Here is a 71,401-nt window from a genome sequence, read left to right as displayed (position 1 = left end):
AGCAAAATATTGTTACAACTCATTATTCAGCCAGGTCTTGTCCTCAAGGGATAAGGTTCCTAACAAGGAAGCGCGATAATGCAAGCAGAAAAGGAAGCAGTCAATTCCCTGGCTTGAAGAGGCTATCCCCAGAGCTTGACCTTCCAAAAGTCATTCCTCCTGCTCTTCTCACGAAGCAGCCCCTCGCATAGCCCTTGCCCCAGCACCCATTCAAAGGAGAGGGAGCTGTGCGGAGATTAATCTCATGTTCACCAGGAAAGAAGTAGTGTCTCTGCAGCCTGGTATGGCTGTGAAACACAAACACCATGAATGTCTGAAAATACGCTGCAGCACATGAGCTGTAGGAACTGATGTTTCCTTTTCAAAGACTCAGTCTTGAGCATGGATACGGCATGCCAGCCTGCATGGCTGTTTAGCTGAATAGCATCCAGGCGACCAAGTGGATTTAAACATGCATGGGCTATTAAAAGCCATTGGAGGAGGAGCTCTGTGCAGGTCTGAAAACCTGTCAGTAACTCATTTTGCAGCTCTTGACTTGAGCCATTAGGTTGTAAACTCTCCATTTCGTACAAGGTATGATATATGTTTGACATGGCCCATAATGGGAAAATATTTATGGGGTATTGAATATATGCCATATATGAATGGATGAGTGGAGCGTAACTCACTCAGCTGAGCTGGAAGGGCCTTTCAATCCTGGGTAGGGTCCAGTTGCTGAGAGACTCAATTCCAAGAAAAATGGAAGCTGCAGCACTAGCTCATTCAGTTAATTAACATCCTGCTATAAAGCTCTTATCCCGAAGGGCCAGGACAGAGATCCAGGTCTTGCTGAAATAGAAACAGACACGCTTAAATAGAAGGGCAAAGACAGAATTATTTGTTAATAACAGTTAATTAATTTCACACTGTGACTGAAGAGTTAATGCCAGATCAGAGCATCCTAGGCAGCAAGCTTGTTTTTTGATGTTGCCTTTCTCTGGCAGTTCAGCCTACCACCCCCTTCAGCTGATGCCAAGTTCCCCAGGGCTGACAGCAGGAATCATGGGAGTTGTAGTGGAACCCTCTCCTACCGCAATGGCTACCAGCTTCCCTCTGAACAGAGAGCTGGCTCTCTGGGGGTGTGAAAACGGGTTTCTCCATCCTTCTTCTTGGGGGATGGGCAACCCACAGGGCAGATACTCCTGATCTCCCTCCTCCTGGGCCACAAGGGACCTAGAGCGCCTTCTTCTGGCAGTTTTAAAGCCTCTTACTCTCCTTTGAGGAATTTCACCCTGTACTTCAGTGGGACTTGGCAAACCTCACCTGCAATCACTGTCACCATCTGAGAGCCCCTGTCATCCTATTTACTGTCAAAGGGGACTGCCCAGTCAGAGAGCTCCTCTTTTCCTGCTATGGCTCCAGTCAGGAGTGCAGCAAAGATCCCTAGAGAGAGGGCGTGCCTAACCAAGGAGGCCTGGAGCACACCAGTCACCTCACAGGGGTCTTGTGTTGGACTGGGACAAAGTCGTCAAGGGTTGAGTGTCTGCACTTAGCTATTAGCAGAGCTCTGGCTAGAGAAACAGGAAGGCCCAATGGTTAGGGCACTAGCCTGCTACTTGGGAGACTGGGTTCAAGGCCCTGCTCTGCCATGGCTGTCCTGTGACCTTGGCCAGGTCTCAGAGCACACTTAGATTCCTCACTGTCACTGAGCTCTCACAGTCCCATGATCCTTATCTTCAAAGTGCTCCATGGCCTGGGCCACAGGTATCTGACAGACCAGCTTGAGTTCTGAGACAAAGACTGTGGTCAACAGCATTGTCCCTGGGCTCCAGAGAACTCTCAACCATAAACGTAAAACTCCTCTGGGTGGGAGAGCGAACTGTCTCTGGGGTGATCTGTGGAACAAACTCCCCCAGGAACTCAGGAGTGTGGTTAACCTCCCCAGCTTCTGCGCCAAAGGCAAGGTCCATTTCTTTGACCTGCCTTCTCTAGGATAAACAAGTAACAGGTATCTTTATTTAGAAAACAAAAAGTAACCACAATTAAAAACCCTACCAAAACAAGCCACTGCCTCACGATTCCTCCTCTGGCAGAGGCTGAGCGGTGACAGACCTGTACAACTGGCAGGCACTCAGATAGTACAGTGATGAGCATGGTATAGAACCTACATAGACTAGAACAGACCTAGGCCCAGATCCTCAAAGGAGTTTAGGCACCTGACTCTCATTGAAATCCACAGGAGTTAGGCACCTAAATACCTTTCAGGATCTTGGCCTTAGTCTTTGTGTGTCTCAGTCTCCAGCTGTAGCAGCATGTCCTACCATTACAGTGACAGACTGTGAGAAGCGCAGATCACACGGTACTGGGGGTTAGAGAAGGCCCTATGATGTATCAGTCTGTGGTCCCCTGCAGTTGGGACACTCAGGTACCATTTTATTTTATTTCATATCTCAGAATCAGCTTTCATGCAAAAGCACTCTCTGAGCAGTTTATACAACTAGGTGGCTGATGCCTCCCACTCTCTGGGAGGTAAGTCTGTATTACTATTCCCATTCTACAGCTGTAGTGGAAACTGAGGCACAGAGAGATTAAGGGCCAACGTGTGTTCTCTGGTACACTGGTATAACTCCAGAGCAACTCTAGCAAAGCCGATGTATTACCCAGATTTACACCAGAGAGCAGTCTTTGGCACTAAGTGACTTGCCCAATGTTATCCAGTATAGAGCACAGCACAGAATGCGGTGTCCGGACTGCCAGTCACCTGCTCTCAGTACTAAACCAGGTTAACATTGTACAGTGAGCTCATAAGGGCCATGTTGCTGATTGGGATCCTGTTAGCCATTTTGCTGGTGGCTTTCCTAGTATCCATTCATCAGTTTACCAGTCCCCATTTCACTCCAAGAGGTTGGCCCTTCCTTAACCTTAGGGAGTGGGGACAGCTCTGTGGTTGTAGGGGACTGTCCATGGGCACCATGCAAGTCCCTGTGTCTCTGCAAACCCAGGTCATGCCCAGCACCCTGTGCAGCAGCTGCCACTTTGGCTGGCTGCCTGCTGGCCTGTGCAGTAATTCCACAGGATAATATATGGCTGTGATGCTGCTAATAAGAGCTCTTTCCCTACACTTCCTCCTTTCAATCTTCCTCTGCCCCTGGCTCTGCAGGGTCAATAAGTGACTTGCATTAAGGCAGAGTCTCCCTCGCTCCTGTGTGTCTAATGCAGCCAGGCCTCTTGCAGAGTCTCTGATTAGGCTGGGTCAGAAATTGTGGGCTCTTCACAGGGAGGGTGAATCCTCTAAACAGTTTGGGGAAAGGAGATGAACCCCAGCGGCTTCCTCCATACAGTGCCTTTCCACGATGTCACAGGCCATCATCCCCTCCTGCCCCCTCAGAGACTCCCCTCTTTCTCCAAGCCGGCTGCTCTTTCCTTCAGGCTCTCTCTCTCTCTTTGCCCTTGCCCTCCCCCCTTTCTCTGTCTCACTCACTCACTCTGTCCACCAGCAGACAACCGCTATTGATTTGCCTGCTTCAGCAAAACCCAGCTGTTAGCCGAGGCCACTTACTCCCTGTTGTGTGGAGCCCTGTGAGCGCTGAGAGAGCAACACATGCTTCCCCACCCTTCACTCCCCCAGCTCTGCCTGCCATGCCAGGGCACCAAGGCCATTGTGGCAGTGGGGGCATGTGAAAATGCAGCTGTGCCACCTGTAAAGAAGTACCCACGAGGGTGTGAACCTGAGGCTGCCTTTGGGTGAATGTTTCCACCCTCCTGTACTTTATTCTGCTGTGTGGGGCCCAATCATGCCTGCTGAGGGGCCTCTCGACTCTTGCCTTCTGCCTCTGCCATTAGCATGGGCTCAGCAGTCTCCTCCTGCTGAGCTCTAAAGCCTGGCCTCCTTGAGGTTTGGTCCCATTTATGCCTTCAGCAGCTCTGGGAAAATTACCTCCCCTGTCCTCCTGCCCCCTCATGCCTAGTCAATCAAACCCCTCACTAAATAGATATCTCTGAGTCACCCTGGTGTCTTTCAAAGCCACCCCAGGAGGAAATGCAGCTGGGTTCAATCATGCTGAATGAACAGGGTAACAGCTTCCCCTCTACCTGATTTCCTCAGCAGGGAGTGAAGACTGGAATGATTCATTTGGAGGTTTAGACCATAGGGCAGCAGGGTAGAAGAAAGAGAGAGGAAGTCCAAGGGCTGAGGCAAGGCTGTCACTCATCCTGTGGGTGACTGAGGCAAAGGGGTTTCCCATAAAACTTGCCTGAGGGCAAATAGATGGGAACTTCTGGAGATCCCAATATGGAACCTGGGGATCCTGAAGCCAGAAGGGAGTCCAGTGTTCTGTCAGTACCTCATGTCAGACTTCAGGGCTCCTATAAACTCTCCACTGGGGATCCCAGGAATTCCATGGACTCTCCGTGGGGGATCTCAGGAGTTCTGTAATGGTAGGACCCACAGAATTCTGTATGCTTGGTAGCAGGGACTCAGAAAGCTTGTAAACTTTCCATAGTGTTGGGGCTTCCTTCAACTCTTGAGGTGGACTCTGGTGAATCCATAAACTCTTCATCCAGGAAACCTATAAATTCCTGTTCCACGAATTCTTCTCCAGAATCCTGTGCTGGCTTTTGGGGGAGACTGGTGGGGGATGCATGAGAACACAGAGCTGGATCATCAAGTCTAGTCCCCCAGACAACCCTCTCATATAATCCCCTTCTACATGGAATACTTAGGTGTGGTCTCCTCCAACATTCCACAAAATCTTCAGAACCTCCAGACCTATGTTATCTGAGGGCCACCAAGAGCCTCTGGTATAACAGGATGGGAGGGAGAGGAATAGTGCCCACACAGACAGTAGATTAGGCTGAGATTTACATTAGACTGGGCAGTCAGAAGGATTATTCTCAGATTCCCCTTACTGCCAAGAGAAAGCCAAAAGACCCTGCAGAGGCTGGGATGCAGGAGCACACCTGGATCCAAACTACAGTCAACAACTGCCTGAAATTTATTCATGGAATGTTGACCGTGTGCACAGGACGACTGTACAACCAGAGAAGAAAATGCGGATGTTGCCCCAAGAAGCCCTCAGACCAAGCCAGACAAAGGATGCTGCAGTTCAGCCTTTACATTTTAACTGTCCCCCTGCTTGAGAGACACCTGCCCCTATCCCTGCTGATGCAGGGCCGCCCAGAGGATTCAGGGGGCCTGGGGTAAAGCAGGGGAGCTGCGGCGCTTGTACTCACCTGGCAGTGGTCCGGGTCTTCAGCAGCATTTCGGTGGCAGGGGGCCCTTCAGTGCTGCTGAGGACCCGGAGCGACTGAAGGGCCCCCCACCACTGAAATGCTGCCGAAGACCCAGAGTAACTGAAAGGCCCCCAGCCATCAAAATGCCACCGAAGACCCGGAGCAACTGAAGGGTCCCCCGCTGCCGAAATGCCATCGAAGACCCAGAGCAACTGAAGGGCCCCCTGCCGCCAAAATGCTGCCAAAGACCCGGACTGCTGCCAGGCCAGGGCTCGCGGGGCATTTTGGTGGCAGGGGGTCCTTCAGTTGCTCCGCATCTTTGGCAGCACTGAAGGGCCCCCCTGCTGCCAAAATGCCGGCCAAAGACCTGGACCACTGCTGGGCTAGGGCTCGCAGGGCCTTGGGCAAATTGCCCCACTTGCACTCTGGGCAGCCCTGTGCTGATGTGCAAAGTGCCCCCAGTTTAAAGAAGCAGAACACCGACATGGCTGGGATAGTAGCTCTTCAGGGCAGGGACCATCTTCTCATTGTATGTTTGTATAGAGCTTAGCACCACAGAGTCCCAGTCCTGATCGGAGCCTCTAGCTGCTACTGCAATGCATGCAGATAACAACAACAACAGACCTTGCTGGTTCATAACCGTGTTCTAGATCATACAGCACAGAGGAACTGGTCATAAGGGACTGCATAGAGCAATATGGCATGCAATAGCTTTAGAGTGCTTTCAAGGAGCTCTGAGGATGGCAACTGGTCAGGCAGAGCCAGAGGCTACTGATCAGGACTATCAAGCAGGGAGAGTTAGGAAGAGGAAGACTGGAAATGCTCTTAGCAATGTCCTGCCTCCCAGGTGGGTATCTCCCTCAATGGAGGCAGCACCATGCCACCTCCGATGCATGGATTGTGTTCACCGGTTCTTGCCCTGGTTGCAGTTCCAGAGATGTGACGGCTCCCCTGCTCCTCACTCCCTATGCTCCTCTTTAAGGGAGGGACAGGGAAGGCAACTGTTTACTCAGCTGCAATGGCCCCAGCAAGCTGCTCTTCCATGTGTCATAGCTGCAGGCAGACGGTCTTCCTGTACCTCCACAGCAGATGTTTGCAGGGAGAAGGGTGTTGGGTTATTTTCCCACAGGGAGTGGATGAGTCAGGTGGAAAGCTCTTTGGAGTCCATCCAAGATATACCAAAGTTTCCTCTGCCCCCCAAGTGGCTCCGTGGGCTTTGGGTGTGCACCAGAGTTGTTACTTTTGTTCCTTTCAGTGGATCTCTGGCCCAACCAAGATTTGGCACATGGCAGGACTCCTGTGCCTAGGCAGTGGAGTCTGCCATGTGATAGCTGGCCCATCAGGTCTCCCATGATCGCTGTGTATGGCCACTTCACGCCATCGTGCTGTCAAACTGTAGGGCTCCTGTTGTCTTTCTGAGGGGGGCTCTGGGCCCAGTGTCCTGCCCAAGCCCCTAGCCCACCCCTGTTATCTTGGCTTCCCAGAATGTCCAGCTACTGCAGCCTGTTTCAAAACTGGTCCCTGCTGTGACTAGTTACTGGAACTGGGCACAAGCCACAATTGTTCAGGTTTGGAATACCCCAAAGTTCAGGGGGTGTCTACAGCTGAAGTGTTGCTTGGCTATTATCTCTGCTAGTTACCCCAGAGAGGGAACAAAGCCCATGTCTGCTAGCTTGGGCCACAAAATACAGTTTGATTTTTCAAACCTACTGGCTCTCAGAATCTATGCCAAAAATGAGACTTAAGAATCAGGCTTGGGGAGAATGGGGAAGGCTACAGGACACTTCCCCTACCACCACCTGTACACCCCTTTCTGTTGCACCACTTCCCAGTTCCTAGGGCCATTTGCTCTGGAGGTCTCCATTAGCTGGGAGGTTTCCTCTGCTCTAGGAAACGATCAAACATTCTTTTATAGAGGAGGGAAGAAACAAACCTAAGCCCTGTTTAATAAAAACTGATACATCCTAGGCCCAGCTCCTGTACTTATGGGGAAAGGAAAACTCAAGGGCCTAGGGCATCTCTGGTAGCTCTAACCACTAGGATCCCATTGCTGTTAAAAGAGGAAAGTTTTCACTAATGCAATGTGCACTAGTGTGCAGTAGGCTGGACACCCAGGTTTGGCTAGGGTAAGAGGAGGTAGAATTATATTAGGACAATAGCTGAGTTCTCTTCCTAGCTCTGCTGGGTGCCCTGGGGCAAGTCACCTGACCCTGCCTGGGTCCTCCCCATGTCTCTGCTGATTCCCCTACAGCCTGCTAGGCAACTCTCCTATTGTCTCACTCCTGGATTTCCCACCAGTTGTGCCAATCCTCCTCGGACCCCACCTCCATCGCCCCCTGCCTTTGCAATCCGACACAGAGTCGCCCTTTTCCCTTGTGGCCAAGGAAGGGATGCACCCTGGGTGCCAGCCGGGTCGGGACTGGCCTGCAGTAGGCATTTACCAATTGCCCAGGGGATGCCAGGATTCTGCCCTCTGGGCCCTCGCCTCACATCCATTCATCCCCAGTGGAGCCTTAACCCTGCATTTACTGTTCTAGTTGCTAAGCCATTTTCCCTTCCTCCATGACAATCTTTTCACTATCACTGCAGTTGAGAGGACCCTCTACAGAGCAGCCACCAAGGACTCTGCCAGCTGCTGTCACAGGGATCTGGGCTTGGCAGCAGCACCTGGCTTGTCAGTTACTCACCTTAGTTCTCCCTGCAGCCAACTCAGCCCAGCTCCTTCCCCTGGGTGGGTCACCGTGCTGATGGGTGTAGAGAACATCTGGCTAACAGACGAGGAGCTCTCTCGCAAGCAGCCCACTGCTTGTTCTAACCCAATTCTTTCCTTTCCTGATGCTTGTCAGAAGGACCTTGCAGACATTTCTGCTTGCTCATTGCCTCCTCTCCCGCGAGTCATTTAATCCCCCCCAGCAAGAATCCAGACCACCTTCATACTCCAGCCATGTGTCTCAGGCAGCTGGCTTACTAGTACATGCCACATGCTGGGTGTTTCTCCCACAGCCTCATGATTTGGCAGCATAAGGGACTGGAGTATCTGGTACAGCCCCATGGAAGAGTGGGGTCACTGTGGGTGTCCCCTCATGGCTAGGCATGGAAGAGCAGATCTTTTCTCATGTAGTACTTCCTACCAACCACCACTCTAGCCTGCGCTGGGCTCAGCCTCCCAGCCAGGCCACGTTAAAGTCTCTCTGCTTCCGTGGTATCGTGTCCCAAAAGGCCAGCATCCCACACAGGACTCGTTGTGAGTCTTTCGCCCCACCAAGGGCCTCTGCTGTCAAATGCCTCTGTCAGCCCTGTGGCCTCAGGGTGCATCCCTTTTAACAAAACCACAACAAAACTTCATATGGGTTTATGTTTTAGTCCATCCTGGGTCCTCCCCAGTTCTCTCTTCCTCTGCAGAAAGCTGCCTCTCACGGATTACCTCCTTGGAGTTTTGCCTCTACTCTGGGTGCTCCGCTCCCATCCACTCCCAAGGCTATCTGTCTGTGGTGTGGCTTCTCTCAGGCCTACTGCAAGAGTCTCCTTCACCCCGGTGCCCACTCTGATCAGGGCCTGTCCCAGGCTACAAGCTCCATCCTGAGGCTCCTTTTCAGTGGAATGCCTCATTAGCTCTCTTCCCTGGAGGTCCAGGATTTACCCTTGTCAGGGGTCACCTTCAGAGCGTTCTCCACCTCAGTGGCATCCCCATCCTCTCCAGGTTCCCTTCCCTGCTACTCACAGAGGGTCTTCAGGATTCTTTCATCTCTACCATGAGCTTCCTCTCTTTATAGAACCCCCACAGCTGGACTTCATCTTTAATTAGGCCTGGCTCAGCCTCCAGGTGCAACCAGATGAGTTAATTGGCCTCTCAGGTCCACATTAATCCTTTCACCTTCTGCAGGGGGTAGACATCCCATCAGAGGCCCATTCTTCTCAGTTGTCATAAGATATGGGAGGGTCTCCCCTCCTAACCGTGGAGTCCTCACTGCAGGCGGGGAGCCCCCTCCTCCTCCTCATCAAGAGGCCACTTGTCATTGCTTTTGAGATAAGACCACAGCAATCTGCTAGGGATGCTCCTGAGTGACATCTTGGTCCCTCTTCAGTTATGGGGAGTTTTGCCATTGATTTCAACAGAGCAGGATTTCACCTCTCAGCATGCACCAGAATGTCAGCCCATCAGGAGGTGTGCCCCCAGGCCCAGGTTAACCAGTGTCCACTCAGTGCACTTGCACAGAGCCCCATCTCAGGGGGAACCCCTGGCCACTGGGGGTGAGGAGGCAGCGGACACACAAAAAACTGCCAACTCAGGTCCAGGAGGGGGACCAGGCAGGGGAAGGGCCCTGCCTGCACACTATGGGGAGAGCCAATGAGCTGGAGTGGGGAGCCGGCCCATCCTCTTGGGGCAGGAGCCACTGCAGGATGAGTGGGATGGGCTCACTCTACAACACCTCCCTACCAGGGACAGGTCATCACCCCCCAAGGGCTCCCACCCTTCAGGGGCAGGACCTGACTCCCCTTCCCAGGATCCTCTCCTCCCCCTCCCCCAGGGCCTCCCACTTCTTTGGGGGAGGGAAGGGGGGGAAGCATTTGCATTGTGCACGGGGCCCCAAAATGTAGTAATCCAGTGCTGGGTGCATCAGTGGCCTGAGGAGCACAGTGGTTCATGTCACCTGATGCACCCCCTCAAATAGGCAGTAGTGACATGATTCATCCTGATGGGGGCTCAGAGGAGAGGGGAAATGAAATTATTTATTAGACAATTATTGTGAAAATTGTGTTATAAAACACTGCCCAGCACCTCATAGGAATATCTTTGAGATTTATAATTCCTGATGGGCTCTGGCCTCTCCTGCTCTAGAGGGTCCTATTGCTAGCGAACATGCTGGGTCAGATTCTGGGCTCAGTTACCCCCACGCAACACAAATCAAGCTGTGGCCTGCCCTATTAAAACAGAGTGGGTCTATGTCTCTCTCTTCTGGGGGGTCCCCATAAGTGATTACTGAATCCGCCTGTGCTTGCAGCTACTGAACTCCATTCTGCGATCACCGACTGGGTTCAATTGTTGCTGCTGGCCTATCAATGCTGGGTGCTCAGCAGCTGTCAGAACAATCCCCTTTGTTTGTGGCACACATCTTTTGTTGCTTTCTGTGAAGGTGTCCAGGAAGCAGTAAGTGAAAACACATTGGTGAATTATTCTGACAAGTTCAATAACCAAGAAGAGCTCACTGCCTCCTCCCAGGCTGCTGCTGCAAAGCTAATGCGATCCCAAGGCCTAAAAGTTAGCAGGCATGCTAGCTTGTATGTTGGATAATATAGGAGTATGCTGCATGGCTGTTATCAGAGATCAGGTTCAGACCTATGTTGGGAGTGGGGGGAAGCTTATCCCACACCTTCCTGTTGCAGAATTTTTACATCTTCCTCTACAGCATCGGGTACTGGCCACTTTCAGGGTCAGGATACTGGGCTAGACGCTCTGACCCAGCCTGGCAATGCCAATGTTCTTCATACTGTGCATTGCAGGTTCTAATGCCACAGTCCTGAATGGGTGCTGCAGTGGATAGCTGAGCTTTTGCCCACTTCCAAGTATCTGCCATCTGTTTGAACTGCACCTGGCTACATTTTCATCACTCTAACTGAGCAAAAAGTTGATAAATGGGACACTTGAGAAAGGAAAGAGGCAGGACATGCTCTGGGTTACTCACTGAGATAAAGGACTGTGGTTGGGAGCAAAGGGAGGAAACTGAGGCAGCCTTTGGGTCTAGACAGGGCTTGAGGCAACTGAAGGTTATTTATAGCCAAGGTTGGTTTGATTGCAATGGGAGCACCAGGTGTGCAGTGCCTCTGAGCACCAGACCACTCTCTAACTGTGGTACATCTGAGGGAAGGGAGCAGAAGGAGACTCCACCGACTGGAAGGCATGAGATACACTGTCCTAGGGATGGGGGTTCCATGACACTGCTCCCAAGAGAAGGAGGCAGGTGGTGGTGGTTGGGACTCTCTCCTCAGGCGGACTGAGTTACCTATCTGCCATCCTGACCAGGAAAACCAAGAACTGTGCTGCTTGCCAGGAGCTAGGATTCACGATGTGACGGAGACACTGCTGAAACTCATCAAGCCCTTGGATCGCTACCCCTTCCTGCTTCTCCACATGGGCACCAATGATACTACCAAGAATGACCTTGAGCAGATCACTGCAGACTACGTGGCTCTGGGAAGAAGTATAAAGGAGTTTGAGGGGCAAGTGGTGTTCTTGTCCATGCACCCTTTGGAAGGAGAAGGCCCAGTTAGAGACCATCAGATCATGGAAGTCAATAAATGGCTACACAGGTGGTGTCGGAGAGAAGGCTTTGGATTCTTTGACCATGGGATGGTGTTCCAAGAAGGAGGATTGCTAGGCAGAGACGGATTCCACTTAATGAAAAGAGGGAAGAGCATCTTCACAAGCAGGCTGGCTAACCTAGTGAGGAGGGCTTTAAACTAGGTTCACCAGGGGAAGACCATCAAAGCCCTGAGGTAAGTGGGGAAGTCGGATACCGGGAGAAAGCACGAGCAGGAGAGCACAAGAGGGGAGGACTCCTGCCTCAGACTGAGAAAGCAGGACGATCAGTGAATTATCTTAAGTGCCTATACACAAATGCAAGAAACCTGGGAAACAATCAGGGAGAACTGGAAGTCCTGGCACAGTCAAGAAATTATGATGTGATTGGAATAACAGAGACCTGGTGGGATAACTCACATGACTGGAGTACAAGCGACCAGGGAGATTAGCGAACAGGAGCTGCTAACAGGGAGTTTTGCAAGGGAGTTTGGAAGTGGAGTAGGAAGGGAGTGGGGGTCCCTTGTCGGTCTCATCTGTGACCCATTGGTCCTCTGAACCTATAAACCAAGCCCCATCCTAAACCTTTCTGTTTAAAGCAGAGCAGAGCGGACTGGGACCTGCAGATGGGAATTTGAGAGAGTTTGACAGAGGGAGGCTTACGATGGTGAGGAGGACCCGCAACACCTGTTCCAGCACTGCTTCTGTCTCCTCCACCTGCGCCTGTAGCCAGACAGAGCACCAAAGCATGGATGCTTTTACCCAGATTCTGGTGTGGGCTTGCAAAGACTGTAATTTGCAATTTCCACTTACTGATATCCAGGCTGGGGGTGGCATCCAATGTGAAAGGTGCCTACTGGTGGAATCTCTCAGGCAGCAGGTGGGAGAGCTACAGGAGGAGGTGGCTAGGCTGAGGAACATCCATATCCACGAGCAATTCCTGGACAGTATCCATGTGGAGACAGCTGACATAGCTGTCCCAGATCACAGGACTACTGACACAGCAGTGGAGGAGGAGATGGCTCAGGGTGGACACAGCCAGCTGATTACTTCTGGCAGCAGGCAGTGCTCCACCCCTGCTGCAAACCCTCCTGCTGTGGTAATAGATAACCGTTATGCTCTTCTTGATACAGGAGAGAAGGAATCACCCCCAACAGTTAAGGAGGCGAAGCCTCGTACCCCTAAGGCTGGGAGGTCTGCTGCCACCACTGATAATAAGAAACGTAGGGTAGTGGTGTTTGGAGACTCTCTGCTGAGGGGGACGGAGACACCCATCTGTCGCCCTGACCGTTCATCCCGGGAGGTATGCTGCCTGCCAGGGGCCCATATCCGAGATGTTACAGAGGCATTGTCGAGGATTATCCGGCCTTCTGACTACTACCCCATGCTACTCATCCATGTGGGCACAAATGATACTGTGAGGTGTGACACTGAGCAGATCAAGAGTGACTACAGGGCTCTGGGAGTACGGGTTAAGGAGTCTGGAGCGCCGGTGGTATTCTTTTCGATTCTTCCTGTCGAAGGTAGGGGCCCGGGCAGAGACAGATGCATCGTGGAGGTGAATGCCTGGCTGCGAAGATGATGTCGCCAGGAGGGCTTTGGCTTCCTCGACCATGGGATGCTATTCGAGGAAGGACTGCTAGGCACAGATGGTGTTCACCTTTCGAGGAGGTGAAAGGCCTTATTTGCGCACAGACTAGCTAACCTAGTAAGGAGGACTTTAAACTAGGTTCGACGGGGACAGGTGAGCAAAGCCCACTGGTAAGTGGGGAACAAGACCTGGGAGATGGGTTGGAAACAGGAGGGAGCATGGGCTATAATAGCAGAGAGAAAGGAGGGTCAGGGCAAAGCTGGGAGGCAAGATCAAACCAGTATCTTAGATGCCTATATACAAATGCAAGAAGTATGGGTAATAAGCAGGAAGAACTGGAAGTGCTAATAAATAAATACAAGTATGACATTGTTGGCATTACTGAAACTTGGTGGGATAATACACACGACTGGAATGTTGGTGTGGATGGGTATAGTTTGCTCAGGAAGGATAGACAGGGGAAAAAGGGAGGAGGTGTTGCCTTATATATTAAGAATGTACACACTTGGACTGAGGTAGAGATGGACATAGGAGATGGGAATGTTGAGAGTCTCTGGGTTAGACTAAAAGGAGTAAAAAACACTGGTGATGTCGTGCTGGGAGTCTACTACAGGCCACCTAATCAGGTGGAAGAGGTGGATGAGGCTTTTTTCAAACAACTAACAAAATCATCCAAAGCCCAAGATTTGGTGGTGATGGGGGACTTCAACTATCCAGATATATGTTGGGAAAATAACACCGCGAGGCACAGACTATCCAATAAGTTCCTGGACCGCATTGCAGACAACTTTTTATTTCAGAAAGTTGAAAAAGCTACTAGGGGAGAAGCTGTTCTAGACTTGATTTTAACAAATAGGGAAGAACTCGTTGAGAATTTGAAAGTAGAAGGAAGCTTGGGTGAAAGTGATCATGAAATCATAGAGTTTGCAATTCTAAGGAAGGGTAGAAGGGAGTACAGCAAAATAGAGACAATGGATTTCAGGAAGGCGGATTTTGGTAAGCTCAGAGAGCTGATAGGGAAGGTCCCATGGGAATCAAGACTGAGGGGAAAAACAACTGAGGAGAGTTGGCAGTTTTTCAAAGGGACGCTATTAAGGGCCCAAAAGCAAGCTATTCCGATGGTTAGGAAAGATAGAAAATGTGGCAAAAGACCACCTTGGCTTAACCACGAGATCTTGCGTGACCTACAAAATAAAAAGGCGTCATATAAAAAATGGAAACTAGGTCAGATTACAAAGGACGAATATAAGCAAATAACACAGGAATGCAGAGGCAAGATTAGAAAGGCAAAGGCACAAAATGAGCTCAAACTAGCTATGGGAATAAAGGGAAACAAGAAGACTTTTTATCAATACATTAGAAGCAAGAGGAAGACCAAGGACAGGATAGGCCCATTGCTCAGTGAGGAGGGGGAAACAGTAACGGGAGACTTGGAAATGGCAGAGATGCTTAATGACTTCTTTGTTTCGGTCTTCACTGAGAAGTCTGAAGGAATGTCTAATATAGTGAATGCTTACGGGAAGAGGGTAGGTTTAGAAGATAAAATAAAAAAAGAGCAAGTAAAAAATCACTTAGAAAAGTTAGATGCCTGCAAGTCACCAGGGCCTGATGAAATGCATCCTAGAATACTCAAGGAGTTAATAGAGGAGGTATCTGAGCCTCTAGCTATTATCTTTGGGAAATCATGGGAGACGGGGGAGATTCCAGAAGACCGGAAGGGGGCAAATATAGTGCCCATCTATAAAAAGGGAAATAAAAACAACCCAGGAAACTACAGACCAGTTAGTTTAACTTCTGTGCCAGGGAAGATCATGGAGCAGATAATTAAAGAAATCATCTGCAAACACTTGGAAGATGGTAAGGTGATAGGGAATAGCCAGCATGGATTTGTAAAGAACAAATCATGTCAAACTAATCTGATAGCATTCTTTGATAGGATAACAAGCCTTGTGGATAAGGGAGAAGCGGTGGATGTGATATACCTAGACTTTAGTAAGGCATTTGATACGGTCTCACATGATATTCTTATAGATAAACTAGGAAAGTACAATTTAGATGGGGCTACTATAAGGTGGGTGCATAACTGGCTGGATAACCGTACTCAGAGAGTAGTTATTAATGGCTCCCAATCCTGCTGGAAAAGTATAACAAGTGGGGTTCCGCAGGGGTCTGTTTTGGGACCGGCTCTGTTCAATATCTTCATCAATGATTTAGATGTTGGCATAGAAAGTACGCTTATTAAATTTGCGGACGATACCAAACTGGGAGGGATTGCAACTGCTTTGGAGGACAGGGTCAAAATTCAAAATGATCTGGACAAATTGGAGAAATGGTCTGAGGTAAACAGGATGAAGTTCAATAAAGATAAATGCAAAGTGCTCCACTTAGGAAGGAACAATCAGTTTCACACATACAGAATGGGAGGAGACTGTCTAGGAAGGAGTATGGCAGAAAGAGATCTAGGGGTCATAGTGGACCACAAGCTAAATATGAGTCAACAGTGTGATACTGTTGCAAAAAAAGCAAACGTGATTCTGGGATGCATTAACAGGTGTGTTGTAAACAAGACACGAGAAGTCATTCTTCCGCTTTACTCTGCGCTGGTTAGGCCTCAACTGGAATATTGTGTCCAGTTCTGGGCACCGCATTTCAAGAAAGATGTGGAGAAACTGGAGAGGGTCCAGAGAAGAGCAACAAGAATGATTAAAGGTCTTGAGAACATGTCCTATGAAGAAAGGCTGAAGGAATTGGGTTTGTTTAGTTTGGAAAAGAGAAGACTGAGAGGGGACATGATAGCAGTTTTCAGGTATCTAAAAAGGTGTCATCAGGAGGAGGGAGAAAACTTGTTCACCTTAGCCTCCAATGATAGAACAAGAAGCAATGGACTTAAACTGTTTCAAGGGAGATTTAGGTTGGACATTAGGAAAAAGTTCCTAACTGTCAGGGTAGTTAAACACTGGAATAGATTGCCTAGGGAAGTTGTGGAATCTCCATCTCTGGAGATATTTAAGAGTAGGTTAGATAAATGTCTATTAGGGATGGTCTAGACAGTATTTGGTCCTGCCATGAGGGCAGGGGACTGGACTCGATGACCTCTCGAGGTCCCTTCCAGTCCAAGAGTCTATGAGTCTATGGATATAAACTGTTCAGGAAGGACAGGCAGGGCAGAAAAGGTGCGGGAGTTGCATTGTATGTAAGAGAGCAATATGACTGCTCAGAGCTCCAGTATGAAATTGCAGAAAAACCTGAGAGTCTGTGGATTAAGTTTAGAAGTGTGAGCAACAAGGGTGCTGTCATGGTGGGAGGCTGCTACAGACCACCAAACCAGGGGGATGAAGTGGATGAGGCTTTTTTTCCGGTAACTAACAGACATTACTAGATCACAGGCCCTAGTTCTCATGGGGGACTTCAATCTGCTGGGAGAACAATACAGCAGTGCACAGACAATCCAGGAAGTTTTTGGAAAGTGTAGGGGACAATTTCCTGGTGCAAGTGCTGGAGGAACCAACTAGGGGCTGAGCTCTTCTTGACCTGCTGCTCACAAACCGGGAAGAATTAGTAGGGGAAACAAAAGTGGATGGGAACCTGGGAGGCAGTGACCATGACATGGTTGAGTTCAGGATCCTGACAGAAGGAAGAAAGGTGAGCAGCAGAATATGGACCCTGGACTTCAGAGAAGCAAACTTTGACTTCCTCAGGGAACTGATGAACAGGATCCTCTGGGAGAATAACATGGGCAAAGGAGTCCAGGAGAGCTGACTATATTTTAACGAATCTTTATTGAGGTTGCAGGAAGAAACTATCCCAACGTGTAGAAAGAATAGTAAATATGGCAGGTGACCAGCCTGGCTTAACAGTGAAATCCTTGCTGATCTTAAACAGAAAAAAGAAGCTTACAAAAAGTGGAAGATTGGACAAATGACCAGGGAGGAGTATAAAAATATTGCTCAGGCATGCAGGAGTGAAATCGGGAAGGCAAATCAAATCACACTAGGAGTTGCAGCTAGCAAGAGAGGTTAAGAGTAACAAGAAGGGTTTCTTCAGGTATGTTAGCAAGAAGAAGAAAGTCAAGGAAAGTGTGGGCCTCTTACTGAATGAGGGAGACAACCTAGTGGCAGAGGATGTGGAAAATAGACTCAATGCTCTTTTTGCCTCTGTCTTCACGAACAAGGTCTGCTCCCAAGCTGCTGCACTGGGAAGCACAGCATGGGGAGGAGGCGACCAGCCCTCTGTGGAGAAAGAAGTGATTCAGGGCTATTTAGAAAAGCTGGATGAGCACAAGTCCATGGGGCCAGATGCAATGCATCCAAGGGTGCTAAAGAAATTAGTGCAGGGGCGGGCAAACTTTTTGGCCTGAGGGTTTCGTAAATTGTATGGAGGGCCGGTTAGGGGAGGACGTTGTGGCCTGGCCCCCACCTTCTATCTGCCCCCACCCGGGACTCCTGCCCCATCCAACCACCGCTTCTTCCTGCCCCTGGAACTCCTGCCCCTGACTGCCCCCTGTTGCCCCATCCAACCCCCCTCTTCCTGACTGCCCCCCCAGGACTCCTGCCTCCATTCAATCCCCTGTTTTCCCCCCCGATCTCCCTGGCCCCTATCCACACCCCCGCCCCCTGACTACCACCCCAAATTCCCTTACCCTCTATCCACCCCCTGCTCCCTGCCCTCTTACCATGCTGCCTGGGGCACCGGTGGCTGGCGGCACTACAGCTGCACCACCCAGTGGGAGCCAACCACACCACCGCGCAGCTCAGAGCACTGGGTCAGGCTGGGCTCTGCAGCTGAGCTGCCCCAGGAGCTTACAGCCCTGCCACCCAGAGCATTGTGCTGGCAGCGGAGCCAGTGAACTGAGGCTGTGGGGAAGGGGGGACAGTAAGGGAGGGGCTGGGGGCGAGCCTCCTGGGCCAGAAGCTCGAGGGCCGGGCAGGACAGTCCCGTGGACTGGATGTGGTGCGCAGGCCATAGTTTGCCCACCTCTGAGTTAGCAAATGTGATTGCAGAACCCTTGGCCATTATCTTTGAAAACTCATGGTGATTGGGGGAGGTCCCGGATGACTGGAAAAAGGCTAATGTAGTGCCCATCTTAAAAAAGGGAAGGAGGAGGATCCGGGGAACTACAGACCAGTCAGTCTGTCCTCAGTCCCTGGAAAAATCATGAAGCAGGTCCTCAAGGAATCAATTCTGAAGCACTTAGAGGAGAGGAAAGTGATCAGGAACAGTCAGCATGGATTCACCAAGGGCAACTCATGCCTGACTAACCTAATTGCCTTCTATGAGGAGATAACTGGGTCTGCGGATGAGGGGAAAGCAGTGGATGTGTTATTCCTTGACTTTAACAAAGCTTTTGATACGGTCTCCCACAGTATTCTTGCCGGCAAGTTAAGGTAATATGGGCTGGATGAATGGACTATAAGGTAGATAGAAAGCTGGCTAGATCGTCAGGCTCAATGGGCAGTGATCGATGATTCCATGTCTAGTTGGCCACCGGTATCAAGTGGAGTGCCCCGGCGTCAGTCTTGGGGCCGGTTTTGTTCAATATGTTCATTAATGATCTGGAGGATGGCATGGACTCAGCAAGTTTGCAGATGACGCTAAACTAGGAGGAGTGGTCGATACACTGGAGGGTAGGGATAGGATACAGAAGAACCTAGACAAATTAGAGGATTGAGCCAAAAGAAATCTGATGAGGTTCAACAAGGAGAAGTGCAGAGTCCTACACTTAGGACGGAAGAATCCCATGCACTGTTACAGACTAGGGACCGAATGGCTAGGCAGCAGTTCTGCAGAAAAGGACCTAGGGGTTACAGTGGACAAGAAGATGGATCTGAGTCAACAGTGTGCCCTTGTTGCCAAGAAGGCTAATGGCATTTTGGGCTGTATAAGTAGGGGCATTGCCAGCAGATTGAGGGACGTGATCATTCCCCTCTATTCGGCACTGGTGAGGCCACCTCTGGAGTACTTTGTCCAGTTTTGGGCCCCACACTACAAGAAGGATGTGGGAAAATTGGAAAGAGTCCAGCGGAGGGCAACAAAAATGATTAGCGGGCTGGATCACATGACTTATGAGGAAGGCTGAGGGAACTGGGCTTGTTTAGTCTGCAGAAGAGAAGAATGAGGAGGGATTTGATAGCTGCTTTCAACTACCTGAAAGGGGGTTCCAAAGAGGATGGAACTTGGCTGTTCTCAGTGATACCTGATGACAGAACAAGTAGTAATGGTCTCAAGTTGCAGTGTGGGAGGTCTAGGTTGGATATTAGCAGGGCCGGCTTTAGGCCTATTCCACCAATTCCCCCAAATCGGGCCCCGCGCCTAAGAGGGCCTGTCATGGTATAATCCCCACTCTGAACCTTAGCATCCAAAAGATGGGGTACCAGCATGAATTCCTCTAAGCCCAATTACCAGCTCAGTACTTGTAGCGCTGCCACCAACCAGGAATTCCAGCGCCTGGTCCACTCTGGTCCCCCCAAAACCTTGCCCAGGGACCCCCAAGACCCTCTGGATCTTAACCCAAGGGAAGTAAACCCTTTCCCTCACCATTGCCTCTCTCAGGCTTCCCCTCCCTGGGTTACCCTGGAAGATTACTGTGATTCAAACTCCTTGAATCTTAAAACAGAGAGAAAAATTCACCTTCCCCCCTCCTTCTCTCTTCCACTCTCAGACTCTCCCTGAAAGAGAAAGTAATCCTATCACAAAGAGAAATTTAGCCTTTCCCTCCCCCTTCCCTCCTTTCTCCCCACCAATTCCCTGGTGGATCCAGACCCAGTCCCCTGGGGTCTCACCAGAATAAAAAAAACAATCAGGTTCTTAAACAAGAAAAGCTTTTAATTAAAGAAAGAAAAAACAGTAAAAATTATCTTTGTAAATTTAAGTTGGAATATGTTACAGGGTCTTTCAGCTATAGACACTGGGAATACCCTCCCAGCCTAAGTATACAAGTACAAATTAAAATCCTTTCAGCAAAATACAAATTTGAACTCCTTCCAGCCAAATACACATTTGCAAATAAAGAAAACAAACATAAGCCTAACTCGCCTTATCTACCTAGTACTCACTATTCTGGACATGTAAGAGACTGTATCAAAGAGATTGGAGAGAAACCTGGTTGCACGTCTGGTCACTCTCAGAACCCAGAGAGAACAACAACCAAAAACTAACAGCACACACAAAGCAGCAAAGAATCCTGTGGCACCTTATAGACTAACAGACGTTTTGGAGCTTGAGCTTTCGTGGGTGAATACCCACTTCTTCAGATGCATGTGGTGGAAATATCCAGGGGCAGGTATATATATGCTAGCAAGCAAGCTAGAGATAACGAGGTCAGTTCAATCAGGGAGGATGAGGCCCTGTTCTAGCAGTTGAGGTGTGAAAACCAAGAGAGGAGAAACTGGTTCTGTAGTTGGCAATGCCCCTCTGCTATGTACATCGGCCAAACTGGACAGTCTCTATGGAAAAGGATAAATGGACACAAATCAGACATTAGCAATGGCAATATACAAAAACCTGTAGGAGAGCACTTCAACCTCCCTGGCCACACTATAGCAGACCTTAAGGTGGCCATCCTGCAGCAAAAAAACTTCAGGACCAGACTTCAAAGAGAAACTGCTGAGCTTCAGTTCATCTGCAAATTTGACACCATCAGCTCAGGATTGAACAAAGACTGTGAATGGCTTGCCAACTACAGAACCAGTTTCTCCTCTCTTGGTTTTCACACCTCAACTGCTAGAACAGAGCCTCATCCTCCCTGATTGAACTGACCTTGTTATCTCTAGCTTGCTTGCTAGCATATATATACCTGCCCCTGGATATTTCCACCACATGCATCTGAAGAAGTGGGTATTCACCCACGAAAGCTCATGCTCCAAAACGTCTGTTAGTCTATAAGGTGCCACAGGATTCTTTGCTGCTTTTACAGATCCAGACTAACACGGCTACCCCTCTGATACTTGAGCACACACAAAGACTTCCCTCCCTCAAGTTTTGAAAGTATCTTGTCCCCTGATTGGTCCTCTGGTCAGGTGACAGCCAGGCTCACTGACTTGTTAACCCTTTACAGTCAAAAGAGACATGAAGTACTTCTGTTCTATTAACCCTTAACTATCTGTTTATGACAGGGCCCCACGCCCAGTGAGAATTCCTTCCCTGGCTAGAGGCACCTTTTTAATTTTTACTCACCTGGCAGCGCTCCGGGTCTTCGGCGGCACTTCGGCGGTGGGTCCTTCGCTTGCTCTGGGTCTTTGGTGGCACTTCGGGGGCGGGTCCTTCAGTGCCGCTAAAGACCTGGAGCAAGTGAAGGATCCGCCGCAGAAGTTCCACTGAAGACTCGGAGCACTGCCCGGTGAGTACAAGCTCCACGTGTTTTTTTACATTTTTTTTTAAAGTCATCCCTGCCGGGGCCCCGCCGAACCTGTTCGAATTGGGCCCCGCGCTTCCTGAAGCCAGCCCTGGATATTCCTAAAGCCAGCCCTGAATATTAGGAAAATCTTTTTCACTAGGAGGGTGGTGAAGCCCTTGAATGGGTTACCTAGGGAGGTGATGGAATCTCTTTCCTTAGAGGTTTTTAAGGTCAGGCTTGATGAAGCCCTGGCTGGAATGATTTAGTTGGGAATTGGTCCTGCTTTGAGCAGAGGGTTGGACTAGATGACCTCCTGAGGTCCCTTCCAACCCTGATATTCTATGATTCTATGCAGGTGTCTGATGCCAGCTCCCTAGTCTGATATTGCAGGCTTATGTGAGTTGCTCTGGGCCAGGGAGGGAGTTTAAAACCAGTGCTAGGATGAGAACCCAGCAGGCCCTTATGGGAGAGCCTATAGAATTTCAAAGAAAACAAGAACCATGTGATGGGTCGTTGTGTGTGTGTTTTTTTTAAAACCACCCTCTAGAATTATTTTTCTGCTGTAGAAAAATTAAGGATCCTTCAAAAAGCAAGAGGAAGGAGCAGGCTCCAATGGCTTTTCCAGACATTTCTGCAGAGCCCCTTTATGCTGCAATCAGCCCCAGTTTGATTTCCCAGGACCACTGCAGGTGCATGCATAGACTGATTTGATTGACTGTTCCCTGGGGAAGAGGGGTGGGGGGCAGATTCTATCTGAGTCAATAGGCCTGCCTGTTCCATGCATGGAGGGGGGGGGAGGGGAAAACCATATTAGATTTGATAGGACAGCAGGCAGATAGGAGTCCCATGGGCCTTTCTGGGCCAAATTCTGAAGTGACAGGAGCCATGGTATAACTAACACATTGTGCCCAAATTGGGCCAAGCATGGTGTAAAGCAGTGAGCACCAAGGTGTAGGTTCTGTCTAGCAGGTGGGCAAATAAGTATGGTTGGCACATACTGGGAGGTGGGGGAAAGGGGTGGCTGGAAGCAACTACCAAGAGGTGTAAGATAAAGCAGATCCCCCCCTACACCCCTCCACATTTTAATTTACAAACACTGCACCATCTTCAGCATGTCTTCAAGCAGAGAGAGGCAGTACAAGAACCTGGAGCTGGAAGTTAAAGCCAGACAAATTCAAAGTAGAAAGAAGATATAATTTTTTAACACTCAGGGCGATTAGGCACTGGAACTAAGCACCGAGGAGAAGGGAGTGTCCATCTCATGATGTCTTTAAATCCAGACCTGAGGCCTTTCTGGAAGATCTGCTTTAGCCAAACACAGGCTACTGGGCTCAATACATGGGGTGAGCTGGTTAAACTCTCTGGCCTGTGTAATGCAGGAGGTCAGACTAGTTGATTTAATAGTCACTTTGAGCCATAAACTCTAGAAACAAATCATTGGGTCACTGCCTGCCATCTTAGGTGCTCCTTTACATTGGTGAAAAGCCAGTGTGGAGCATGCCCTACTCCCCTTGGTAGCATTTTCACCTCCTTAGCACGGACTTTGCACCGGTGGGGATTGGAGGTGACAGAACAGGTGAGTGATGGCAATTTAGGCCAGTTGTGTTTGACACAGTGAGGCTGTGCTGAGATCAGCTCCCTCCTCTCCTGCACACAGGTATATGTACACACACAGAACTATATGTGGTGATGAGATATCACAGAGAACAAGCAGTGAGGCAGGTACAGGCTGTAGATAACCATCACTGTTGGGCTACACTTCTTGTTTCCTGCAGGCACAATTCTCAGCCGTCTGCTTGCCTGGTGTAACTTTAGCTCTCTCCCTGCCCCCTCTAAGCCAGGTGCTGTCTCAAGTGCTGCTAATTGAAACAGCCTAGCAGTGAGATTGGCAGGGCAACAGCAACTGGTCTGATGGGAACTAAATGTCTTGTTAAAACCCAATTGAATTAAGATATTTCCTCTCTGTGCACGCCTCTCCCAGAGAGCTCAGCTCTTGCTAAAAGCCATGGCTGTGATTGCCACCCAGCCCCTTCCATAACCACTCTACTTTTATCTTGCTGTTCCTGCGCTAGGTGGCTGGGGTTGGGTGGTGAGTGTGAGAGTACTATGCCTGACACCCTGCGGATGCTGCTGTGCTGTGGGGCAGCTATACTGCACTCACTTGCACTACAAGACTTAGCACTCTGCATGATGGGGCAGATCCCCAGCTGCTGTGGATGGATGTAGCATCCTTGAATGGATCTAGCTCTGTCTAGCTTTGGGGTGAAATTGCTCAGTGCTACTGCTGAAAAAAGTCTTATAGCAAGACCTGAGCCAGGCAGTGTCTGGGTAGGTTGCTCATCAATGATTTATATCAATTATAATGCAATAGCTGCTGTGAACACCTTCTAGTGGTGGTTGTAGTTACATTATTTCTCAGTACAGGAGATGGCTGCTGGGCCACATACCCAGTCACGGAGTAACACATACTGAAACAGGTCTTCATGCATGCAGATTCTATGGCCTACTCTTGCACAAGGGTCAGCTGCAGCCCCAGAGTGCTTGGAAGAGACATGGTTTTCACAGATATGTCTGTAAAACCCATAAAATCACTGACTTCAGTGAGAGACGTACTCAGGACCTCTTGTGATCTGAGCTGGTGGCAGGAGTGGAACTGGGAATGATTTGATCAGACAAGTAGCACTGGGTCCACAGACCTATTTGCGGTTAAACACAGGGAAAGCATCACAATAGCAAATTCATAAAACTCAATGTCTGTCCTGTGGGAGGAACTCCAGGTGAGCACACAGCTGTGCAGGTTTTTTACATCAGGTCATTCCTCCCTATACACCCATACTATCATAAAAAGCATTCAGCATATGATTCCACCACCTGAAAAAATACAGTGCTGTCACTATGGCACTTCATCAGCTGGGAGAGCAATGCAGCAGTGCACAGGCAATCCAGGAAGTTTTTGGAGAGTGTTGGGGACAACTTCTTGGTGCAGGTGCTGGAGGAACCAAATAATAGCAAATATGGCAGAAAGAATAGCAAAAATGGCAGGCAACCGGCTTGGCTTAACAGAGAAATCTTTTTGTGAGCTAAACACAAGAAGTGAAAACTTGGACAGATGACTAGGGAGGTGTATAAAAATATTGCTCGTGCATGCAGAGGTGTAATCAGGATGGCCAAAGCACAACAGGAGTTGCAGCTAGCAAGGGATGTGAAGGGTAACAAGAAGGGTTTCTACAGGTATGTTAGCAACAAGAAGGTGGTCAGGGAAAGTGTGGGACCCTTATTGAATGAGGGAGGCAACCCAGTGACACATGATGTGGAAAAAGCTGATGTACTCAATGCTTTTTTTGCCTCAGTCTTCACAGACAAGGTCAGCTCCCAGACAGCTGCACTGGGCAGCACATTATGGAGAGGAAGTGAGCAGCCCTCCGTGATGAAAAAACAGGTTAAAGAAAAGCTGGACATGCACAAGCTGGACATTTACCAGTCCTTGGGGCCGGATGCAATGCATCTGAGGGTGCTGAGGAAGTTGGCTGATGTGATTACAGAGCCACTTGCCATTATCTTTGAAAACTCATGGCGATTGGGGGAGGTCCCAGACGAATGGAAAAAGGCAAATATAGTGCTCATCTTTTAAAAAGGGAAGACGGAGAATCCGGGGAACTACAGCTTCACAACAGTTCCTGGAAAAATCATGGAGCTGATCCTCGAGGAATCCATTTTGAAACACATGGAGGAAAGGAAGATGATTAGGAACAGTCAGCATGGATTCACCAAGGGCAAGTCATGCCTGAGCAACCTGATTCCCTTCTATGATGAGATAACTGGCTCTGTGGAAAGCGGTGGATGTGATATGAGGAAAGCGGTGGATGTGATATATCCCCTGGATGAATAATATGAGGGGGAAAGGAGTCCAGGACAGCTGACTGTATTTTAAAGGATCCTTATTGAGGTTGCAGGAACAAACCATCCTGATGTGCAGAAAGAATAGTAAATATGGCAGCCGACCAGCTTGGCTTAACAGTGAAATCCTTGCAGATCTTAAACACGAAAAAGAAGCTTACAAGAAGTGGAAGATTGGACAAATGACCAGGGAAGAGTATAAAAATATTGCTCAGGCATGCAGGAGTGAAATCAGGAAGGCCAAGTCACACTTGGAGTTGCAGCTAGCAAGAGATGTTAAGAGTAACAAGAAGGGTTTCTTCAGGTATGTTAGCAAGAAGAAGAAAGTCAAGGAAAGTGTGGGCCCCTCACCGAATGAGGGAGGCAACGTAGTGACAGAGGATGTGGAAACAGCTAATGTACTCAATGCTTTTTTTGCCTCTGTCTTCACAAACAAAGTCAGCTCCCAGACTGCTGCACTGGGCAGAACAGTACGGGGAGGAGGTGACCAGCCCTCTGTGAAGAAAGAAGTGGTTCAGGACTATTTAGAAAAGCTGGACGAGCACAAGTCCATGGGGCCAGATGCACTGCATCCGAGGGTGCTAAAGAAGTTGGTGGATGTGATTGCAGAGCCATTGGCCATTATCTTTGAAACTCATGGCTATTGGGGGAGGTCCCAGATGACTGGAAAAAGGCTAATGTAGTGCCCATCTTTAAAAAAGGGAAGGACGAGGATCCGGGTCACGGTCTGGCACCTTGGGTGCTCCTTTACATTGGTGAAAAGCCAATGTGGAGCATGCCCCACTCCCATTGGTAGGATTTACACCTCCTTAGCATGGACTTTGCACCGGTAGAGGATTGGGGGTGACAGAACAGGCAAGTGATGGCAATTTAGGCCAGCTGTGTTTGACACAGTGCGGCTCTGCTGAGATCAGCTCCCTCCTCTCCTGCACACAGTCAGCCTCACCTCTATTCCAGTCCCTGGAAAAAATCATGGAGCAGGTCCTCAAGGAAGCAATTCTGAAGCACTCAGAGGAGAGGAAAGTGATCAGAAACAGTCAGCATGGATTCACCAAGGGCAACTCATGCCTGACTAACCTAATTGCCTTCTGTGAGGAGATAACTGGGTCTGTGGATGAGGGGAAAGCAGTGGATGTGTTGTTATTCCTTGACTTTAACAAAGCTTTTGATATGGTCTCCCACAGTATTCTTGCCGGCAAGTTAAAGTAATATGGGCTGGATGAATGGACTATAAGGTAGATAGAAAGCTGGCTAGATCGTCAGGCTCAATGGGTAGTGATCGGTGGTTCCACATCTAGTTGTCAGCCGGTATCAAGCGGAGTGCCCCAGGGGTTGGTCCTAGGGCCAGTTTTGTTCAATATGTTCATTAATGATCTGGAGGATGGCATGGACTGCACCGTCAGCAAGTTTGCAGATGACGCTAAACTAGGAGGAGTGGTAGCTACACTGGAGGGTAGGGATAGGATACAGAGGAACCTAGACAAATTAGAGGATAGGGCCAAAAAAAACCTGATGAGTTTCAACAAGGACAAGTGCAGAGTCCTGCACTTAGGACGGAAGAATCCCAGGCACTGCTACAGGCTCACGACTGACTGGCTAAGCAGCAGTTCTGCAGAAAAGGACTTGGGGATTACAGTGGATGAGAAGCTAGATATGAGTCAGCAGTGTGCCCTTGTTGCCAAGAAGGCTAAGGGCATATTGGGCTGCATTAGTAGGAGCATTACCAGCTGATCGAGGGAAGTGATTATTCCCTTCTATTTGGCACTGGTGAGGCCACCTCTGGAATATTGCATCCAGTTTTGGCCCCACCATTACAGAAAGGATGTGGACAAATTGGAGAGAGTCCAGAGGAGGGCAAGGAAAATGATCAGGGGTCTGGGTCACATGATTTATGACGAGAGGCTGTGGAAACTGGTCTTGTTTAGTCTGCAGAAGAGAAGAGTGGGAGGATTTGATAGCAGCCTTCAACTGCCTGAAGTGGGGTTCCAAAGAGGATGGAGCTAGGCTGTTCTCAGTGGTGGCAGATGACAGGACAAGGGACAATGCTCTCAAGTTGCAGTGTGGGAGGTCTAGGTTGGATATTAGGAAACACTATTTCAGTAGGAGGGTGGTGAAGCACTGGAATGGGTTACCTAGGGAGGTGGTGGAATCTCCATCCTTAGAGGTTTTTAAGGCCTGGCTTGACATAGCCCTGGCTAGGATGATTTAGTTGGAGTTGGTCCTGTTTTGAGCAGGGGTTGGACTAGATGATCTTCTGATGTCTCTTCCAATCTTCATCTTCTATAATTCTATATTTAAGCCTCCATAACTCTCCTAGCCTAATAAGAGAATTTTAATATTGATCAAGGCTGTTGTTAATATGTAAGAACAAAGAAAGCTACATCACCTCATACAAAGACCTTTGGGGATGCAGTGTTGACTAGTGGTTAGAGTACTGGACTGGGACTCAGAAGAGCTGAGTTTTCTGCCATTGGCAGACCTCGGACAAGTCCTTTCATTTCTCTGTGCCTCAGTTTCCCCATCTGCAATACGGGGATAATGAGACTGACCTGCTTTGTAAATCACTTTGAGACCTATGTCTGAAAAATGCTATATAAGAGCAAGGTTTTATTATTAGTGCTCCATACTCAATTCCCCACAATCAGCTTGAGCATATATGAACAAAGCATCTCAGATTTGTGCAGTATGCCAGCACAGACTGAGCCAGCAGCACTGCCTGTGTTAGTGCAAGGGGTGGTGCCAGTCCAGCTGCTTTCTGGACTGAGAATGTTGCCTTTGCTTTTATATAGTATGTGATATGCAATAGGCAGCTCTTATATTTGCTACGTTAGTTACCGAGGGTTAACAAACACTCCACCTTACTTTCAGTCTCCTGAATGCCCATCTCTTGACCACCTGCATCTGCTGAGCATAAAACCATGTCTGTATCTCTCTGGGTTGGTGCAATACTTTTTTAACGCAACACATTCAACCTGTGGAACTCACTGACACTAGATCATGGTCACTGAGACCAGCAAGAGCTTAGTAGGTTTAGAAATTTATATGGACTAAAGTTAGAGGAGAAGTAAAGCCTGTCTCAGGACAGAAACAACCCCTAACTGACAGGGGTAAGGAAGGAGCTTCTCAATGGGCAGATTATTCCATAATTGCCCACTAATGGGGCTTTGTGCATCTTCCTCTGAAGTAGCTAGTGCTGGCCACTGTCAGAGACCAGACACTGGACTGGGTGGACCCTGGGTCTGATCCACTCTGGCAGTTCCTTTGCTCCTAATGAGGCAAAGGTTTTGCGACCCATAGGAAAAAGTGGGTCTGCAGGGTCTCTGGATTCCCGGTGGGGATAGAGACAGCATTAATGTCAGAGGAGCTCAGTGCAGACAGGATTCCACTCCATGATGATCTGCTAATGCTTGCACCAGTACTGAGGAGTATGGGGAACCCCCTGATGTTGGGCTAGACCGAGGCTTATTGAGGAGGACTCAGAACAGGCTCATGGGTTCCATCCCCAGCTCCTGCACAAGTCAAGAATCCTGACTGCTTAAATCTGTCCATCTTTCCTGGTGCATCAATCACTGTCACATGACCCTGTGCCAGACAGGCCCTCTGCCACAACAGCCCCAACTGTGACCTTCCTGGCATCCCACTGAGTGGTAACTAGATGGGCTATCAGCACTGACAGGGCTATTGCCACCCTTAGCCCTCAGGGGGTGGGGATTGGTGATGCAACATCGGGGCAAGCTTAGCCTAGAGCTCTAGGAAAGATTCCTTTCTTCTCCTGAAGTTCTCCAGCCCCCTTTTTCTCGCCCCAACTCTTGAGAACAAGTTGGTCCCTTCAAATGGGAGGTTATGGTCCAGACTCCACATTCGTGCTCCCCCCTTATTGGAGATCCTCTGCAAGTGCTTGGGCACTACGTGCCTGACTGATGCATGATGAATGCCGCGCACCGCTTGTCCAAGCCTCTGTGGGCTGTAATAATTTGAGACTAGCATATGGGTGCTGCACTTAGGACAGAAGAATCCCATGCACCGCTAAGGCTGGGGACTGACCGGCTTAGCAGCAGTTCTGCAGAAAAGGACCTGGGGATTACAGTGGATGAGAAGCTGGATATGAGTCAGCAGCATGCCCTTGTTGCCAAGAAGGCTAATGGCATATTGGGCTGCATTAGTAGGAGCATTGCCAGCTGATCGAGGGAAGTAATTATTCCCCTCTATTTGGCACTGCTGAGGTCACATCTGGAGTGTTGCATCCAGTTTTAGGCCCTCCACTACAGAAGGGATGTGGACAAATTGGAGAGAGTCCAGCGAAGGGCAAGGAAAATAATCAGGGGGCTGGGTCACATGACTTACGAGGAGCAGCTGAGGGAACGGGGCTTGTTTAGTCTGCAGAAGAGAAGAGTGACGGGGGGTGGGGGTTTGATAGCAGCCTTCAACTACCTTAAGGGAGGTTCCAAAGAGGGGGATTATGTTGTTCTCAGTGGTATCAGATGACAGAACAAGAAGCAACAGTCTCAAATTGCAGTGGGGGAGGTCTAGGTTGGATATTAGGAAAAATTATTTCACTAGGAGGGTGGTGAAGCACTGGAATGGGTTACCTAGGGAGGTGGTGGAATCTCCATCCTTAGAAGTTTTTAAGGCCCAGCTTGCCGAAGTCCTGGCTGGGATGATTTAGCTGGTGTTGGTCCTGCTTTGAGCAGGGGGTTGGACTTTGGCCGGGTCTACACGGGACGGCGGGGGAGGTCAATCTAAGTTAAGCAACTTCAGCTACGTGAATAACGTAGCTGAAGTCAATGTACTTAGATCGACTTACCGTGGTGTCTTCACTGTGGTGAGTCGACTGCTGCCTCTCCTTGTCGACTCTGCCTGTGCCTCTCGCTGAGCTGGAGTACAGGAGTCAACGGGAATGCACTTGGGGATCAATTTATCGCGTCTAGACTAGCTGGATCAATCGCTGCTCGCCGATCCGACCAGTAGTGAAGACATACCCAAGATGACCTCCTGAGGTCTCTTTTAACTCTAATATTCCATGATTTAAGATTGTCATGTGATGAAATCTCCAGGAATACATCTGATTAAAATTGGCAACGCTAGCATGGGGCGAGAGCTGAGCCCTCCCCAGCTTCCACTCTGAGCTAAGGCCTAAAAATGGCAGTGGCACTAGAGGGCTGATGGTAAAGGTGAAAGTAAGCCGGTACAAGCCGGTACGGCGTACCGGCAAGAGCCAGTACTCTGTGCCAGACTGCACCGGTTTGCGCTGCGGGGATTTAAAGGGTTCTGGGCTCCCCGCCGCAGCTGGCAGCCCAGAGCCCTTTAAATCCCCCGCCTGCAGCTCTGGCGGCTGGGCAGAGGCCGAATTTAAAGGGCTCCGGGCTGCCGTGGCGGCAGTCAGCCCAAAGCCCTTTTAACCCCCCCGCCCGCAGCTCTGGCGGCTGGGCTGAGGCCAGATTTAAAGGGCTCTGGGCTGCCGCAGCTGTGGTCATCCCAGAGCCCTTTTAACACCCTGCCCGCGGCTCCAGCAGCCGGGCTGGGGCCAGATTTAAAGGACTCTGGGATGCCACGACTGCGGTCAGCCCAGAGCCCTTTAAACCCCGTGCCGCAGCTGAGATTTAAAGGGCTCAGAGCTCCCTGCTGCTGCGGGCAGCCCAGAGCCCTTTGAATCCTGGCCGCGGCTCCAGTGGCCGGGCTGGGGCCAGGATTTAAAGGGCTTGGAGCTCCCCTCAGCGGCAGGAGCTCTTGGCCCTTTAAATACCTGCCCCAGCCCTGTAAAGCTCAGGGTTCCCCGCGGCAGCCGGAGCCCCGGGCCCTTTAATTTGCCCCTGAGCTCTGGGGGCCTCCCAGCTACCTCTGCAGCTGGGAGGCCCTGGTTAATTTAAAGGCCCTGGGTCTCCCAGCCACAGCTGGTGCCCTAGGGCCTTTAAAACTTGAGGCCACGCCCCTTCTGGATGAAGCCACACCCCCTCAGGTCTCCAGCAGTACCGGTAAATCCTGTAAATTACTTTCACCCCTGGCTGATGGGCTTTCCCCGGGGAATGATGGGAATTTGATCGCTTCTCCCATAATTCCTGAAAGGTCTTTCAAAATTTCCCAGAGGCCACTGTTTCAGAAAGCTATACCACAGGGATTCTCAAATTGGGGGTTGGGACCCCGAGGGGGTCGTGAGGTTATTACATGGGGGGGGAGGTCACAAGCTGTCAGCCTCCACCCCAAGCCCTGCTTTGCCTCCAGCATTTATAATGTGGTTAAATATATAACAAATGTATAAGAAAGGTCAAACTTAGAGGCTTGCTATATGAAAGTACAAAAGTTTGAGAACTACTGCTATACCAGGTACCCAGAAGGTGCAATACACTGGTACTGTGAATGCAGGGCAAAAGTACAACCACACTGGCCCTGCATGGCTAGCATGGACTCACTGCACTGAACTGCTGGTAACTGCATTTCCCCGGCACAGACAAGTCTCTAAGGCACCAAGTTTCCAGAAGGAATCCTAGTGGGTGGGGGATGCAGTGGGGGTGTGGCATTCCATCCAGGCTCTGTGTTTCAGTTGAGAGAAGAGGGGGATGGGAGAGTTAGCAAAGTTCTTGCCTGGCATAAAATTGCTTAGACAGAAGGTCCAAGACTATGGATAAACCAATAGTATTTAATTTATTTTTTCAAAATAAAAAACGGAAGGAAGTTAATAAATAATATAAGATGGAGAATGCATTAATGAAAGAGAGTGAGAGGGAGGAAAAGAAAGGAAGGGCCAGAACAGAGAAAGAGAAAGAGCACAAGAGGGGAGAGATTCCTGCCTTTATTGATTGTACATGATTACATTAGGCCTATCAAATATTAATACTACATCCCACAAGAGGTCCTGGTGTGTGCTTTTCCAAGTGAGCCTTGCCTTGGCAATGGGAGCAGACTCCAAATGGGCAAAGGCTACAACATCTTGAGCTTCCTGTCGCAGTGTCTCCAGCTGGCAGGAAGCATAGGAAGCACATGACCCTTAAGCAATGGGGCTGAGCAGTCTGCACAGGAAGGAGGATCTGGGATACAGTTCCAGAACAGGGCTGAGTGGCAAAACAACCCTTATGTCTACGAGCACTGCTGCAATGTTAGACCCATCTGCCCCCAGAGAAGTCCTAGCCACAACATTTGGAACCAGAACTGGTTCCAGACTTTGGATTGAACTGTTTTAGGTAGACCATAGTGGATCAATGTACTTCACATAACATACAATTATTGTACACACCACACACAGCAGGGGAAGTGGCACTAAAACCATTGCCATCCAGCTCCAAGCACACAAGCTTCTGCTGCTTAGACTAAAGGAATATAATACCAGGAACAGACCCTTTATTTTGCCAGCAGGCTGGGTCTCTAAAAGGCAGTATCACTCACTCAAAGCTAGTAAGTTATAATAGAAGTCAGCCACAGTTTGGATTTGGACAGAGACCTGAACATGAGCTCTGCTCAGAAAGAACTGAGGACGGTCAGATTTGGGCTTTTAGTCCAGGCTCATGTCTGCCCACAACATCTATTGCCACATGAGCAAGGAGAGAGGATGGCCTGACACCTTGGGCTGCCCTAAGATAGTTGCATGTTCTAGGATATGTTTAGCGCTAGGCAAGCAGTGGTGGTGGGGAAGCATTGACCATGATGGGGCATGCTGAGATGGGCCAGGAAAACCAACATCAGAATCTTGCCTTAAGTATTATAGTTTTGTGTTCACATTATAGCCTATTAAACATCATGGGCCAGATCCTCAGTTAATGCAGCTCTATTGACTTCAGTGAAGGTCCATCACTGAGGATCTGTCTCTATTCCCCTTTTTAGCCCATTGAACTTATGGTTCCTCCTCCTCATCCACCACTGCTGTTTCACAGGTCTTTAAACAGCCCTTCCCCAAGGAACAGGGATCAGCTGTGCTAATCAGTTATGGTGTTACAATGAGCTCTGCAAACTGGGCTTATCCTTGTACATCAATTAAATTCTAGATAATGACAAAAATTCAATAGGGAGAGCACTGATCCCTTGAAGTCTGGGGAAGAATACTGTATTGGGAGAGAGTTGCACTAGTGGACTGAGCACAGACTCAGTCTAAATTCCAGCTCACTGTGGGACAGGTCCCTCCTCTGCTCTGTGGCTCAGTTTTCCATCTATAGACAGGGGCCAAGGACACTGGTAGGCCTGTCAAGAGAAGTTTGGGGTCTCACTACCTCATGTTTGCCTCCCCTTTCATTTTATTTACACAATTTTTTGGGGGCAGGGCTGACCTTGGGTCCCCAGTACAGTTGTCCCCCATCTTGTCAGCCTGGATACTGGCCAGTCTCACAGAGCAGTGGTGCTGATGATGGTAAAGCTCTCTGGGGATGGAAGGAGCTGTGCAGTTTCCATATTCACAATTAAATTGCAGGCCTGATTGCAAATTGAGGGGATGCCACCTCTCAAGTGACTGACTAGATACCTAAGTGCCCCTCACCCCTGAGTATCTGAGCACTTCACACTCGCAAATGGATTTGAATGCCACAGCCCTGGGAGGCAGGGAAGCAAAAATGATTAGGGGGCTGAAGCACATGACTTATGAGGAGAGGCTGAGGGAACTGGGATTATTTAGTCTGCAGAAGAGGCGAATGAGGAGAGATTTGATAGCTGCTTTCAACTACCTGAAAGGGGGTTCCAACGAGGATGGATCTAAACTGTTCTCAGTGGTAGCAGATGACAGAACAAGGAGTAATGGTCTCAAGTTGCAGTGGGGGAGGTTTAGGTTGGATATTAGGAAAAACTTTTTCAATAGGAGGATGGTGAAGCACTGGAATGGGTTACCTAGGGAGGTGGTGGAATCTCCTTCCTTTGAAGTTTTTAAGGTCAGGCTTGACAAAGCCCTGGCTGGGATGATTTAGCTGGGGATTGGTCCTGCTTTGAGAAGGGGGTTGGACTAGATGACCTCCTGAGGTCCCTTCCAACCCTGATATTCTATGATTCTATGATTATCCCCCCCATTCCAGATGGAGAACCAAGGCTCAGGGTAGATTGCGGGGCCTGCCCTAGGCTAGCGTGGAATTAAATCCAAATCCCTTACGGCCCAAGCCAGTGCGCATCCTGCCTGTCCCAGGGCAGCACCTCCAACGCCAATAGTCTCAGGGGAGCTTTTCCCCTGACCAGCAAGTTATGTGGCAGCACTCAAAGTTTCTGCTGTCTCACTCAGGAAAGCTCCATAAGAGGGGCTCTCTGGGTGACCGTGGCAGGCAGTAGTTGAGCTTATTCAGCAAGGGCAGCCATCTCCAGGGTGGGCACCTGAGTTGTGAGTGCCACTGGTCATATTTGAGTTCTAGGATTCCCACCCTTTCATGATCCCGACGCAGAAGCCTGTGAGAATCACTGGCTGCTGCAATCAAGCAAATCCAGTCCAGGCCCCTCCTCATCTCCTAGCAGGAATGGGGACACAGAGGCTGTGTCCATGCAGGAATGCCCTGTGGTGCCACCAGAGATCATACATGAGCCAGATCCACCCATCTGTCTGCCCAAATCACAAGCTTCTCCTCTAACTTACCCTGCTTTTCCTGCCCTTCCCAGCATTCCCCTCTGCTCTGGACTGGCCTAACTCACGGGCAGGTGGAATGCTGTCCTTATTACTTCAAAGTTCACTGCAGTCAACAAGGGTCTTTCCAGTGCCTCCTTGTGCTTTGGACGAGGCCCCTGAGGCATCCCCCTCATCTGCCTCACACCCTTGGACCTGGTTGAAATACATCTGGTTTGTTCCTTTAAGTGTTTCTCTTTCACCTCCTCAATATCTCCGGGTGTACAGAGACCTGGGCCTGATTCTTGCCTTATAGGATACCTCAGTGGGAGTCACTTGTATCCTACAGGAGAGATTCAGGAGCTTTGTTTCTATTCCCTGCTCTGGCACTGGACAAGTCCCATCCCCTCTCTGTGCCTCAGTTTCCCCCATCTGTGAAATGGGGATGCTGCTGCTGACCTGGCTTTGCAAAGCATGTGGCTGTGAAGGGCTCAGTGTTGTTATTTTCCCTCTGTATCTTTCTCTTGCTTAAAGTGGAATTTTTGAATCAGCTTCTGCATGCCGCAGACTAGAAAGCTTTCCTGCTCTGCTAGCAGCCAGCACTAAATTATTCATGACTGACAATGAGGAGCTTCAGCCCAATCTGTCTTCCCCCAGTAGAATGGGCCATGATAAGCAAAGCAACCAGATTAATAACATTAAATAAAGAAAATCGCTCCCTCTGCCCCCTTGCTATGGAGTAACCGAGACGGCCACAGGAGATTCACCTTCTACCTGGCAGGGCTATTGCTGAATTTGTTAACACACTGAACCTATACTAAAGTCAAGCTAAGGGAGAGAGAAAGGCAGTAGATGAGAGAGAGAGGGAGAACATGTGTTCTAACTCAGCTGCTCTGTCCCACCCCAGAGGACGCTGCATTTCAGTGGTGTGCGGGTTAGCCTACAGAATGAAGGGTGCTGTAGATAAGTTGAGGACACTGTGACGTAGGTATTTTAGGCACATCAGAGGCACCTTTTCTTCTCTGTCCCATCACACCCCCACAGCCTTCCATCTCCTCATCCTCACAACACCTTCTAAAGGGACCATGCCTCCCATACGTTCATGTGTGTGTTCTCCCATCTTTGCTCTTTGGTGCTGGGGATGGGGTGTTATGTGGCCTTGATGTCTGGCAGTGGCAGTAGAGGCCTCTTCTGGGGGAAGCCATGCGTAATGTCTCCATGGGGCTTTGAACCTGGCTAGGACTAGTAAAAGACTGAATATTAAAAAGAAATAAAATAACCCCTCGTTTGTGCTATTCTGGTCAGGCTGTTCCATATGCCCATTGCCATGGTATCCCCATGCCTAGGGGAAGTCACACTCCAGATCCATATCTGCACCCCAGGGTTAACCTTGTTCTTGTGTTAATTATGCAACAAATTTAACCAATCCCCAACAGAACATATCCCTTCTGCACACTCACAACAGCATTCCAGCCAGCGCTCTAACCCCACCTTCTTGGAGCCCCCAGACCTGAGACCTGAGACCCCACTGCATCCCCTCTGCTGAATCACTGCATACGGCACCCAAGAACTGCCAGCACTGAGACCCCACTGAATCCCCTCTGCTGGATCACAGCACATGGCACCCAGAAACCACCAGCACCAAGACCCCACTGCATCCCTTCTGCTGGATCACTGCACATGGCACTCAGGAAGCGTTGTACCCAGACCCTACTGCATCCCATCTGCTGTATCACAGTACAGAACTACCAGTATATCACCCTTACAGTCTCACAGCACTGGAAGCCCCAGCTCTGTGACAAGACTGCATTGTCTATGCATCTAGAATGACACCACGTGGATGGGGGAATCTCCAGCAGTGCATTGTGTGTGCTCTGTGTTATCTAGAACCTTGCTGGACCCAAGACCCATGCTATTGCACCATTGCTAATCCATATCCTAATGCACTTTCCACCCCTCTGCCTCCCAGCCCTGCAAACATCAGTGCAGCTAGAGACAGAAATGCATTCTCCTGTTACATTAATAAAAATTTTACAGCACGGTGGCAGGAAATGCATTTTCAGTTCATCTGCTGCAGCTATTAGCTTACCAGGAAATGGCTGTCTGGCAGGCAGCCAGGGCCTCTTACTTAAAGGGCAGCACACACCCAGAGGAAGACGGGGAGAACGAGACCAAGAGAGCTGCATTGGTCTAATGGACACATTGCTGAGACACTGTAAGTACCTGCAGCTGCCACTCAGAATGGGGGTGGGGACTGGGGACACTTGAATGCAGATGTAAACTCACATGTAGCAGAGACACCAGGAAGCCGAGTCACTCTCTGGCTGGAAATTCTCCCGCACGGTAGTGGATAGCGGGTGTGTGAAAGGGGAAAGGATGGGTTTGGCGTGTTCCATTTACTTATTTTTGGATGAATCTGGGCTTTGTGAAAGCAACTCACTGAGAGCACTGGTAGAGCCAGGGGAAGGAGCTGAATGGGAGGAGATCAGTAAACTTCTTCCATGTTGCTCTATGGATGCTCCTCAGTCCTCTCACCTGCAGCCCATGTGACTAATCCAGCTGTGGGTGCCCAGTACAGCTCTGCTAATGCAATCCTCCACCACAGCCCCTGCTATTCCAGTCCTGGCCCCATATACCACTCTGCCAATGGACCTCCATCTTGACCTAAACCCACTGGCTCAGATCCAGAGGTATGCCCTACATGCTGGCCCCCAGATACCGTGGTGATGGGCAGAGTACAAGAACCTGAATAGAACAGAAGTGATACTATTGAGAGAATCACAGTGGGCTCTGTTATTAATTCGTGGTCTTAATAAAGTACGTTGGGGCCAAAATCTTCTTAACATCACCTCAGCCAGATGTCGAGCTCGCCGGAGGCGTGCAGAACTGGCTGGGCTATTCCAAGCCAATGGCTGGTTAACAGGAAGGGACTGCACTGCTGTCTGATCTCTCCAGGACTAACAAGAGATAGGTCTTTTTCTGGGTCAGTAAAATCAGAAAATGCACAAAGACCAGATAGGTTGGTGTGACAGGGTGCATTCACTGTTAGTGGCGCTGCCTCCTGGTGGCTCTGGGAATTAGCACTGGCCAAGCGTTGCCCCCTCCTCTGGCAGTGTCTCTCCCAGTGCCCTCTAGCCATCTGCCACTTGGGGGCACCTCTTTGTGACTCAGCCCTGGAGCCAGGTCACCACATGTTTTCCCTTCTAGGGGGTGGAGGTAACGTATAACATTTATCTGAGTCTATCTCATCTTTGGTGCTTGTCATCAGTTGTTCTCAGAGTACTTTACAAAGCCGGCCAGTAGCATCATCCCCATTTCACAGATGGAGAAACTGAGGCACATGAAAGTGAAGTGACTTGCCCAGGGTCACCCCATAGCAGGGCTAGGAACAGAACCCAGGTTATTTAATTGCAGAGCAGGGCACTGTCCCCTACACCGCATCCTCCCTGCTAACAGCTAGACACCTCTTTGCTTTCCACACTGTACCTCTTCAGTCTGGATGAGGGGTAGACAGGCCCAGTAACCGGGGGTAAAAGCAATGGAATGAGTTAAATTTCTGTCCTTTAGAAAAATGAATGCTGCAGGTGGGGACAGGCTCACAATCTATAAATACCTTCAAGGTAACAGTATTAATGAAGGAAGGGAATTGCACACAGCCCCTGGAGGTGGCTAGGCAAAGGGGCAAAGGCTCGTAGGCAGGAAAGGACAAGTTTGTAGGCTAGCTGTAGTCATAGAAGAAAGTCCTTAGAGGTGACTGCAGCCATGTGCAGAATGCCCCACACTGAGGTGGGCAAAGGTGTTATTCCAAACTTTGTGCTGGCTTCCTCGGCTCGGCTCAGCTGGGATGCTCCCAGAATGCATCACTCTCCAACGTCAAGGGCTGAACACAGGATTTTTGCTGCCATCCCATTGGTCACTAGGCTGGTGTGTTCCACCCCTTCCCCCACCTTGCGTCTGTCTGGTCTTTGGGGCAGGGACCACCCGCTACTCTGTGTTTGCACAGAGCCAGATCCTCAAAGGGATTTAGGTACCTAACACCAACTGAACTCAGTGCCTAAGTCCCTGAGGATCTGGGCCACATGGCTGAGCACATAGGGCCCTGGTCTCAGTTGGCCCTCAGGCACTGCTGAAATGGACATCATTCATAATATTCACAGATTTTTATTCAAGGAATTTTCTAAGTGATTATCTGATATCAGCATGCACTGCTGGGCTTCCCCAGTTCCTCCTGGGGCTGACCCTTGTTTACCCTTGGGTACAGCATTCGTGTCCTCCAATTCCTCCAGGGGCACTGGGGTTGGGTCTCCCTCATCCTTGGCCTCAGCCGGCAGCTTCCTCATTTGCTCTTGGGGTGAGGCGCAGAGCCTCCCTTTTAGCAAGGTGTGCCATTGCACTCCCACCGTTTTCTGCTGGGTGTCATCTTTCTCTTGGAGCCATAGTGAGCTCCTGGGAGGTGAGGCCATGTCTCTCTGCTGAGGGTGCAGCATTAGGGCTTCCTCAGTTCCCCCAGGGGGATCCCCTTTCCTGGGCACAGTGGTGAGCCCCCGAGTCTGGCTGTGAGCAGAACAGCTGAGGACAATAGGAAACAGCTGTGTTTGGAATGCAAATACAATTCTAAAGCAGGTGTCTCAGCCCAGTCTCCTGAGCCCATCTTCCTGGCTCCTTTTGGCCTTGTCTTTTGGGCAGGAGGCTAGACTGGCAGTGGCCTTCGGTGTTTGCTTGGCTGGCTGCCACAAAAAGGTGCTGAATCCCCGTGCTGGAAGATTTGGGTACCCACTCCTGTAACTTGGCAGGCTACGAGGCAACCTCAGTCATGCCACATTTCAACCTGTCATCAGGTATGCAGGGCCCAGAGTGCATCCTGGGTGTCCCCTACACAGCCAGCCCAGGTAACAACTCTTCGTTTTCCCCCTAGTCAGACAGCTTCATTGGCTGTGATTGTCCTTCCTGTGGCTCATGATGTCCTGCAAGGGTGGCCATGAGAGGGGGCTGTGGGGAGGGGAAGGAGAATGAAAGAAAGGATGGTAGAAAGGAGGGTGAAAAGAAGAAAGAAAGAAAGAAGTGACTAGGGAAAGAAAGGCATGAAAGCAAAAGCTAGGCAGGAGGGAGAACAACAAGGATGGAAGGTCTGTGATACATAAGGGAGAGGTTTATTAAAGTTTAACAGAAAAGAAACCCCAGTTTGAGAGGAGAGGACCAGCTATATTTAGTGTTGGGTAGGATGTCAGTTCTGAAAATAGCCTGTTAATGAAATCCTCTCTCCCTCTGTCACATAGAGCGGGCAGGGGAGGGCTGGAACACTCTCACACCTGCAGCTGAGGAGCTCCTGACATTCACAATGACTCGTCCTTTTTCATTTTCCGGTTTCTCCTATTCTTAACTTCTTCTGCCTTACGTTAAGCAGAGGAGTTGCACTGGCCAAAAAAATGAATGTGGGGGCGGTGCTGCTAAGCTACTGCCAAATCTCCAGCAACATGTGACCAGATTGGCAATTTAATACCAACTCTCTCTCACACACACTGAAGTTAAAGTCACATTGAGGCTGGAACTTAGAGTGCTGAAAGCAAGGAAATTTAGAAATGCCCCCACGCCAGCCTGAGTGACATTATCAGCCACCCCTGGCTTTAGGGGACTGGCAGAAAGTTGGGAAGGTGGATTGATGTGCATAAGGACTGGAGCTGGAGCCAGAGGAGCAAGTTCCATGTCTCTTAGGGCTGGACACAGAGCAAGGAGCAGGGAGGCAGGTTGCATGGGGAAGATATGCCGTGGAAACCGAAGAGGGATCCAGCACTGGGTAGCTAGCTCATGCAGAGAGTTCATGTCATAGGAGTTAGGGATGTAAGAAGCAGCAGGGAGGTAGGTCATGTAGGAGGACAAAGCTATAATAGAAATGGGGGATTAGAGCAGGCAATGGGGAGGCCATTTGCATGGGAAGTGCATGTCTCCTGGATTCACTGGTGGGACTGGCAGCTGGAGAGAGGGATGCTTGGGAAGTTCAGGCCCAATGATTCATGGGGACAGCTAGCTGTGAGCAGAGCACATCCCTGGCAGTCACAGGGGGAACAGTAGTCAGGAGTTAGGCCATATATGGGTCAGGGAGGGAGTCAAACAGCAGAGAGGCAGGCCACCTGGGAAGAACGTGTACACAGAAATCAGCAAGCATGCCTGGAAGGTACAGAGGTGAATTGGGTCATGTGAAAGGGATGCACGCTGGGCACTGGGGACTGTTGCTAGAAAATGCTCTCTAGTAGCACTCCCAGTGGCTCATACTGTGAAACTTTCAGGCCTGCTAGAGCCCATCCACCTAAGAAACAGCCTGTTTTCTAAGGTTAAAGCACCTCTTGGGAAACCTTGCCAAGTCCTCTGCACAGAACACATTATATTCCTTTTGCCTGCATCTTCTGTCCCTCTCCCTCCACCTTTGACTTCTTATCAAGGACAGTTGTGATCCATTTCCTAGTGCAGGGATCAGCAACCTTTGGCATGTGGCTCGCTAGGGTAAGCGCCCTGGCAGGCTGGGCCTGTTTGTTTACCTGCTGCGTCCGCAAGTTTGGCCAATTCTGGTTCCCACTGGCCGCAGTTCGCCGTCCCAGGCCAATGGGGGCTGCGAGAAGCAGCGTGGGCTGAGGGATGTGCTGCTCACCACTTCCCGCCGCCCCCATTGGCCTGGAGAGGCCAGTGGGAGCCAGGATTGGCCAAACTTGCGGACGGTGCAGGTAAACAACCCGGCCCGGTCGCTAGGGTGCTTACCCTGGCAAGCTGCATGCCAAAGGTTGCTGATCCCTGTCCTAGTGGAAACAATCATCCCCATCAGAAAAGCACCACAAGTGATGTTATTTGGCACCAGCACTGGCAGTTTGAGTGGAGAGGCCAAGAGCTGACCGGGATATGTAAATGCTATTCCGTTCTGCATGGTAGAGGTGGCCTTGCCGGATCAGGGTTGGGCATATGGGCAGGACAATGTGGGGGAAGCTTGCCTTGTTGCAACCTACCTGCCCTGTGGTAACCAGATGCCTGCTGTTTACAGGGGCAGCCAGTCTGGGACCCTTCCCCAGCACTACATGAGCGAAATAAAAAGAGGGCACCAAGAGACGGGCATGGCATTGCGGTGCTAATGAGTTTGTCACAGATGCCTAATGGGTAGAGCTGGCTGCTGCAAGCATTGTGGAAGAACTGCCGCCCTGTGGTGTGCCCACCCTGGAAAAGTGGGCTGGAAGATGTGGTTCAGAAATCTCCTAGCAGTGACACATTTCTACAGAAGAACCCCTTACGGCACCATCCATTTTGGCAACATACTATATGCCTCAGAGAGTCCTAATCCCTTGGTGGCCACAGTCCATTGCATTAGTGCAGAGTTAGTTTTGTAAAGAGACCACTCAGTGCAACAGAAATAAGTCTATTTGCAGGACTGCGGACTGGGAACTTGCTGCTTTATTTAATTGCATCACAACAGTGTAGGTGTGTGGGACAAAACATCACCTGATTAAACAGTAGGTAAGAGAGGGGTGGCGCTGGACTCCATCCCGTAATACTCTGGTAACCCAGTTAACTTTCTCATGACCACCTTACACAGTTAGGGAGACTCAGTGAGAGCCAGTACCAGCAGGTATTCAGGCAGAAGGCATGTTTGGGTCTTGGGTGGTTAAAGTAGGTGACTCAGAGTGTGAAGCTGTGGGTTCCTTATCAGGGTCTCTACAGACTCACTGTGTGACCTTGTGCAGGTCACGTCCTCTCTCTGTGTCTCAGCTACCCCATCTGTAAGATGGAAATGCTAATGTTAACTTACTGTGTGCGGGCACTGCGAGGCTAAACTTGTTCATGTCTGTAATGTGCCACGAGCTCCTCAAAGGAGGGGCTACATGAGTACAAAGTGTCATAGCACCAACAATATCACAAATAGGACAAAGAGGCAGGTTAGCAGAGAGACGTTTTGTGTTTGACTCTTCATGTTCTTGCAAAGCCTTGAGCAAGCTGTCAGATACCCACAACAAGGCACAGGGAAAGCACAGCAACTACAGCTACCTATACATCATGATCATTATACACTCAGCTGCTGCTTGTGCATTTGTGTGTTAGTACAGAGGAACTGAAATGCTGTGACAGATGTAGAAATCTGTTAAAAAAGGGGAGCAGGGCCTTTCCCCACCTGCCCTACAACCATAGCCCACACACTGTGTAGAATACTCGCCCCCCCCCGGGGTTGGCTTTATCAACAAAGCAACAATAAGAAAAATTTCAGTTCAAACCTACTCCCCAGGACTGGGTGCTGCTATGCCTCCTCTCTCTCAGCCCATACCCTGGATCCTCTTTCCCAAATAGCCCCTCCCACCTCCCTTCTATAAGTAGCAAATTGAGCCACCTGCCTTAATGGGTCAGCAGAACCCACTTAACCAAACATCTTCTGCTTCAGTGTGGGATATTCTCCCTCCTCCCTGCACTGCCTGCTACTCTTCAGTGCTTCCGGGCTGATTCATGGTGGTTAATTATTAGACTGTCTGCAAAGATGGTTAGACTGGGAGGTGGATGGACAACATGTCTAGAAAATAATGCTCAACTCTGCCTTAGCCTTGTTATGTTAAAATGGAAACTCATAACTATGTAGTTTAGGCTCCAAATTTAGCTATTTTGTTTTCTTTAACAATTTCATGGATTAAAAAAGAAAAAGGAAAAAAAAAAGCAATGAAAATATTTTTGTGGGGAGGAGGAATTAATCCATTCCCTAAAGGATTGGAAATCCAAACACAGTAAGTAGGTAAGAATCAGAAAGTGAAACTGATTAGAAACTGAAAGTGAAATTGACTGGTCTAGTTTCACTGTCCCATTGGAGGGCTCAGCAATAGGTGAAGGAAAGTAACTGAGATTTCAGGGTTGATTCAATGTTGCTAATCTCAGGAGTTATTACCATACTAACACACAGGTGAATATATATTAGGAGCCAGATCCTCAGATGGTATAAATTGGCATGTTAAAAGATATAAAACATGAATGGCTGAAGAAGGTAGACAGAAGGAAAATAAGTGCCCTTTTTCATAGCACAAGAAGGAGACATTTAAGGAAATTAAAAGGTGGCAAACTGAAAACCGAATAAAGGAAATCCTTTTTCACATAATGCACAGTTAGGCTGTGGAACTCGCTGCCACAGGAAGTCATTGAGGCCAAGAATTCAGCAAGATTAAAAAAGGGATGGGATATTTCTAAAGATAACAAGAATACCCAGTTATAATAGTTAAGGCTAACAAGTTGTGGAAGAGATATTAAACCTCATGCTTCAGGGTTTATACCAACCTCTCACTAGTAGGGATCAAGATGAGACCTAATGTGAGGAGCACATAATCCCACAGTTGCCACCATGGGGCACTTCCACCTTCCTCTGAAGCAATGGATACTGGCCACTGGACTAGATGGTCTCACCAGGTCTGGAAGTGCCTATGCTCTTTTGGCGCTGAAGCTCTGTGGGTTTGTGGTAGCTCAGGATCTGGCTCTAGATTTCTGTTTTGACAGTCTCTCTGAACTTTCTTGCTTTGTAAATTCATCTCTGACTCCCAGCCTTACTTCTCAGAAAGAGAAGGTCAATATCTTACCAGGAGGCTGCTATTCTCCCTCCTATTCCCACCCCTCCCACTGGTGTTAATATCTCTGCATTCATCTCCTCACCCTTCCTCCTTAGAGCATGAGGAATCATGGATCTTTAGCTGAGCACAAAGTATGCTGTAATAGGGACCTTGTGAGCCGAGAGGAAAGCTTGAATGGCCAGAATCCCACAGTGGGAGTGGTCGATTTAGGCTGTGGCTTTCAAAGTCACCTTGGGAAGCTAGATGCCCAAGTCCTATTGAAAGTCAATCCAGACACTTACTCTCTTTGAAAATCCCATTTTAGCTTGATGCACATAGAAGGGGGAGGAGGAAGAGTTTTGAAGGATGCTAGTGCAGTGGCGGTAAGTTCCAGAGGAAAAGGGTCCTCACTGGTGCAAGAGCCCTGGGCCCAGAGGGATCTAATGCAGCCCCAGGAGCGTTGGAGCCAGGCTGGGCAGAACTGACCCTGGTTGAGTGTTTATGCTGGACAGCCTCCACCTGCTGAGCTCCTGGGGAGCCCTGGCCAGAATCTGAAGCTGCTCCTCCCTTGGCAGAACCTCTGGGGGAATGTAGTAGTGGTCCCAGGGGTGAATTTGCTTAGAGGTGCAACCTGGGCCTCCTTGCTCCCATGGAGGTGAATCTGGACATGTTGAAATAAATTGGTAGAGCTCCACTGGAGTCAGTGGGGTTACATCAGTTTACAGCAGCCAGCTGAGGACCTGGCTGTGTGTCTACAAGTTAAACTCCACACCCTTATACAGGCTCCTTGGATTCTCTAACCAACAGCTCACTTTCACAATCTGTGCTTTCATTATTAATCCTCTGTCCAGCCCTCAAAGTCCATGCAACTTGTGTTCTGCACGCTCCTGGCAAGACTCTCTCAAGAGGCAAACGACAAGTACGTGTATGTCCACATGTGGTCCAGATGCTGCTCAGCCATCAGCAGTGATAGTGATCAGCCTCAGGGGAGGGTTCAGAAGATGGGGACCATCAAAAGGGGAGCTAGGCAACAGTGACTGGATGGCTCAGGGACTGACAAGGACCCTACGGAGCTTTGTGTATCAGTGGTTCAAACCCAACTCAGATCAAGAGTGGCTGCATGTAGTTACCTTGAGATGGCTACTTGAGGGATGGCCCTGAGTGCTATGGCCTCAGTCCAGTTCCTAGGAGACATTAATCCAGCTCCCAAAAGCCACTAGCATGACTGATGTCCTTAGCAGCCTCTGCAGAGGTGCCAGGAGGGGATGTGCAACCAGCCCTTAGAGGCACTCCTGTTAAAACAGGGTTGAAATGGGTTGACAGTGTGCTGTGAAAATAGCAAGCACTATTCATACTGCACCTCTTGTGTAGGTCAAGATAGGTCTCTTGTCTCTGGAGCTATCAATCCAGGACACATTTCATACAAAATTGGGTTGAGATACCATCACAATTGTCCCCATTTACAGCCTGTCATTGCACTGCTGACATGCTAATGGTAGAGGCCAAGGTGATGAGTGGGAGCATAAAAGACTCCATCCAGCTTTGGAGCGGGGAGGAAACTTTCTCAGCTAGGATGAAATGTGATGGTCAGGATGGTCTAGATCTCATTCAGACTTTGATTTAAGTGTTTCCTCTCCTTTCTGGAGGAGGTGGGCGTGGCTAGATCATTGTATGTTGCTGGCTTGGCCTATGTGAGAGTGTTGTAGGGTTGCCAACTGTCTAATCACACAAACCCAAACACTTTTGCCCTGGCCCCTGCCCCGCCCCTTCCAGCCTCTTCTCCCAGGCCTCACCCCACTCACTCCATCCCCCCTCCCTCTGTGGCTTGCTCTCCCCCACCCTCACTCACTTTCACCAGGCTGGGGCAGGGGGTTGCGGTGTGGGAGAGGGTGCGGGGTGCAGGCTCTGGGAGGGGGTTTGGGTGCTGGAGGGGGCTCAGGGCTAGGGCACTGGGTTGGGATGCAGGACGGGGTTTGGAGTGCTGGCTCCAGGAGGGGGCTCAGGGCTGGGGCAGAGGGTGCAGGAGGTGGTGAGGGGTGTGGGCTCCAGCCGGGTGGCACTTACCTCGGGCAGCTCCCAGATGGCGATGCAGCAGGGCTAAGGCAGGCTCCCTACCTGCCCTGGTCCCATGCCGCTCCCAGCCTGCACTTCACTGCGGCCCCTGGAGGGGGCAAGGGGCTCCATGCGCTGCCCCTGCCTGCAGGCACTGCCCCCGTAGCTTCCATTGGCCACAATTTCCAGCCCCCCAGGGGCTGCAGGGACATGATGGTCATTTCCAGGAGCAGCATGGAGCCAGGGCAGGTAGGGAGCCTGCCTTGGCGACGCTGCACCACCGGACTTTTAGTAGCCTAAAATCTCCCGGTTTGGCTCCAGTGGCCTCTGGGAGATACAACCCGATTCTGGGAGACTGTCAAAGAAACTGGGAGGGTTGGCAAGTCTGGAGTAGTGGAAGAGCAGAAGGAGCTCATTTCCAGGGTGGCTTTAGATGAGCATCTGTGCTTGCGGCTGCAGGTTTTCAGTTTAATTTAGTACTTATTTGTATTACAGAAGCAGCCTCCACGATCAGGCCCTCGGTCTGTTGGGCACTGAATGTGCACACAACATGAGTCCTGAAGAGCCTACACTCTAAACAGACCTGGGTGGAAGAAAGCAGAGAGCATCATCCCCATTTGACAGACAGGGAACTGGCACTGAGAGGGATTAAGTGATTTACCTAAGGTCACAAAGCGGGTCAGTAGCAGAGATCTGCTCAGGCCTAATTTTTAGGCTCAACTCAGACAGGGTTTTCCAACACAGCTCCCTTCTCCCCCACCCCATCCCCTAACCTTGAGTCAGCATCACCATTTCCTGTACATGGGCTTCTCTCTCCTTCTCCTGCCAGAGCTGGCACAGGCTCCTGCCATCTGCAGCCCCTGGTGTGGTGAATGTTCTGTGCAATGACTCTGCAGCTGGCACACCCACTCTGGAGTGCAGCACAATGAGGTGCCAGCTGCCAGGGTGCACAGATGCCCCCACAGGTGCATGGAGAAGAGCCAACCTGACCCAACCTAAGCCCAAGAGGGTCCCACTGTTTCCCCAACTGAACCTTGTAGTGGGATCCCATCAGGTTGGAGGCAGGTTGCTGGGCTCTAGAACCCAGTTCTTCTGAGTGTGCGGCCAGTGCCTTAACCTCAAGGCCATCCTTCCCAGACCAACCTATGCTGGCATCCAAGCACTTCTCATCTCACTTCCATGGCTCTGAATCAGGATCCATTCCACTGAAGTCAGGGCCTGATCGCCAGCTCACTGGCAGCAGTGAACTGCAGATCGCTGAGGGTGCAAAACTGTAGATTATTGAGGGTGGTCACATGTGGAGGAACAGAACCAGAGGCTGGTGTCTGAAAACCTGGCCCTAAGTGGCCAAGTCTAAAGTCTGGCAGGGGTTGACACCTCTGAGCTGTACAGAGGCGGGAGCCATGGATGAATTTTTAAGAAAGATGAATTCAGACTGGAAGAGGTACAGAGAAGGGATACAGGATGATCAGAGGAATGGAGAACCTACCTTATGAGAGAAGACTCAAAGAGCTTGGCTTGTTTAGCCTAACCAAATGAAGGCTGAGGGGAGATATGATTGCTCTCTATAAATACACCAGAGGAATAAACACCAGAGAGGGAGATAAGTTATTTAAGTTAAGCACCAATGTGGACACAAGAACAAATGGCTGTAAATTGTTCATCAACAAGTTTAGACTCAAAATTAGATGAAGTTCTGAAACAGAATCCCAAGGGGACCAGTGGGGGGTAAAAAATCTAACTGGCTTCAAGACTGAACTTGGTAAGTTTATGGAGGAGATTGTGTGATGGGACTGCCTACAACGGCATGTGGCCTATCAGCCACTCCTAGTAGTAAAAATTCCCAGTGGCTAGAGACAGGACAGTAGATGGGGAGGGCTCTGAATTACTGCGGAGAATTCTCTCTCAGGTGTCTGGCTGGTGGGTCTTGCTCAGGGTCTAACTGATCACCATCAGGTTCAAAGTAGTGTAAACAGCGGATTCCCTGTAATGTGAAGTCTTTAAACCATGATATGAGGAGGGCAGTAACTGAGCCAGAGGTTCTGGGTCTATTTTAGGAGTGGGCAGGTGAGGTTCTATGGCCTGCATTGTGCAGGAGGTCAGACTAGATGATCAGGATGGTCCCTTCTGAGCTTAGAGTCTATGAGTTCTAGGTGATCAGTCTCCCCGTTTCTGGCAGGCTGGGAAGATGGTTGGAGAAAGAGAAGAGGTGAAGGGGGACAATGGAGAAAAGAGGGTGGTCAGACCATCGGGGTAGCCAGCAGAGCTCAGCCACTCAGGGGTTAAGTGGTGGGGGGTGAGCTTGGTCCAGAACCGCTGCCGGGGCAGTTTTTGGGAAGGGCGGGGGCGGGGGAAAGAGGCAGCGCTCTCCAGACGGAAATATTGAAATGGAGCCTCCTTAATACGGTTAGGTTTTTTTCCTCTCTCTCTTTTTTAATTCTGTTGCAGTCATTATCCAGGGAGCGGATACACGGAGCCCTATGGGGAGTTCTAATGGGCCGATTCAATTTCAGCTGGATGACGCCACTTAGCCAAGGCATTAAGAGCTCCAGCTCCGGGAAGGCGAACGACAGAGGGAGCGAACAGGGGGTCGGAGCGAGCAAGCGAGCTTGTACTAAGGAGCAGCAAACCCCTCCCCTCTCACCCATTCACAAGACGAGCGCGGCGGAGAGCTGCATTCACAAATCGCCAGCCAGCAGCCTCAGCCCCCCCGCTGCCCAGAGCCACCCCCCACCAGCACCTACCTGACTAGCTCCCGCACCCTTGTCCAGCTCACGCTGGCTCCCCGCACCGCCCAGCAGGCTGTAGCCGGAGAACGGGCCGGATCTGGGCAGGGAACCTGGGCGTCCGGGCTGCTCGCTGTAGCGAGGGATCTCGGTAGCCCTTAGCCGCGCAAACACAGACCCCGAGCTCAGGTCAGCACAGGGAGAGGCGGCAGGAGCGGGGCTTGCCCTGGCTCTGAGGAGGACCGAGAAGGAGTTTTCATTCAGACTTGCTCCAGCGAGAGGCGGGCCGGGAGCGTGCAGGGCTCTGGCCCCAGCTGGGAAGGTGCAGTTAGCTGCATGGACCTGCACTGGCCTCGAGGTAAGAGCGGAGCGGAGCAGAGCAGACTGCTGGGCGCCGGCCTTGGGGGCTCAGAACCCCAGCGCTCGCGAGCGATCTCGGGGCGCTACCTCTCCGGCTCCTCGCCGCCCTGCGGGGATGCGCCGCCCGCTGGGGCGCGCACTGGAGAGCTGAGCCGCGCAAAGCTTGTGGAGCCAGTGCGTGCCGGGACGCGGCGTGCACCTGTAGCGCCGCCTTGCAGGGGCTGTAGCGACTCGGCGAGGAGCAGAGGGAGAAGCCTGGTGTGTCCTCGTGGGCTTCGAGCTCGCCTCGCACACCCAGCACAGCAGCTCCCGAGCACCACGGCTGGAGGCGTGTGTTAGTCCGGCCGCTGTGTCCGAGACCAGGTCACCCAGTGCCCGACAGGTCCTGGAACCTCGCCCGGTTCCCAAGCAAGCCCCGCTCTGGGAGCCAGGCTGGGCGGAGGCGCTGGCTGGAGAAGATGCACTGCCACCAGGGTCCCCGCTCTGGGGGTGGCTGCGGGAGCTGAACAGCACTGCACTGGCCCACGGTCCCTCCCCAGGAACGCAGGGAGGGAGCCTTTGCAGGAGGCGCGGGATAGTGAAGGAGAGAAAGGAGCCCGGCACCGCCAGTCTCACAATCCGGGGTAGAGGCGATCTCCTCGCCCGGCCGCTGTGAAACTCGTTCCTGGCTGCTCGGCATGTTTCCTGCGGCGGAAAGCGCCTGTGAATCATTTGCCTTTACAATCTCGCCCTATGGCCCATTATCGCACACACTTCACAGGGTTTTGGGTAGCCCGGGGCCATAAAACTGCCCGGCTTCCGGGGCTTGTCAGGCAGCGATCATCAGGCTGGGAAATAGCAGCGTCAGGCCTGGGGGAGGGAAACCTGGGGCAAAGAGTCTCATTAACGTACCAGCGCGGCTGCATAGCAGCTGGCCCCTGCCTGTTAGCCAGGTGGTTGGTCAGGGCTCTTCACTAAGGAGCTAATGATATGAAATCCACACAATACTGTAGGCAGGAGGGAAAGCAGACTCAGAACAGAGACATGAATGGCTGTGCGCACTCAGGTTTTTAATGGGGTTATGGGAGGGGTGTCGAAATGGGACTAGACCTGCTTAAGTCAACAGTGAAACTCCCAGGCTGCCATGGGAACTGCACTGGGCACCAGGTTTGGAGAAAGTGGGTATTTCAAGGCCCAGAGGAGATACCAAGCTCCTTTGGTACAGGAAAAATCAGCTGTAAGGCGAACGTGACAGCAGCAAGCAGGCTTCAGTGGGCTGTGGGCCTCCCGGACAAGGGAGTGGGAGTGCTGTCTTTCAAAGCCATGGCCTTGCCCCCCTACCCCCCATTCTGCCAGGGAAAGGCTGAACTAGAAGGCAGGCAATAGGTATCGTCTCAGCTGGAGTTGGGGTGGGGGATGGGGTGGTGCCAGACAAGACTCAGGTGTTCTGGAGTGCAAGAGGGGGTTGGAGAAGAAAACTAGCAATTCAAATGATGACACCAATGAACAAATATTTTTGATGGAAAAAGTGTGATTTTTTTTTTTCATGCTATGAAAAGCTTAGACCAGGGGTCGGCAACCTTTCAGAGTGCTGTGCTGAGTGTTCATTTATTCACTCTAATTTAAGGTTTTGTGTGCCAGTAATACATTTTAACATTTTTAGAAGGTCTCTTTCTGTGTCTATCATATATAACTAAACTATTGTTGAATGTAAAGTAAATAAGGTTTTTAAAATGTTTAAGAAGCTTCATTTAAAATTAAATTAAAATGCAGAGCCCCCAAGACCAGTGGGCAGGACCTGGGCAGTGTGTGTACCACTGAAAATCAGCTCGCGTGCCGCCTTTGGCACCCATGCCCTAGGTTGCCTACCCCTAGCTTAGACGCTGTCATGAAGAATACTATACAAACTCCTGAGAGAGAGAGAGAGAGAGAGGTATGAGGCTAGATCTATCTAATGTATATGGGGTGGACAGACAGACAGGGCTAGACATACATGCACTCACACATAAAAGAATGGGTATGGGGATAGACAGACAAAGGAACTTGTAGAGGAATAGACAGACATACAGAGAGATAGAGGGGTGTTATGGGGATATATAGACACACAGATAGAGAGAGAGGGGTGTGTATGGGGTAGACAAATAAAGAGCTAGCTAGAGCTCATAAATAAGTGCATGGATTTTGCTCATATTTTCCCGTATAATTCCCCTTTGGGTTGAGACCCAGACTGGAAAAGTTCAGCTGACAATAAACCCTCCCCACAACTATGAGGAATTTGTTATGGCAGTGGGTTTGCAACTTCAACCATGGGCCAAATCCCCAGCTGGGCTGAACTCCTGCAGCTGCCTCTGAACCTGCCGGGAGTTGCAAGTCCCTAGCCCTTTGCAGGATGTGGCCCCGTAACACTAGCACAGATAGTCTTATAGAACCAGACAGATGCTAGAACTAGGAGGCCTGATGTGGTTTCCATCATATCTAGGGTTTAGAGTTTGGTTCAATGGCTCTCAGCACCCCCACTATACAAATTGTTCCAGTACCCTTGGATCCAGAGGAAAGCAAGCCTCAGTAGGGTGACCAAACAGCAAATGTGAAAAATTGGAACGGGTTGGGAGGTAATAGGAGCCTACATAAGAAAAAGACCCCAAAATCAAGACCATCCCTATAGAATTGGGACATCTGGTCACCCTAAGCCCCAGTGGCATCTAAATACACAGTATTGGGGTCACCTCCTCAGCTGGTGTGAATCAGTGCAGCTCCACTGAATTCAGCTGAGCTCTGCCAATTCACCCCAGCAGAGGATCTGGCCTGTGAATCTTTCACCACACTGATCTGTGGTGGCATGGGTATGGCTTGGTAAATACATCAATAGACAGAAGTGCATGTATGTGCATCTCAAGCTCACCCCACCCTTAGTAAATTTCCCAGCTCCTGTTGCTGCTGCTTCTCCCTGCTGAATGGGCTGTTCTCTTGATCTGAAACAGGCTGTAGTAGTTTTTTCTCTCAGTGGCTGCCAGTTCCCTGCCTATTCATCCCTGACTTTTTTCCTTTACCTTCGCCTGCAGTATCTATTTCAGTCCATCCTGCCGGCTGGATTGGATTCATCACATCCGGAATGGCAAACAATTTATTGTCATTCAATCCATTTTTATCCTGTTGGGCATCGGGAGCCCTGCTGGGTCCTACTGCCCATTCTGTCCAGAATTGTATCTTCTGAGCCCAGCCTCCAGCAAGCCTCGAATCACATCCTCTTGGCCCTGGCACCCACTGGATTTGGCATTATAGCTACTGAATGCTAGATTCTAACAGGTCCAGAATCAACTGCACGGACCCCCAATGACCAGGCAGGTCTGAAAGTGTACTGTAGTCACTGGATCCTAGAAAGCACTGGGTCTGAAATCCTCTCTGCTGAGGCTTCTGCCCAGGGATCTGGAATCCTCTCCAATATATCTGAGTATCCTGAATCCTATCTGCCAGATCCCAGTCCTGCTGGATCCTTGATCTCGCTGGTTCCTGAATTCTATCATCTGAGTACAAAGTTCTGTTCACAAGATCCTAGTGCCCACTGGATCCCAGAACCTAGCCATTAGGCCCCAGTGTCCAAGCCCTGCAGGTCCCATTGCCTTCCAAGTCTCTTATCGTAGTCCTGCTGGTCCCAATGCTCTCCAGTTTCCATGTCCTTTCCTTTGGGTTATAGTAATTTCCAGGTTCTGTGTCCTAGCACTCAGTCATACTGCCCTCAAAACTGCTGGGTTCTACTGTCATCTCAACCCTCACATCCTACCTTTTGGGTCTTGGTTCCAAACTCTATGCTCTCTGAGTCCTGTTTCTCTCCAGCTAGCTCATGCTACCTGCATGGGATCTAGTGTTCTATGGGACCCATATCCTACCCTCTGGTGCCTTTCTAGATCCTGAGTGTGATCCACCGGGCCAGGCCCTATACTGACACACAGCCATGGAATTAGCATCAGTACTGCTCACATGCCCTGGACAAAGTCATAGAATCATAGAAGGTCATAGAAGATTAAGATTGGAAGAGACACCAGAAGGCCATCTAGTCCAACCCCCTGCTCAAAGCAGGACCAATCCCAAGTAAATTATCCTAGCCAGGGCTACATCAAGCCGGGTCTTAAAAACCTCTAAGAATGGAGATTCCACCACCTCCCTAGGTAACCTATTCCAGTGCTTCACCATCCTCTTAGTGAAATAGTTTTTCCTAATATCCAACCTACACCTCCCCCAGTGCAACTTGAGACCGTTATCCATTGTCCTGTCATCTGCCACCACTGAGAACAGCCTAACTCCATCCTCTTTGGAGTCCCCTTTCAGGTAGTTGAAGGCTTATATCAAATCCCCCCAACCTTTCTCTTCTGCAGTCTAAATAACCTCAGTTCCCTCAGCATCTCCTCATAAGTCAAGTGCCCCAGCCCCCTAATAATTTTTGTTGCCCTCAGCTGGAGTCTCTTCAATTTGTCCACATCCTTTCTGTAGTGGGGGGCCCAAAACTGGATGCAATACTTTAGTTGTGGCCTCACCAGTGCTGAAGATAGGGGAATAATCACTTTCCTCAATCTGCTGGCAATGCTCCTATTAATGCAGCCCAATATGCCGTTTGCCTTCTTGGCAACAAGGGCACACTGCTGACTCATATCCAGCTTCTCATCCACTGTAATCCCCAGGTCCTTTTCTGCAGAACTACCACTTAGCCAGTTGGTCCCCAGCCTGTAGCGGTACATGGGATTCTTCCATCCTGAGTTCAGTCCCCTCTCATTCAGCCTGTCCTCCAGGCTCTTGTGTTCTCCAAATTCATTCTCCAAGTTCACTCTTTGTGATCCTACATACTGTATTACCAGTTCAACTGGTTGTTCATAATCGGCAGTCTCAAGGACTGTAGCTGTCCAGCCTACACATTAGTGGTGCAGCAAAGAAGTCCTATGAGCCCATGTGCCTTCCCTACCCAGCTTTCTCTAGACATCCAAGCTTACCTTGGGTTCCTTAGGGCCAGCTGTTTGCTCCCATCTACTGGGTTGGGTGTCGCACAGAAACCCCCTTGAATTAGCCATCCCAATGGCTCAGCATCATTGTGCTTCACTAGCTCAGACTGCTATTTACACCTAATGACTCCCTACTCTTCTGCACCCATTCAGTCAATAATGTACACTTCTGGGAAGAAGCTCATTCAGACTGTCCATTACACAGTGGACATGGTGAGCACATCTCATTAGAGTCTGGTGCATTTCATGGCCATTCTGTATTCATCCTGACATTTGCTGGATCTTATTGCCCTTCTCCCCACTTAACCCCTCCCTCTTAAACTAGTTTCTTCTGGTCTTATTCCTGGCTTCACATCTGACTAGGGACCACCTGTCTGAGAAAACTCTACATTTACTATCAGTGCTACCTGGTCTGGCTTATTAGCCAGAACAGCCTCCCCTTTCTCCCCCTCCCCCCATCCTTCCCCGGTGGGATGATGGCTAGAGAGAAGGCATTATAAAGATACTGAAACCACTTGTCCAACGCTTATTAAGAAATATTGAAAATCCACTGTTGGGCAAAGGCAGTCCTGGTGCATCTTTGAAGTCTCTTTAAGCAGCTGATCCTAATCCCTTCCTCCCATAAAGCATACTAGATATTTTAGCAGCACAATACAATACAATGAAATCAGATTGGTTGCCTCTTCTTTCCTTCTGGAGACTAGGGACAGGACAGATCTCACTTTAACAATGAAAGTAAGTTGCCATGCTCTTGTCTGTTCTTTCAAGGTCAGCCTAGCTAATGAAAATCAATCTTCTCTCCACTTTGCACTGCATGGGTAGTATTTTACCCACAGTTTCTGGCCTACAGGCAAGTCTCCTCTGTCATGATCAGACTGATTTTCTGAATATGTCTAAAGCCAGTGAAGAGGGTTAGTATTTAAATAGCTTCCTTCTGCAGAAATGTGGGCTGTGAAAACATCCATGCAGCGTATGGTTGCCTGTAGAACGTGCAAGATGAGGACAGATTGTCATAAGAAAGCCAGAAAATACTACACTACTGTCAATGGAAAATACATACTGTTGATAGGTACCACCAATAGGTACAATAAAAGATCATGAATTAAAATGATTTGCAACCCAGGCTGGTGTTGTTTTCAGTGTACAACACAAAACAATTAACTCTCCCTCCTTTTGTGTTGTTGGGTCACTTCCTGTACCCCAATTTGCACACAGCAGCACTATAAGAACTATCTAGTTTTGGTTATCCCTGCCATGAGGCTGTAACTAGAATCCATAGGCACACAAATCCTGTTCACATTTTTCTTCCTCCTCGCCCAGGACTGCCAATATTCTATGGTCACAGGTGTCTCTCTCAGGTTATTGTTCCTCCTACAGGCCATACCCAGGTCCAGAAATGCTGTCATCATGAGAGAGCGTTAATCCCTGAAGCTGAGTCAGATGGCAAATACCTTCCACCCATGGATCTTCCCCTGAATATTGGTCTCACCTTGAGGTTCCCTTAAACAGCATGGTTGGAGGCCATTCCCATCTCTGCGACCACTTGGCATAAAGCCAGAATGTGTTTCCAGTGCTGCAGTGAGAATCAGGAAGTACTGCTTTCTGAAAACAAAATCCTGGCAGCCTCTATGCAGGTAGCATATCCTCTAACAAACCCTAATGGCCTGAAGTAGATCTGGTTAGCACGAACATTTTGTCACTATTGGAGGAAAAAAATGCTTTTCTCTGAGTGCTCATGAAGGAGGTAAGCATGATCTTTATGTGTCATGGAGTGTGAATGGAAATGCTCTGGAGACCCCAGCAAAAACCAATGGGAAACTAAGTCTGAATCAAAGACATCAGAAATTTAGATATTGGCTCATCTTGTTCATCCCCTGGCCAGTGCAGGGATTGATCCATAAAGTATATGTTCAGCATTTTGTGCAAGAGAGGGAAGGGTGGGGTGGAAACCACAGGACAGATCATCATTCTCTTCCCAGCTCTGTCCCAGGTTCTCTGTGTAGCTTGGAGAAGTCACTTCACATCTCTGGGCCTCAGTTGCCACCTCTCTAAAAAAAGGACAATAATTCCCTATATTGGAGGTGTGGGACTTAACTTCTCAGTATTTGTGAAGTGCTTTGAGATCTGCAGCTGGGAAACACTAGCAAAGATCAAAGTATTACTTTTTGCTTGAGTGACCCTGTGACAGGGCAATAGATCTCACCACTGAGAGATGTTTATTAGCTGACTAAGTCTTCCTGTCCTCATACTCACTCCAGTCCTCCCAGTTATGCCCAGTGGAATAATTCCTCTCCCTCTCTGTTGTTTATATTCCTGTGGTAGCTTGTCTGTGGCTCTCCCATCACCCTTTGTTTCCTGGTTTGTTTCAATGATGGGGTTACGGTTGTAATTCAGGTGTCTTTTCTCTCTCTCCTGCTCTGTCCCTCTTCCCTAGGATTTTCCGATGTGCCCTGATGTTGCAAGCCCTTGTTGCTCTCATCCAGTGTGGCTGAACTCAACAGTGACGAGACAATGGATCTGCCTGCTGAGGACTTCCAACAAGTCCTCTCCATTGACCAGATCTGCTCCATCCGTGCCAGCAATGACTATGTGGAGAGACCCGCCATCTCCTTCAAGCAAGCTCAGTCCAACCTATCCCTCTCACAGCAGGCCCACAAGCAAGAGTGGTCTCAGGACTGCCTGGTGTCTTCCACCTTCCAGGACCTGCACCGCAGCCACAGCCACCACCACCAGATGTCGGCCTTGCAGCAGCATCTGAGTCATTCCAGTACTGCCAGCTCTGTGTCTCAGAGCACCACCACCTCGGATCAGCGGCTGCTGAGTGGGGTCACGCCCTCACATTCTGGGCACTCTCTCATCCGGACGCAGCCCAGAGCAGGCAACCTGAAGCCTGAGGAACCACTGAAGGGTGTGGTGGAGAAGGCCACCCTCCACTCTGGACACCTCTTCATCTGCGAGGAGTGTGGACGTTGCAAGTGTGCCCGCTGCACAGCTGCCCGCAGCTTGCCCTCCTGCTGGGTCTGCAACCAGCGCTGCCTCTGCTCCCCAGAGAGTCTCATCGACTATGGGACTTGCCTGTGCTGTGTCAAGGGTCTCTTCTATCACTGCTCCACTGACGATGAGGACACCTGTGCTGATGACCCCTGCTCCTGTGGCTCGGGGTCCTGCTGCGCCCGCTGGGCTGCTATGAGCTTCCTCTCTCTCTTCATGCCCTGCCTCTGCTGCTACTTCCCTATGCTGGGGTGCCTCAAACTTTTCCAGAAGGGCTACGATAGTCTGAAACGTCCTGGCTGCCGCTGCCAGAACCATACCAACACAGTCTGCAGGAAGATCTCCTCCTCCAGTGGCACGCCTTTCCCTAAGACTCTGGATAAGCCGGTATGACCTTCCCAGGGAGCAGAATTGGCTATTCTTCTTCTTCACCTCCCTCTGCTGCATACCCACTTTGGGCACAAAGCAAACAGATGAACAATCTGCCAGTCACCAAGCCCCACAAAGGGAGTGTGAAGCACGTTCTTGAGACAAAGGAATCGTGCTTTTGTGCCCAAGCCAAACGTGATAGGGTTTGCACATTTTGGCAAAGGACCAGGACAGAGGGAATCAGATGCTGACAATGCACTAGTGATCAACAGGGGGCTTTCAGCATGGGAACTGGCTCAGGACTCTGTGACCTCAGAATGCCTTAGGAGCTGTTTTTCTGTGGTGGGTTTCAAAAGGGTGACATGTCCAAGCACTAGAATCCTCTGGGGACCAGACCACAGACCCCCCCCACATCTCTTTCATCCATTTTCTCTCTGCAGCTTTCCTAAGTGGCACCTCCCACAGGCTTTCCCTCAGTTTTCTTTGCTGTTGTGCTATAGGCCAGTCCCTGCAAAGGGAGATGAGCCACTGCAATGTACCAACCAATGGCAACACCTTACTCCCTTTAGCAGAGCAAGAGAGAAAGCTTTCAATAATTTCAAGGTAAAAAGGAAAATAAGTGAGCCCAAATATCCAGTTTTTAGGGGCTCACTGGTCAGTGGAAATAGGACATGGATAGATTAAGGATCATGCTGGCATGGAAAGGGTGTGAAAGGATGATGTGGACAGAAAGGAGTCCCACTCCCACTTTTGTACATCAGAGGGTCTTCAGCAAGCGGAAATCACTGTAGTAATTGGTATTTCAAAGTAGATTTGGCTAAGAACATGAAGCAGGTTAAATCCCAGGCTGAGACGCAAGGGGACTGGATACCCTGAGGGAGTGGTAAAGGTCTGCTTGCAGAACCTTACAAAATGTAAGGTGTCACTGTGTCTCTAGCCCAGATTGGTGGTGACTGATAGGTGACACCATCTGTTTAGTGGTGACTTGGTGGTTTCAATCCATCCATTGGTGGTAAGCCTCTACCACAAGTGATACTCCTGTTGGCAGGCTCAGTGTAAAGGCCAAGAACTGGGTGGGCCATGGAACCTGGCCTTCCTTCTTACCTCTGGATGTCAGAGAGAGGTATATGAGTAGGGCAATGTGTAGGAAGCTTGCCCTTCTGCCCTGCCCAGTAGATTAACAGATCCTTCAGTCTCTGGGGCTGCCAATCTGGTACCTTTCACCAGCACTGAATTCACTTTAGTAAAAGAAAAGGAAAGTTGAACCTTAAAAACAATTAAGAACCCCAACTTCTCTCCTTGTGCTGATGCTGTAAAAATGATCACGTCCTTGCCTGGCCCTGAAAATGGTGCTTAGCTGAGGCTCCAGCTTTGGGCTGGTGGGGAAAGGGAGATCTGTGTGTTAGAAAGCAGAATGGGATGGGAAAAGCATGAAGCCAGCCTTCCCTCCCCAGCCAAAGCGCCTCAGTGTCCTCACTCATCTCCTCATGTTATAGAGAAAGCTACACAAAAGCAGATTGGCTGCACAGCTATGCATCCTATAGGCAAGCCTGATGTTGACACAGGTGTTCTGAGACAGGACACACCTTCTGCAAACTAGAGATGGGTCTGAACCAAATCCAGAGATCTGGAGATCTTCAGACTATGGGGAAGTTTGGATCTGGGTGATGGTTCATGGTCAACACCTATAATAAGCCAAGCCAAACCAAACCCCTGTACCTGAATGTTCCTGGTCCTTGAGGAAGTTCAGATCCAGATTGTAATCTGAAATTTCCAGCTCACTCATCTCTGCTGTAAAAACACGGTGCCAAACTCTGTTACAACCCCAATGACTTAAAAAACTTGGCCTGTGGAATGAAAGCCAGGTTGACCCTTCAGTGCTATCTTCCACCATCACATCTGTCCTCGGAGGGGTGTGTGTGTGTGTGTGTGTGTGTGTGTGTGTGTGTGTGTGTGTGTGAGAGAGAGAGAGAGAGAGAGGAAAAAAAAGAGAAGAAGGCATAATAATCTTCCTGTTCCATTGGAGTAAAGGTTCAAGAGGGCTACAGGATGTGCGAGAGCTGGAGATATACATGCAACGAATCCCTCAACTGTCCCAAATCTTCCTCCAATGTTTAGGGCACAGACCTTGCACCCACCTATCCACTGACTCCTCTTCTTCGTTTAGAATTACTTTGATATATTTTTGTATATATAAGTATAATGTTACGATGGCTAGGACTATTATAATAATATTCATGATATTGCTGTGAATGGTGCCATATGCAAGGTTTGGCTTCCTGGTACATTTACAAACTCCAAAGGAATATCTCAACTTTGTTATGCTAATCCTAGATCTTGGTTTATAGGTAATCTGAGGTATTTTATAGGCTCTCCTAACAGGGCTCTGTTCTGAGTGGGCTGGTGAATGGGAAGGGTAGATATAGAAGACAGGAGAAGTCAGCAGTTCTATCCCTAGATGAAAGTTTGCTCATTGGTGAGGGTCCTCCCTTCCAGCCAAGTTCAGAACATGTCGTGGGAGTTTGCTTGTCCCCTTCAAAGCTGGGAAATGCATTTATATAAGCTGTGGCATTCATATGATACACACACACACGCACACACATTGTAACTCACTTTATAGTGAAATTCAACTTACAGCAAAGTAGGAGAAGAGTCATGAATAGTTTTAATGCTTCAGAATGTGCAATTCCAAGGATAGCAACGCTATTCAGAGTAATCTCTGAAAAACACCAGGTCTTCCCTGTGAGAGTTCCACTAGATGTGTGTGTATCTGTGTGTGTATAGATGATTAGTCCACATCTCTGGTCCATAAATTATATAATGTATTGCAAACAGATATTTATTTATATGATAATAATTGGTCAGATTTATAATTCTAATTTCTGCTGTCAAATAAAGAGTTAGGTACACAGAAACATGTATATTGGAGGGACTTCCATAACGAGACACACCTTACTTCTTCTCTAGCACCATTCACTTGTCACCAGAGTTAGTCAAACATTTACTGTCATAAGAATTTTTTTAATGGAAAATGACTTCTTCCACAAAATGAAAATTTTTATGTAAAATGCCCCTTTTCATGGAAAAATGTTCTGTTTTGTTATTTTAATAAGAACCCAAAATATTTAGAAAAGGTTTATTTGATGAAAAATCAGTGTAACTTTCCATTGGGGAAAAAACAAACATCCCTCCCTCGCCTCCTTGATCAGCTTTGCTTTTCATGGTTTCCTTTAAAGGGATGGGCATGTCCATTCAGTCAATGCTTTTCTTCCTTCAAGGTCCATCTTTTCCTCTCATTTGCTCATGGAATGATTTGATAATGGGTGTGACTTCTTGAGTGTTTCCATGGAGAAGAATCATGATGTCATGAAAACACAATGGTGAACTCGTCAGAGTGCTGGAGAAGTTGCCTGGTGAGAGGAAGGGCCTGATCTTCCAGTCCCTGTGCAGGCAACATGCCTATGGAGTACGAGTCTATAGGCATTATGCTTCTGTTATTCCACCACAGATACCTCCAATAATTGTCAGAAGATTAGTGGTAGGTCATTGTGATTTCTGTTTACATGTTATTTCTTCTATGCCAGTGTGAAAGTTCCCGCTCTAAGAGCACATTGTTTCATATCATGGGTGTTATGGATCAGGAAAGCTGGCCTATTTTGTAATATTTTAGAAATATTTTGTAATTTGTCAATTTTTTTTAGCAATACATTCTGTAAAATATGGAACATTTGAGTGGAAACCAGAGATTGGACTGAGTCACAAAACATCAGATCCAAGGCTGTTCAGTACCAGGGCTTTGGTTGGGCCATTCTTGGTGTCAGTTGTGAAATTCAGAACCAGGTTCAGAATCTGACTTGTACCCTGCTTCCAAGTTCAGATTTATTTGGATCCAGGGGCTTAGTTGGGACTCACCTCATCTCTATTGAAAACGATCAATTTCCTCTTCCAGGGGAGGGGCAGCAGGAGAATCTACTTATTAGACAAGGACAGGATATACCAAAATCTGTCTGAAGGTGAACGACATGAGCTAATTTGTTAATTAATAACGAGTAGTCTGTCTTCAAACTGGGTCTTCCTGCGACTTTCCCAAGATCTCCAGCTTGGTAAAGCTTTCTTCTTTTCTGTCAAAACATGCAGTTTACCATCAGATATGGATCTAGTGCCTGCTGGGACCACCACAAAGTGGAAGGGATGAGATTGGCTCCAAATGTGTGCAGCAGGTTGTTCTAGTGTTTAATGTTTGATTTACCTCGGTGTCCAAATGTAAGTTACAGTTGTCCAGTGACAGAGAGTAAGAGCTTTGATTGGGATTCCCCAGATCTCTCTGTGCACCTGGGATTTTACTGTGGCTTATTCCCAGAGTTTGATTGTTAGACAGCTCCATATGTGCAAAGCTATGCTCACTGTATGCGGTGTTCTGCATCTGATCTCATTCAGAAAAGAAAAGCTGGATGGGGTAAGTTTTCCAGCTGAAATTAGAATAGGCAAAGTGCATTACAGCGCACTTAGATGGGGGAAAAGGAACTTATGTCAAAGGACCCTGTAGGGCTCCAAGCTGCTGAAAGGGGGAGATGCAGGGGTCTGAGCTGCCTCCCTGTCTGGTCCCACTGTTGGAGCAGAGAAAGGAAAGGAAAGGAATCTGCTGTAGCTTCTTGCCTCCCCATCTGATTCCACTGCTAGAAAGGGAGACAGAGCTGGCTTGAGAGTTGCAGAACTTGCATGAGACAAAAGGGCCCCAAAAAAGCCAGGCCTTTAATAGCCTCTTGCTTTGCTTATGCCCCTCTTTATATGAGCTCCAAACACCACTTTGAAGTTCGCATCTTGCAGCTCTCCTCTCTTTTTCACAGGAAGGTGAGGTGCTGCCCACCTCCCACACTCCTGCACTGGCCAGAAGGGGGCACTGAAGAGTGATGTGAAGTGCCCCCTCCTGCCACAGCACTATGAGGGCAGGCTAAGAGACAAAGAACCACATCCTTGTCCCCACAACACACAGCACCTGAAACACCTTTAGTCTCATTCCAGAAGCATGACCCCTTTGAACAGAATAGCTCCAAGGGGTTTCTAGCTGATGGCTAGTCTCAGATTCACTCACTCCCCATCCTTTGCCCTAAGCCCACTGGCCTGACCTCTTTCTAGTCCCACTTGTGGCCAAAAGCACAAAAGAACAATTTCAGAACAACTGCATTAGTGCAATAAACCCCACTGAGTTTGCATGGCTAGACTGGTCTGAGGATAAGCAGATGGCACATTTATCATTTTCCCCACTCCCCAGTACACACTTTGTTACTGATCTCTCTAGCTGCCTCTTGCAACTGTTGCATTTCCAATCTGACAGAGCCTGCAGAAGCCAGAGGAGCTCCACACCTGGAAAAAGGGAGAGTGGACGTGCTCAACATCCCAATCCAGGTAGTCAAGCAAATCTAGTTCAGGATCTTCTTCTGCATGAAGTATCCACACTCCATTTCTGCTGGGTGCTCACATGCAGCTGTAATACAGTACCCAGCCTTCATTCCAGGTGGGCAAAGCAATATTACTTAGCATCAACTGCCTTATTCCAATCTGCTTATGGGTTCTTCTTAGTGTGAGACACTAGACAGTAGCGCAGAGCTCATTAGCAAATGCTTTCTGTCATTGATAGCTTGTAATCAAACCCAGCCTGCATTTCTGGGCCCAGCTGAAATGGATTCTTTGTTCCACCCTTTACAAGCTACTTCAGAAGATGCCCAAAGGGCACATGTCTAGAAAGACGATGATAGGGAACGGTGCCAAAGATCTTTCATTTTTGTGCGGAGTGCGGTCAGGAAAGACTTTGGATAGATGGGAGCCAAGTCGAACTAAGTCTCTTTCACTCAGTCCCTTGCAGGAAACCTTTCACAATGCGGACCACTGAATGTATCAATGCTGACCAAAAGGGAATCAAGTTTTGCACATGATGCAACTGGGTTTGGAGAAAGAGGGCCAGGCCCCACTGCTGCTGAAGTCAGCAGTGAGACATGCACCAACTTCAAGGGGAGCAGGATGGAATCTGTCAACAGCAAACTCAGGGATTTGTGTTGAATGCAGCTTATGTTGCCTGCCTAGCACCAGGGCATAGTTCCTATGCGCAGTGAAGACCTTGGCTGTGCTAACCCCAACCCCAATAGTGATGGACATTGTTATTTGTGGATGCGGCACATTCAGTTCCCCCACACTGCTGCGCCAATCCCCCTTCTCGTCTTTCCCCAACTCCCAACCTTTGTTCAAAGGCTCCCTCACACATTCTGCTGCCTCCTTATGCCCCAGAAGTCTGTAGCATAAACTCCTTTGAAGACTCATTCCCTCTTAACTTCAAAGGAAAGCCCAGTACCAAGGACTGAAGCATCTAACTCTCTGTTTATCTGGTACAAAAGATACTGTACAGTGTATAAAGAGAGCCCCTCCCTCAATTGTCATGTTGAGATTCTTTTGCCTTTCTAAACAGCATAATACCTGGCCATAACCCTGTTACTGTTTTTTGACAATACTCTTGTACCAGTTATGAAAAAATAAAGTATTTATTTGAAAAGTTTATTTTAAAGATTAAAAAAGACCTATTTATTTTAAAGCATCCTCTTCCATTTGGTTTTCTTCTCTTGCAAGCTAATAACTGTTACTGAACCACTGCTGAAATAAAAGAAGTAATTCTACAGGTGGCTTTCCAGGCCACTGAAAGCAACTATTCAATAAAATATATATATATATATATAAATTTTGAAACCTCTCTTGTTTTTGTCTCAGGGGGAGGTGTGGAGAGAGGCAGGGCATGGGCACGACTCAGTCTGCCGCCGCCTTGGCAAATAACAAGCTGGCACGCTAGTGGTAGGTCTACATGGCACACTAAGCCCGGGTCTGTGGGACCCAGGCTTGTGGACTCGAGTTTCCAAGCCCACATTTGAGTGTCCACAGTGCAATGGAAACCCAGGCTTCACACCTGTATGCAGACCTGAGCCTGAACTTCTGCTACGGTGGCTGTGCACTATTGTATGCTGCACTGACTGTTGGTGTTCATGCTGGCATTATCAGGGAGCTGGCACTGATAGGGCATCGGTGTTTGGGGGGTTTATGCTATTTTATAACCTCAAAGGGTATATAACAGTTTAAAAGAAACACTGACAATCACATGCCTAAAGGCTGCAACTTATCTGAGTCCCTGTGGGCCGCATAAATGCTCCAGGCAGATTTTTGTTTCTGCGACCTCACAGCACAGTGGATACCACAGTGACTAGATACCATGGTGACTGGATGCAGACACGCCAAACCCACAAAAAAAAAAAGCAGAGATTGGGCTTGTTTTTGGTTTAATTAGCTTGTGAGTTGCTTGTTGGCTAGTTCTTGGCTTGTAGCTTGTAGCTTGTTGCTTGTTTTTCTTTTTATCAGGTCCTGGCAAGCAGGGGCAAGGGCAGGAGAGAGTCAGGGGTGCACAGATGGCCCACCACAGTCCCAGGGGGATCTAGTCACATAGAGCATTGGGGTTCTTAGGGATTGTCTTGTTCTGGCCTTGTTTTGAAATGGGATTAGCTTCATTTTCGCTTATTGTAAAAGTTGGGGTGCTTGTTTACCATGTGAAAGTTGGCAACTGTGAGTGGATGACTAGACAGAGAGAAAGAGTAGACTAGCACAGTTCATAGCATTTATGGCCAGAAGGGACCATTAGATCATGTAGTCTGACCTCCTCTGGTACATTTCACCCAGATGACCTTGTATTGCAACCCATAACTTGTGTTTGGCTAAAGCATCTTCTGGAAAGGTATCCAGTCTTGATGTGAAGACATCAAGAGATGGACAGTCCACCACTTCAATTGATAGTTTATTCCAGTGGTTAATCACCCTTGTGTTAAAGCTCTGTGCATAATCTCTAATTTAAATTTGTCTGGCTTCATCTTCCAGTCATACATTCTTGTTCTGCTAGCTTAAAAAGCTATTAGTTCCCAATATCTTTTCCTTTTGAAGGTACTTATACACTGTAATGAAGTCACCTATCACATTTATTTTTGCTCTTTAAGTCTTTCACTGTAAGGCATTTTCTCCAGCCCTCAAATAATTTTTTGTGGCTCTTTTCTGCGCTTCCTCCAATTTTTCAACATCCTTTTTAAAATATGGACACCAGATCTGGATGCAATATTACAGCATCACTAATACTGAATAAAGAGGTAAAATCACCCTCACTTACTCCTATTCATTAAGATGCTTATACATCCAAGAATCCTACTGGGGTCCATGGCTGATGAGAGGGTAGGGGGAAGCCAGTACAAATTACTGGGGCCCGGCGGTCCGGAAGGGGGCCTGGGGCCCAGCTTCATCAGCCCTGTTTAGCCAGTCCACCCAAAAATTTTTTTCACCAGGGCCCGAATCTGCTCTCGGTGGCCCTGCTGGGGTCTCAGGTTGGCTTGCTGTGACCTCACTGCTTTCCAAGACACGATCCGCTAGTCTCTAGGTATGGCCTGTCTTCCTTGTTCCCAGATGGCTAACTTTGCTATTGGCTGTATTAAAACACATTTTGTTCAAACAGGCTCATCTTACCAAACAATCCAGATTGCATTGTATGTCTGCCCTGGCCTCACCATTATTTACCACTCTGCCAATCTTTGTGTCATATCCAGATTCTGAGCACAGTGATCTTGTAGATAAATGTTAAAGGAAGCTTACAAGAAGTGGAAGATTGGACAAATGACCAGGGAGGAGTATAAAAATATTGCTTAGGCATGCAGGAGTGAAATCAGGAAGGCCAAATTACACTTGGAGTTGCAGCTAGCAAGAGATGTTAAGAGTAACAAGAAGGATTTCTTCAGGCATGTTAGCAACAAGAAGAAAGTCAAGGAAAGTGTGGGCCCCTTACTGAATGAGGGAGGCAACCTAGTGACAGAGGATGTGGAAAAAGCTAATGTACTCAATGATTTTTTTGCCTTTGTCTTCACAAACAAGGTGAGCTCCCAGACTGCTGTACTGTGCAGCACAGTATGGGGAGAAGGTGACCAGCCTTCTGTGGAGAAAGAAGTGGTTTGGGACTATTTAGAAAAACTGGACGAGCACAAGTCCATGGAGCTGGATGCGCTGCATCCAAGGGTGCTAAAGGAGTAGGCAGATGTGATTGCAGAGCCATTGGCCATTATCTTTGAAAACTCATGGCAATCAGGGGAGGTCCCAGATGACTGGAAAAAGGCTACTGTAGTGCCCATCTTTAAAAAAGGGAAGAAGGAGGATCTGGGGAACTACAGGCCAGCCAGCCTCACCTCAGTCCCTGGAAAAATCATGGAGCAGGTCCTCAAGGAATCAATTCTGAAACACTTAGAGGAGAGGAAAGTGATCAGGAACAGTCAGCATGGATTCACCAATGGCAAGTCCTGCCTGACTAACCTAATTGCCTTCTATGAGGAGATAACTGGGTCTGTGGATGAGAGGAAAGTAGTGGATGTGTTATTCCTTGACTTTAGCAAAGCTTTTGATACAGTCTCCCACAGTATTCTTGTCAGCAAGTTAAAGAAGTATGGGCTGGATGATTGGACTATAAGGTGGATAGAAAGCTGGCTAGATCGTCAGGCTCAACAGGTTGTGATCAACGGCTCCATGTCTAGTTGGCAGCCGGTTTCAAGTGGAGTGCCCCAAGGATTGGTCCTGGGCCCGGTTTTGTTCAATATGTTCATTAATGATCTGGAGGATGGCATGGACTGCACCCTCAGCAAGTTTGCAGATGATACTAAACTTGGAGGAGTGGTAGATACGCTGGAGGGTAGGGATAGGATATAGAGGGACCTAGACAAATTAGAGGACTGAACCAAAAGAAACCTGATGAGGTTCAACCAGGACAAGTTCAGAGTCCTGCACTTAGGACGGAAGAATCCCATTCACTGCTACAGACTAGGGACCGAATGGCTAGGAAGCAGTTCTGCAGAAAAGGACCTAGAGGTTACAGTGGACAAGAAGCTGGATCTGAGTCAACAGTGTGCCCTTGTTGTCAAGAAGGCTAACGGCATTTTGGGCTGTATATGTAGGGGCATTGCCAACAGATCGAGGGATGTGATCATTCCCCTCTATTCTGCATTGGTGAGGCCTTATCTGGAGTACTGTGTCCAGTTTTGGGCCCCACACTACAAGAAGGATGTGGAAAAATTGGAAGAAGTCCAGCGGAGGGCAACAAAAATGATTAGGGTGCTGGAGCACATGACTTATGAGTAGAGGCTGCGTGAACTGGGATTGTTTAGTCTGCAGAAGAGAAGAATGAGGGGGGATTTGATAGCTGCTTTCAACTACCTGAAAGAGGGTTCCAAAGAGGATGGATCTAGACTGTTCTCAGTGGTACCAGATGACAGAACAAGGAGTTGTTCTCAAGTTGCAGTGGGGAAGGTTTAGGTTGGATATTAGGAAAAACTTTTTCACTCAGAGAGTGGTGAAGCCCTGGAATGGGTTACCTAGGGAGGTGGTGGAATCTCCATCCTTAGAGGTTTTTAAGGTCCAACTTGACAAAGCCTTGGCTGGGATGATTTAGTTGAGAATTGGTCCTGCTTTGAGCAGGGGGTTGGACTAGATGACCTCCTCAGGTCCCTTCCAACCCTGATATTCTATGATTCTACGATTCTATAGCTAGCTAAGTAGATTGTATTAGATGAGATAAATACTATCTATCTGTCTATCTATCTATCTCATTCAGAAATTTGAAGTCTTCTGAGTTATCTACAAAGCCCCAGAATTGGCAGGGACGAGGACAAGCACCCTCTAAGGGCAAGAAGGGAATTGTGTTCCCATGGCTCTTTCTGTTTGTAACTACCAGATGGTGACAATATATATGGTCATTCTGAGCAATGGACACTAGCTCACAGGCAATGGGAGGCCATCACAATTCAGAGTGTTGCTAGTCTTGAGAGTTCAAAAATCACACATTAGACTCCCCCCAGAATCATGAGATTATCATAAAACTCATGATATTTTAAAAGAATAATTAATGTTGGATGCTTATTATTTGCTTTCTCCTTTTTGAGTCTTTATGAGTCGTATTTTCCAGCTTTTCTCTCCAACCATGATGACCAGAAACTTACTATTTTTCAAATGAAAGCTGAGACTCTCATGTAATCGCCTGGCTCCAGGAGCTGAGGCTTTAGGGAAAACACCAAATATCACAAGCCTCATGATAAAGGAAAGAGACTGGGCAACACTGAATTCATTTCATATGGTCTGGCCAACAGTACAGTCAGTGACTACCAAAATGGATTCAATTCTGATCAGTAGCCAGAGGTAGTATGGGCTGGTAAACAGGGGAGTGCCCTGGGTTCTATTCTCAGTTGAGCCACTGATGAGTCACTTTAATAGATTCACAGAGTTTCAGGCCAGAAGGTACCAATAGAAAATTTAATTGTACAGTGATTTTCACTTTCTCTGATATTGTCACATGGATTTGACCCTATGACCTTAAGCAACAGAAGTAGGTGCCTTATCCTCCACCACCAGCCCACCTAAAAATCTGAGCTGAGCCAGGCTTTGAATTCAGGCGCACTAAGCAAGTCTTATTCTCCTCAACTAAGACTCCACACTTAACATTTTGGTGGTGCTGGTTCCCCATCCTTGATCTTGTTTACTTAGGTTGTAATTTCTTCAGGAAAGTCATTGTCAAATACCATATCTACATACAGCACCTAGCTATGGGCCCCTAATCTCAGCTGGGGTCCCTAGGAACTACTGTAATATGCATACATTAAGACTCCTTATCCAATTGTTCTGACTGGTCGCACATACAAGTTCTCTTCCGTTGTTTGGGGAAATCAGTCTGGGCCTTTCATTTGCATGTATGGGGACTGGTCCTGCTTTGAGCAGGGGATTGGACTAGATGACCTCCTGAAGTCCCTTCCAACCCTGATATTCTATGATTCTATGTACTCCAGTCCAGTTAACACTCTTGTGGCAGCATCTCTTTCCAGATGCATCTGTCGCTGCTGGGAATTAGGAAAGTGTCTGAGGATGACAAAGTGTTTTCTGCATGTGTTCAAAGTGCTGCTGTTGTTCCAGATTAAAGCCACAGCCCTAGGCTCACATGGGCTGCTTCAAGGCAATCTATTTCCTGCCGTTCGCTTCCCTCCTGGGCTGGTGCTGTGATGAAGGACTTTGCATGTGGCAGCAAGATCTTTGGCTCTTGATGTACAAATTATCAGCTGAAAAAATGACTCTAAAAATTAAGGAATGTCACTGAGGGGGGGTTCTATTTATGTCTTTCTCACTGAAACCAGAACAAATTTGCGCCTTTCAAAAGCTAAATGATTTTTCCAGCTACCAGTTCTGCAAACTCCACCAAGAATCTGAAAACACAGTCACAATCCTTTTTGCCTTTAATGTAGTCACTGGCAGTGATAGATATCCCACCACCAGCACTTAGCTGGCAGCTCTGTTAATGGTATCTCAGGAAGACTCACAACCCATCTCCCCCCTGTAGCTGTTTTAACTTGGCAATGCTGCCAACAGGAGTCAGAATTTGCTTTCATCAGTAGTAAATCAGCTCTGACTGAAAGACACACAGGGAGTGGATCAGTTGGGTAAGAAGGTGCCAGATTGCTTATGTGAACATAAAGGTACTTTAACCATTAGGACACTGGCTAATCATGAGAGGTTTTAGCTGGAGATATGCTCCAATCCCAGATCTGAACACAGGGGGCTTTGGGGAAGCGCAGACCATCTATAATTAGAGCATGTTGTCCCAGAGATGAGGAAGAGTCTCTGGCTGAAAGCCAGAGGCCTGAATTGTCTCTTCCAGGCACATCCGGTGACACCTGCTTCTCACCCTGGCCAGAAATAGCCTCATCTCCCCAGATGACTTGTCTTTCTACCTTGTCTCTCCCTGTTGGCAGTTCTGTCCCATGCTGCATGCTGGGGAGCAGGCTGCCACAGTCAGAGAACGTAGAATAGGCATTGAGCCTGGAAGAACCTCTTGGCTGAGATGCTGTCTGGCAGGGAAGGTCAGGAACTGCCTTTTGGCACCGGTGGAGAGGAGGGGGAGCACTCCATTGGTGTCAGTGGGGAGCAGAAAAGAAAGAGAAAGAAGGTGTGAGCTCCTTGCAGTGAGAAGAGAGAATTTTTTCCATCCTGTCCTTCAGTTGAGAGCGCCAAGAAGAAATATACTTGTCCTCACTCGTCTGAGGGGCTGACCCCACTGTCCTTGCCCTGAAGCCTTTGAGAACGCCTGAACAAGGAAAATCTTGTGGCTGATTTGGGCCTCAGAGATCTAGGTTCTGCCACTGGCTCACCACGGGGCTCTTAGCAAGTCGCTGTGCCTTGGTACCTTTCCCTACAGAACATAGTTAATATACTTAATTAGCCATGGGGCTCTTTGTACTCCTTTAATGTGTATAGTGTGGTAGTGCCCAAGGGCTCCAACTGGGAGTGAGGTCCCTTTGCACTGGGTACTGCACCTGGGGGCCAGATCACGTAACAAGATTGATGAGACTGACTACCCCCAAACTGAAGGAGCAGCTGTTTTAGCTTGAGCAGTACAGGTTCATGCATTTAGCTCCAGAGATCCAGCATTCAGCTACAACAGCTGACCCAGCCAAGGCATCCTGA

General features: G+C 49.0%; 1 protein-coding gene across 6 annotated transcripts; it reads left to right on the top strand.

The window, feature by feature from the left end:
* Positions 1 to 36,984: 36,984 nt before the first annotated feature.
* SPRY3 (sprouty RTK signaling antagonist 3) lies at positions 36,985 to 61,834 on the top strand. 6 transcript variants are annotated; one of them, XM_030575558.1, is made up of 5 exons: positions 36,986 to 37,040; positions 46,924 to 47,106; positions 48,877 to 49,512; positions 55,862 to 56,228; positions 56,919 to 61,834. In XM_030575558.1, the coding sequence occupies exon 5, from the start codon at positions 56,996 to 56,998 to the stop codon at positions 57,866 to 57,868; it is 873 nt and encodes a 290-aa protein (XP_030431418.1). In that variant the 5' UTR covers positions 36,986 to 37,040; positions 46,924 to 47,106; positions 48,877 to 49,512; positions 55,862 to 56,228; positions 56,919 to 56,995; the 3' UTR covers positions 57,869 to 61,834. The 6 variants fall into 6 exon arrangements, with proteins under 6 accessions (XP_030431416.1, XP_030431418.1, XP_030431414.1 ...); XM_030575554.1 differs by lacking the exon at positions 55,862 to 56,228; XM_030575556.1 differs by lacking the exons at positions 46,924 to 47,106; positions 55,862 to 56,228 and having other exon boundaries at positions 36,985 to 37,040.
* Positions 61,835 to 71,401: the final 9,567 nt, after the last annotated feature.

This window comes from Gopherus evgoodei, chromosome 9 (genome assembly GCF_007399415.2).
Source record: "Gopherus evgoodei ecotype Sinaloan lineage chromosome 9, rGopEvg1_v1.p, whole genome shotgun sequence".
Lineage (NCBI taxonomy): Eukaryota > Metazoa > Chordata > Testudines > Testudinidae > Gopherus > Gopherus evgoodei.
Note: the sequence above shows the minus strand (reverse complement) of the source record. Positions and strands in the feature narration are given on the sequence as shown.

Coding starts and splice junctions, on each gene's coding strand:
- SPRY3 (XM_030575556.1), top strand. CDS start 56,996: ATGGATCTGCCTGCTGAGGACTTCCAACAAGTCCTCTCCATTGACCAG.